Below are 52,786 nucleotides of genomic sequence, written 5' to 3'. Positions count from 1 at the left end.
CCACTCTTGAATTATATATGGGCAACACCCGCATATCCCTAGTCACAGCCTTGCACCCCAGAAATGTACCATCTTATACTATTTGGTTACTGAGCAATACAAGCTCATAAAGTCTGTCATTTTAACCTGGAAAGAAATTTCCCACTCACTTCAATCAACCACACTGTTTTAGATAAAATATTAAAACAAATTTATTAACTATAAAAAGATAGATTTCAGTGATTATAGGTGATAGAGGCGTAGAAAAACAGAATTGATTACAAAAGAAATAAGACAAAATTGCAAGCTAATTCCTATTCGTACACTTTTTCATGCTAAATACGTTTTGAAAGCAAAAGGATTTCTTACCCAAATCTTTCAGCCGTCCATGCTAACTGGACAGTCTTCCAGTCAGGACCATGCCCCTCCCTCACAGTTCACTGAGTCTTTTTGTCTTCCAGACAATCTTGCTTCCTTGAGTACAGAATGGGGAAGGAGAGGCCCTGTGGTGATGTCACTGTCCCTTATTTATACACTCTTTTGCGGTGCAGACAATGAATTCATAGTGTCTGTCAGGTGGATTGCAAATGTATTACATGTATGGCTTTTGTTTACTGTTTTTGTTACTTCTGAGAGGCTAGTCTGTGGGTCTTTCCCAGACTCACAGTAACAAGCATATGGCAAAATCAGAACTCCATATACAATGATACACATATTTTAACAAGACAGTAATGTTTAACAGGTTATGACTTTTCAAATGATACCTCACATGGCATACTTCATACAAAATATATAATAATCATATAACATTGGTGAATATAGAGGTTAGTGTGTGACACTAACAACATGCTGAGAGGAAGGGTCATGGTACTGTTTAGCTTTTCTTAGTACCAAAACAACTGGTCCAGTTCTGCCATTACATACACACGAGTAAATGGAAGCCATGTTTGTCTCCCTGTGTTCTTTTGAATTGTATAGAATCCAAGTGATCCTACAACTGGTGCTGAGAGGATTCTTGCATCTCTTACTGACTTCTAAAAGCTTAAACAGGTTTAACCACTGTGAATTTGGATAGTAGGTGATTGCATGATGTTTCAGAGAGTTGCTTCTGCTAACAAGGGGTGGTTTCTAATTAATATATATCATATAGTACGAATATTTAATTTTCTGTGAGCAATATTGCCCCAGATCTGTGGGCTTAAAAAGTGTGTATAAATAAGGCTGCCAATTTACAGATGGTTATATGAAAAATAGCAAAGAATGTGTAGGGGACTAATGAAGGCTTCTAAAAATCAGTTGGGAAAATCAAATTTCAGTGTTTCTTTTAGGAGATACATACATCTGGATAATGAACATATCTTATTATAGTACCTAGTTTTTTAATTTGGAAACTTATACATGGACAAATTGGATAAATCATGTGAGACAGAGCCTGTCCTGTTAAGGAAAAAGCTAATGTATTTTTCACTGCCATTCTGCACCCTATCTCCAGTTGTATTGGCGCGCTGTGCTGTTTTTGGGTTATATAACTTAAAGGGTTGCCAACCCTACAGGATTGTCCTAGAATCTGCAGGAATTAAAGACTGGCATGTGATGAAACTTCCAGGAATATGTCTAACCAAAATTGGCAACCGTATTTGTGTATACACGTTAAATACCATTTAAAACATTTGACTTAGCCCTCCCAAAATGACTGCATTAGTGTCTTATATTGTGCTTAAACTTTACAAAATGTAAACTGCCTTTTTAAAGAGAAAGTATCATTATCCCCCTAGAGAGAAACTGAGGCCAAAACATGAAGTGACATCAAACTAACATAGTAGGGACTTTTAGGATAGGATAATCAGTACAACTTCCCTCTAAATGGGATATAAAAGGTTATCAAATCCTGCATGCCTGTCTTTGGGCCTACAGGGTCATAAACAGTGTGTCTAGTCAGTCCATGTTTGGCTATTTTGTTATACACAGCATGATGAGAGAGCCACAGGTCCTATGCTCACGTGTGCTGGACTCCAAAATACTGTAGGCACATTTAGAGGACTCTCTTTGCTGGTTAGAAGAGATGGAGGCCTGTATGGTGCAAAGCAAGAATCCCTTGATCTTTAGGAGGGGTGGCTCTGGTAACAGTACGCCTGCAGCCTGCTGGCCGGCTCAGGTTCTGAGGATTTCTATATAAAGAATCATTACAGGTTCGCCTTTGCTACCTCTCGCTGCTAGCCCCGGAACCTCGCCGCCTCTTGCACGACGCTGCCCGCCCGCCCCCGGCAAAAAAACCCTACACTTCCCAGCACCCACCGCGATGCCAGCTCTAGGGCCTGCCTATTGTATCTCCCAGAAGCCCTTGCAGCGGGTGGACGTTGGCGGCGTCCTAGCCCCGCGCATAAATTATTCTCTCCAGCGGTTCCGCGGTGCATACAGGAGGGTGCTGCGCATGCGCCTCCCCTTGGCCCGACTCCCGCCCAGAACTACAAGTCCCGACAGGCGCTGCGGTTGGCGGGGCGGCCCGGGGCGCCTGCGCGGTGGCGGCCGGGCTGTTTGAGTGAGCGCAGAAGGCGGCAGGGATGGAGGCGAAGCCGGAGGGATTCGGGCGGGGCCGGTGAGTGGGGTGCGGCGCCCCCCCCTGCCGTGTAACCCCCTGCGCGCTGGGTCCGCCGGGGGGTGGCGGCCGCGGTGTCCCCGTCTTCCCTTCCGCGGCTCCGGGGGGTGGGGGGGTGGCCCCCGCGACGTGCCCGCCCCGGGGTCACCCCCTCCCCGGGGCTGCCTCCCGCCTGTTACCCCCAGAGCTGGGCGCCTGTCCCTGCCCCCTGCCCTGGGGTCATCCCCTCCCTTCCTCCCGGGGTGCTGCCCCCGCCCGTTCCCCTAGAGCTGGGCGCCTGTCCCTGCCCTGGGGTCACCCCCTCCCCGGGGCGCGGCCCCCCGGCCGTTCCCCCGTAGAGCTGGGCGCCTGTCCCTGCTCTGGGGTCACCCCCCCTCCCCGGGGTGCTGCCCCCGCCTGTTACCCCCCAGAGCTGGGCGCCTGTCCCTGCCCCTGCCCCGGGGTATCTTCCTCCTCTCCTCCCAGGGTGCTGCCCCTGCCCGTTCCCCCAGAGCTGGGCGCCTGTCCCTGCCCGGGGGCATCTCCTTCCCCCCCCTCCCCGGGGTGCTGCCTCCCGCCTGTTACCCCCCAGAGCTGGGCGCCTGTCCCTGCCCCGGGGTATCTTCCTCCCTCTCCTCCCCGGGGTGCTGCCCCCCGCCCGTTCCCCCCGAGAGCTGGGCACCTGTCCCTGCCCTGGGGTATCTCCCTCCCTCTCCTCCTAGGGGTGCTGCCCCCCCCCGCCTGTTCCTCTGAGAGCTGGGCGCCTATCCCTGCCCTGGGGTCACCCTGTCCCCCTGGGGTGCTGCCCCCCGCCCGTTCCCCCCCGAGAGCTGGGCGCTTGTCCCTGCCCTGGGGTCACCCATCCCTCCCTCTCCTCCCAGGGGTGCTGCCCCCCGCCCGGTCCCCCCAGAGCTGGGTGCCCTGGGGTGGGTCCTCCCTTCCCCCCGGGGTGCTGCCCCCCCGTCCATCCCCCCCAGAGCTGGGTGCCCTGGGATGGGTCCTCCCTTCCTCACTGGGGTGCTGCCCCCCACCCGTTCCCCCCCGAGAGCTGGGCGCCGGTTCCTGCCCTGGGGTCATCCCTCCCTCCCAGGGTGCTGCCCCCTGTCTATCCCCCCCAGAGCTGGGTGCCCTGGGGTGGGTCCTTCCTTTCTCCTGGGGTGCTGCCCCCGGCCCGTGCCCCCCAAGAGCTGGGCACCTGTCTCTGCCTGGGGTCATCCCTTCCTCCCTCTCCTCCCCGGGGGTGCTGCCCCCCGCCCGTTCCCCCCGAGAGCTGGGCGCCTGTTCCTGCCCTGGGGTCACCCCTCCCTCCTGGGGTGCTGCCCCCGTCCATCCCCCCCAGAGCTGGGTCCTTCCTTCCTCCTGGGGTGCTGCCCCCCTCCCGTGCCCCCCGAGAGCTGGGCGCCTATCCCTGCCTTGGGGTCACCCCTTCCTCCCAGGGGTGCTGCCCCTTGCTTATTCCCCCCAGAGCTGGATGCCCTGGGGTGGGTCCTCCCTCCCTCCCGGGGTGCTGCCCCCCGCCATTTTTCCTCCAGAGCTGGGTGCCTATCCCTGCCCTGGGGTCACCCCTCCCTCCCTCTTATCCCAGGGGTGCTGCCCCTTGCCCATTCCCCCGAGAGCTGGCCGCCTATCCCTGTCCTGGGGTTACTCCTCCCAGAGGTGCTGTCCCTTGCCTATTCCCCCCAAGAGCTGGCTGCCTATTCCTGCCCTGGGGTAACCCCTTCCTCCTGGGGTGCTGCCCCTTACCCATCCCCCCGAGAGCTGGGTGCTCTTGGGTGGGTCGTCTCTTCCTCCTGGGGTGCTGCCCCCCACCCGTTCCCCCTGAGAGCTGGGCCCCTGTCCCTGCCCTCAGATCACCCCTTCCGGGGTGCTGCCCCCCATCCATCCACCCCCAGATCTGGGTGCCCTGGGGTGGGTTCTTCCTTCCTCCCAGGGGTGCTGCCCCTCGCCCATTCCCCCCGAGAGCTGGGCGCCTGTCCCTGCCCTGGGGTCACTCCTTCCTCCCGGGGTGCTGCCCCTTGCCTGTTCCCCCCAGAGCTGGGCGCCTGTCCCTGCCCTGGGGTCACCCCCCTCCCCAGGGGTGCCGCCCCTCACCCGTTCCCCCCGAGAGCTGGGCGCCTGTCCCTGCCCTGGGGTCACTCCTTCCTCCCTTCCTCCCGGGGTGCTGCCCCTTGCCCATTCCCCCCAAGAGCTTGCTGCCTATTCCTGCCCTGGGGTAACCCCTCCAGGGGTGCTGCCCCCCGTCCATCCTCCCCAGAGCTGGGTTCCCTGGGGTGGGTCCTCCCTTCTTCCCGGAGTGCTGCCCCCCGCCCGTTCCCCCCGAGAGCTGGGCGCCTGTCCCTGCCCTGGGGTCACCCCTCCTTCCCCTTGTCCATTCCCCTCGAGAGCTGGGCTCCTACCCCTGCCCTGGGATCACCCCTCCCTCCTTGGGGGTGCTGCCCCTCAGCCATCCCCCCGAGAGCTGGGTGCTCTGGGGTGGGTCCTCCCTTCCTTCCGGGGTGCTGCCCCTCGCCCGTTCCCCCTGAGAGCTGGCTGCCTATCCCTGCCCTGGGGTCACCTCTCCCTCGCTCTCCTCCCGGGGGTGCTGCCCCCCGCCCATTCCCCCCGAGAGCTGGGCGCCTGTCCCTGCCCTGGGGTCACCCATCCCTCCCGGGGTGCTGCCCCCCATCCATCCCCCTGAGAGCTGGCCGCCTATCCCTGCCCTGGGATCTCCCCTCCCGGGGTGCTGCCCCCCATCCATCCCCCTGAGAGCTGGTCGCCTATCCCTGCCCTGGGATCTCCCCTCCCCTCCCGGGGGTGCTGCCCCTTGGCCTCGCCCATTCCCCCCGAGAGCTGGCCGCCTATCCCTGCCCTGGGATCACCCCTCCCGGGGGTGCTACCCCTCACCCATCCCCCCGAGAGCTGGCCGCCTATCCCTGCCCTGGGATTTCCCCTCCTGGGGGTGCTGCCCCTTGGCCTCGCCCATTCCCCCCGAAAGCTAGTCGCCTATCCCTGCCCTGGGATCTCCCCTCCCCTCCCCTCCCGGGGGTGCTACCCCTCACCCATCCCCCCGAGAGCTGGCCGCCTATCCCTGCCCTGGGATCACCCCTCCCTCCCCTCCTGGGGGTGCTGCCCCTTGGCCTCACCCATTCCCCTCGAGAGCTGGCCGCCTATCCCTGCCCTGGGGTCACTGCTCCCCAGGGTGCTGCCCCTCGCCCTCCCTCCCTCCTTGCAGCTGCCCCTTGCCAGCCCGGGTCTAGCTGCGCCCTATAGGCGACAGGCCTCACGTCCCGAGCTGCCCAGCGGGAGGGGGTGACTGTCCTAGTGCCTGGCCTCCCTGCCCTGTGAACCGTGTCCTGGAGTCAGGGCCCGGTGGGCTCAGAGATGCCTCGTGTGGCCGCAAGAAGTCAGCAGCTTTGGCCAGGTTATTACCCCATGTGTGTTTGGTGTTGCAGGACCCAAGAAGCTTGGCTACAGGAAATGCAGCTGCAGGTGAGGAGTCGGACTGTGCCCCTGCCCCAGCGTTAAAATGGATTTTCGTTATATATTTGTATAGCAGTAGTGCCTAGAAGCCCCTGTCTGGGATTAGGGCCCCTATGTGCTAGGGTCTGCACGGAAACATGTAATAAAAACAGTCCCTGTCCCAAAGAGCTTGCAGTTTAAGCCATGAGCTCTTGGTCTGGAAGTCACGACCCATAAAGGCGTTGCAAACAGGGTATGAAGGAGTCACAGTCTTCCTGTGCTTCATATATTGCTAGGTGGGAACGGTGGAGCATCACTGGTCTAAGCAAATGAGACGAGATGTCAACAGTTGGGGGATGTGGAAAAGGACAAGTTGGCACTGAACGGATCATGTTGCTCATAATAAGCAGCAGTTGCAGCATACCAGCTGCCTAGCCATTGTCAATGGGCTTTGAGATTGATCGTTGGGAAAAGGAAGAATTTGATTATGCATTTTATTAAGCTTTAGAGGATTAGCCACGCAGGCATCCTGCCTATTCTTCCCACTCCTTGTGTCCACATGGATTTCTGTTTTGTAGAACTAAAATATATCATGGAAAATGTTTATTTCTCAGAATCCCCCACAACAGAACCTCCCCGGTGTTGAAGATGGAAAGAACAGTGGTGGGACACAAGGTGAGGCATTATTTCAAAGAACTAATTATTAGTTCCCTGGGTAAATTATAGTGATGTAACACATTTTCAGCCGTCGAGTTAGTTTGGTTTCTAGAGCTGCTTCATACACAGGGATAATCACAGCATTCACATTCACTATGAGCAGTGTGTGAGGGGATTTGCAGTATTAGATTGTGCTTTCCCAATCTGGCTCCATAAACAATCTTCCTTCATCTCTACAGCCCTGTTCTTCCTCCCTTCCTAGACTCTGCAGAGGCTGGATCTAAAGATGAATTGAAGGAGCGGGTGGGAACAGGGGGCTCAAATGGTCCACACTTTTACTCTGTGGCAGTTCCATGAAAAAGGTAACACAGCCATCAGATTGTAATATCTTTCAGTCTCTGCCACCCTGGGCTGGGTTTGAAACAGTGATGCATAGGTGAAACGCCCTATATTCCCATTCCAAACCCCATGAGAGGTCATTCCCTCCGCTTTAGCGTTTCAGTGGATTTTATCTGATATGTCTATTTCTTCTAGAATGTGACCCCAGCGAGGAGAAAGTGGAGCCTGAACACTTTTCAGAGCCAAACAAAGTTATTAGTCCTGGGCCTGGAAACAAAGCTAATGTGAGAGCAAGTCCCAATGACAAAGTCAGAGCGGCTACCAGGAAAAGGTCTTGTCCTAGTCCTAGCCCCAAGAAAGCTGCCCGAAGTCCCAGTCCCAAGAGGATATCTCCCTGGAGAGGTAGTCCCAGGAAAGGCCTCACTTCAAGTTCATTTAACTTGTCCCCGAGGGCACTTGCCATTAGCCCACAAATCACACGTCGCTCCTGGTCTCGCTCCAGTCTGAAGGGAACCAACCGCCGGAAGTCGCTGCCTCCTTTCCATCAGGACATCACTGGTAGGTGCCATGTACCTCCTTGTGATTAAACTATGCTGAGATCCTTGTGTGAGAATTCTGGACAAGTGGAACTCTGACTTCATGGGTGCAATGTGTAAGGCATCAATGCAGTGATTGGGCCCAGACTTTGCTGCATTTAGGGCTATGTTTGGCAACCTTCTCTGAGTACAGCACTAAATGAGACCTTTCAATTTTGACTTGAAATGGATGTTTAGCCCATGAGTGCCGCAATGGTCCAGTTTAAGCTAAAGGGCTATTTATAGCTCTGTCAGGTGTCCTTGCCCAAAAGAGGACATGAACAGCTCAGAAGTGTGTGTGTGTGTGTGTGTGTGCGCGCGCGTGCCATACACTGAGTACAAAGGTTCTAAGGGTGAGGAGCAGCGTCTGGCTGAGTGCAAAGCACTACTTCTGCTTAATAAAAATCTGGAGTACCTCATCAGACCTTTCACTGTAGAAGTTGGAAGCTTCTATCCAGGAGCATGTTCCATGCAGGCAGCCCGGAGACTGAGTTATATGTTTGATTCTCCATAACCCTTTTCTTTTTCTTTTTTTATTTTGCAAAGCAATTCCTTCTGTAGTGTGTGAGATTCATCCACTAGAGCAGGGGTCGGCAACCTTTCAGAATTGGTGTGCTGAGTCTTCATTTATTCACTCTAATTTAAGGTTTTGCATGCCGGTAAAACATTTTAACATTTTTAGAAGGTCTCTCTCTATAAGTCTATAATATATAACTAAACTATTGTTGTATGTAAAGTAAATAAGGTTTTTAAAATGTTTAAGATGCTTAATTTAAAATTAAATTAAAATGCAGAGCCCCCCAGACCGGTGGCCAGGACCCGGGCAGTATGAGTGCCACTGAAAATCAGCTTGCGTGCTGCCTTTGGCATACGTGCCATAGGTTGTCTACCCCTGCACTAGAGCATGCATAGAAAGGAACCTCCCAGCTCCAGATTGATGGACCCTCCTCCAGTGCAGGAGTAAATGCTGGACTCAGCATTAGGGAGTTAACAGCTCTCTTAATGGCTGCTTGAATTAAAAAGGAACTTCTACGTTAAAGTTTTCATTACCCTTCTGAGATGCAACATGTAGCATCTGCCTTGTTACCTCCCCCTGTTTAGCACTTGAGATTGGCTCTTCTGGCAATGAAGTTGCTGGATAGACTGTCCCCGCTTTTGTGTGTATATGCATCAGTATTTACAGTGTCCAGCTCAGGGACATTTCAACCCCTCACCTTTTGAGGGAAACGTCTTTTTAAATGTGTTTGTGTTTAACTTTTAGAGCTGAGCAAATCAATCAGCCTTGATTTGCCTGAGACTGACAGGCTTTCCATGCTCCTGCTGTCTAGTTTCCAGGTGAGGTTCTAGGTCCCTGAAAGAACCATTTTGCTAAAAACAAATTATTTGTGTATTACTCTGCTTCTTATACTTCATTTTTCTTGATGGGTTTTAATCTGTAAATAAGTAATGAAGTGTGGTGAGGTGAGGTGGTCTAGCAAGAGGCAGGACTCTTGAGTTCTAGTCCCAAATGAATCCCTCTGTGGGCAAGGACAGGTCACGCCACTTCCCTATCCTTTGGTTTCCTTTTCTGTAAAATGGGGGAATAAACTCCATAAAAGTGTTGTGAATGTTAACTGACTGCAAACACTTTGAAAATGATACAAAAGCTAAACTTTACAGTTTATAAACTGATGTAACTGTGAAACAAGTGAGAGAGATTAAATAGTTTGTAGAATTTAGGGCTGTGGCGCATTTTACTTTGTCATACCAACTAAGAGGTATTAACTTTGGAATGATTTTTTTATACATATTGGAGCCCTATGGAAAATAAAATGTTTCTATCAAAAGACAAATTGCCAGAAAATGTTCAGGTGCAGTAAGCTTTGTGATTTTTGGTTTGTAGGATTTTATAATTTCACTCCCAGCAAGATACTGTTTCCTGCTGTGTAATACCACAGGCATTTGACTGACGCAATGCTGAAAGCTTTTCTCTAGTTTTGGCTGCACACTGACGTCAGTGCCTGGTGTTCAGTCTTTAAAACAGAGCGAGTGCAAAAAAGACACTTTTGTCATGCTTTCCATTGTTAGTAATAAGCTTGAAAGAAAAAACCTGCTGAGATTCTATAATCATCGTCCTGTTGCACTTGGCAAAATTTTGATAACTGCTTTATGGAGTTTATTCCCCCCTTTTCCCCACTGGATGGTCTAATGAAAAGCAGCCCAGTGTCAGATGGGATATTTTGAATAGTCTAAAAAAGGAAAAACAAAACAAATACCTCACTCTCTTCTCTGTTCTCCCAGTTCTCTGCCCAGAAGCTTCAGCACTTCATGAAGCAGACTGATGGCTTCAGCCCTGAGGCTTTTAAAGCAAATGGTGGGTCTCCATGTGATATATTTAATGAAAGGGTAATGCTGTACATTGAGGAGAGTAATAATCTATCTCTAGCTCTCAACTTGCACAGGGGAAGGGTCACTCAATTTCCACTCCAGAGGGAACCAAATGTTGTGGGGAAGAAGGAGCTTGAGCAGACAAAAAAAATCCCTTGAAATTGGTGCTTCTAATAGCCTGTGCATCATCAGTGGTGCCAAGAGAATGCCCAGAGTAAGCTTTGATCACGCATATTCTCTCTCTCTGCCAAAGCTAGCGTGACTGGTATCTGGAATGTCTTCTGTTAGGGAACTGAAGTGGTTATGCTGTAAAAACAGGGTTTGTGGGTTAACGTAACATCTTGGCATGTGAGCCCTGAGTACTACTGTTCCATGTATTTTACTTCAGTGTGAGTTAGTTCTGCAGAGAGCAGGTACTGTCTGCTGTTTAACTACTTCACTTTGTTTTATTGTTGTCTTGTCCCCACCTCCAGTGAATTCAGTTTCAGAAGAGCTGATGCGTTGTACAGAGAGACTGAAACTAGATGGAACGCTAAAGAAATGTACAGAAGAGCTGAAAGGGTAATGACTCCCTGTGGTCACACAGTGTTGTTGCAACATGTCATGGAGCTGGAGTTTGCTTTTCCTGTCCCAGTGCCTGACTGATTATCTTACATTGCAATTCATGAAACTTGTCAAGATTCATATTGCAGACACTGGAGACAGCAATGACCTATTGCAGGCTCTTAGTGTCTGATATTAGGTACAGCTTATAATGAGGGTCGGCAGGCTAAAATGCCACAATTCTTGCTTGCAAAACTTACATTGGAACTTGGCATTTGGGAGTGTTAAGAGTCCACATATTAGACAAATGAGCTATACAGGGCTGTGTCAGCTATAGCTGTGAAAAATTTGGAAAGTGTATTTAATGTCTTTAATGCTAATGACTCTAAAGGAGAATGTTTATCTTAATAGTCATGGCACCAAAGTGTCTACTTTAGTGCTTGGCACATCAGCAGGAGTTTTCATGTTTACATTTATATCCTAGAATAACCAAAAATTTGAATGAAGTATAGTACACTGCATTTACACAGAAGTGCTGCACAAACACTAAACAATCATAACAATCCTGCATGGTATAGATATTGCCCATAAACACCTCCTTAAAATCTCTCTGAACTTGTACTTCTCTGTTGTAGTATTTTATCAGACCCTGCACTAAATGCGTCATTGACCCAGATGAAGGACTATATAAACAGGTAAGAATAACTGAGCCTAGGTCTGGTTTCGTATTGCTGAATAAACAGAGTTGGGCCTTTTCTCATAGTTCTTGGTGTTATCAGCAATGATTCCAGCATCTGAAATGGGGACAGGACACTATGTGAAGAGAAGCCTAACACAGAAGCAACTCAGTTAGGTTCTATTAAACAGAGAACCTCACTCTGAGATTTTTCTGGACATTCTTCCACCTCAATCTTCCTGGTGCTCTAGGTCACTGAGTTTATTGTTTTAGTTTTTCGAGACATTGGGCAACCTCTAAGCCTTCCTTTGTAAGTCCTAGAATTGGACCACGAGCAGTGCATGAATTACAAGCAACTTCTGCTCTGGAGGTAATCACTAGCATTCACATGAGACAGAAATCTGAGAGACTGGCTGTGCTGTGATGTAAGCAGCCCTAACTCCACTTAGGTCAGCACTGGTTTATTTCATGTGCATCTGTATATCTGTCTATTGTAAATCAGAAGGCAAAATTCTGGCCCAGAGTAAAAGCTAGGGTTCTGGTGTAATTTCTATAGGCCCCTTACATTAGTGAAGCCCAAGGGAGGTAATTCCTCTCCTACAGTATGTATTAACGATCTTTCATCTGTTCGTTCATTCTGAAGGTTTACTACAGAGTCTCAAACTTGGGATCAGCTTTTACTGAGTTTCCAGAAAAGTGCAGAAGAAATGTCCAGGTTAGATTATTATCCTTTTTCTGTCTGTCCTTTTCAGCCAAAAATTAGATTTAATATTGAGAATCTAATAGTGCTAGTCACTGGTTAATGTGATCCTCTGTTGTATTTAATTCCAGTCCTCTAGAACCCAAATTGTTTGTTAAAAGACTTCAGCATTTTGTGTTCAGTTGTCAATCAGGTGTTTTTTCCATGCATAGTTTAATTTAAACATCATCAGCCCACAGTTGCATTATGAACCAGCAGCAAAGGTCATACAAGAAATTCTGGTTGTTAATCATGCTGTCAGTCCTGAAGAACACATGGAAGAGAATATGTTAAAGGAATTAAGTCTTGTTTAAAAATACTCAGCAAAGGACTCTGAATTGAAAAGTACACTCAGGTCCTGTTATTGGAGATGTGGTAAATTATGGAAACTTGTTTAATTAGGATGTGTAGCCAGGAACTGATTTTCTGACAGTATTTGTGATAAGTTTTAAAATTTCTTTTAATGGGACACGTTGGAGATCTTGTGGCAGATGACAGAAATGCAAATAATCTGCTTCTAGCCACATCTATGTTGGATGCCGTTGGAAAGTGTATACTCCCCATATGCAGTGGTTATATGTGTACCATGCTTTTTGTTTTCAAGACAACTGGAGCGGTGCAAGACGAATGACGTGCAAGTGGAGCCTGCAAGTTATCTCGGAGCATCACAGGCCAAAGTTCTCAGTAGCAAGCCTAACTATCAGAAAATACTAGATAGCCAGGGTGAGGTCTTTGACTGCATGGAGCTTGTGGTGAGTTATAGGATCTGAAATGCACTAAAGAGTTTAAAAATCTATAATGGTGCAAACACGGAAGTGTCAGCTGACCTGTTGTGTCTGAATCATTCATCTTTAGAAGATGTCAGACTATGCAAGACCCACCAATTAGCTTGTTTACCTTAGAGAACTCATTCTCTTCTCTACGCCAACGAGGAATTGACACAGTGAGGTCACTGAACATAGTACATTGTTTAATAAATGTGTTCCTGCAATGAACACAAGGAATCTGCTGTCATATTTCAATATCATTCTACAGTCCAAACCTGCATTACAGGTTACGAAAGGGAAATAAGTGGAAATTTCTAATGAAATCATCACCAAATGCTTTGGTTTGGCATTTGCTGTATTCACCTAGTTCACTAAATTTCCAGAGTTTTCTCTCTTATCTTCTGAGTTTCCCTGAAAACTTTTTTTGTTTTATTTTGCAGCTGGATGAACTGCAACAGGCAGTGAAGTTGTTGCGGGCTTTCATAGAAGACAGTACACAGTACCTCCGGAATCTGTCAGAGCAACTTGGTAAGCAGATGTTCCATCCATCAGACAGTAAATGCTTCCTATCCGAACCTTTGTTGTTAACCAATAAAACCCAGAAGGCTGTAGAGGGAGATGGATTAATTTTTGTTCTCTTCCTCTCACCCCTAAATTGCTTTGGCAGTACCTTGACAAGCTGTCATTAGAAGAGTTTTTTTGTTTTTGTTTTTTTAAAGTGATACTGTTCGCTTCACACAGTACTTGTTAGACCATTAAAAACCTATTGAGGGAAAAATGACATTGAGTGCAAGTTACCTTAAAAAGGGTTTATTGTTTATTTTATACTTTAAGCTCTTACTCCACCCTCCTTTATTGCTGACATTCTGCCTATGGTATACAGTTCATTCTAGTGTATTACACAAGGAAATCCTGGATTCCTATAGCTGTTGAGGACATTTTATTGAATATTGTATTGTGAGAGACCATAGTATATAGTCATGTTAGTGAAAATAAAAAATGCACCTCTCACAATTGCCTATTTAAGGCTGTTCCCATATCAGGTCTCTTATGTACGTACATATATTGCTTCTATAAATCCATGGTACGCCCACATCTTGAATACTGCATGCAGATGTGGTTACCTCATCTCCAAAAAGAGATTTTGGAATCGGAAAAGGTTCAGAAAAGGGCAACAAAAATGATTAGGGGTATGGAACAGCTTCCATATGAGGAGATATTAAAAAAACCTGAGACTGTTCAGCTTGGAAAAGAGACGAGTAAGGGGAGATATGATTGAGGTCTACAAAATCATGACTGGTGCGGAGAAAGTAAATAGGGAAGCATTATTTACTCCTTCTCATAACACAAGAACTAGAGCTCACCAAATGAAATTAATAGACAGCAGGTTTAAAACAAACAAAAGGAAGTATTTCTTAACACAGTCAGCCTGTGGAACTCTTTGCCAGGATGTTGTGAAGGCCAAGACTATAACAGGGTTTAATAAATAAATAAATTCATGGAGGATAAGTCCATGAATAGCTATTAGCCAGGATAGGCAAGGATGGTAGCCCTAGCCTCTTTGCCAGAAGCTGGGAATTGGGCAACAAGTTCCCTGTTCTGTTCATTTCCTGTGGGGCACCTGGCATTGGCCACTGTTGGAAGACAAAAAGAACAGGAGTACTTGTGGCACCTTAGAGACCAACAAATTTATTTCAGCATGAGCTTTCGTGGGCTTTTTGGAAGACCAGGCTATTGGATCTTTGGTCTAACCCAGTAGGGCTGTTGTTATGTTCTTCACCAGTCTGAGGATTCATAAAATCAGCCCTAAATCTGTGGAGGTTGAACTCCTGCCTTTAGGCGCAAGAGGAAATGTAAATGTTTTGACCCCTTTCCCTACGGTCTGACTCACAATGATGGGTTTGTGGAGACGTGTTTGGGTCACATCCTTAAAAGCAGACTCTACGCTCCAGGGGTGGGGAAACTGATGCACAGAAAAGCCCGGGGACCTGCTCAAGACCTGGGCCAAGCTAGGGCACAACCAGGATTTGATCCTGGCAGCCAGGTCTTTGCTCCCTTGTACCTGCTTCAGGTTAGCCAGAGCCTTTCCCTAGACGGGGTGGAGATAACGGGGGATTTTGTTGTTTCTCTTCCAGCATCAAGGACTTTTCAGCACCTGGAAAACTCACCGATTCGGAAACTTCTCAAAGTTCCCCCAAAGAAGCCCCCAGTCGCCCAGTGCCAGCAGCCCCCTGAGGGCTAAGCACGGACCTGCACGGGACAGTCGTTGCCTCCCCTGCCTTGTCCCGGGGGTTGTGGGTCCAGGAGGCGGGGGGGGGCTTAGCCCCCCCTTGCCTCAGTCACTGCACGGGGGGGTGGGGGGGGACCCGCGTGTTCCAGGGCCGGGGCCGCCCCGAGCTCCGGGCTCTGACCCCCCCCGCTGTCACGGGGGCCTGTGCTGAGAATAAAGCTGCGGGGCGCGGCCCCTGCGCGGATCCGTCTGGCCTCTGCTGCTGCTGCTGTTGGGGGCGGGGCGGGAGCGAACCAACGGGAGGGGGGGAGGGAAGGGGGCGGACCAACGGGTGGGGCGGGGGAGCGAAGAGAACAGTGGCGCCTGCGCACTGTGCAAGTGGGTGACGCATGCGTACCAGCCCTAGCCGAGTGATTTCCCGCTTCCGCGTTCAAATGACGCGTGCGCCCTGGCCGGAAGGGCGGCTCTGTGTGGTGTGGGAATGTGTCACTCAGCGGAGAGGCCAATCAGAGGGAAGTGTTCGCTGAGACAGCCAATAGGAGGAGAAAGAGGTAGGAGGAGTCCCCGCCTCCCCTCGTGAGGCCAGGAGGGGCCCGGACTCGGGGAGCGAAGCCGCCGGGCGACGAGAGATGGCGGCGCAGCTGGACCAGGCCCCGCTCACCGGGGTGGCCTGGGCCTCCAGCCCCGGCGCGGCGCCCTTCGGCTGGACACCGGTGAGAGCGGGGACGGGCGGACGGACGGAGCTCCCCGCCCCTGGTGCCCCCGCGCGCCGCGAGCAGGCCCCGCCCCTGGTGCCGCCCCCTGCCGCGAGCAGGCCCCGCCCCTGGTGCCCCCCCTTGCCGCGAGCAGGCCCCGCCCCTGGTGCCCCCCCCGCGCCGCGCCGCTAACAGGCTTCGGCCCCGGGAAAAGGCAACGCCCGTTGCCCCCCCCCCGCGCTGTGAACAGGCCCCATCGCCTGCTCTTTGCACCACTCCCGGGCCATGACTAGCCCTGCGCCCCCGCGCCAGGAGCAGCCCCCGGCCTTTGCAACCCCCTGCCCCCCGCCCAGGAGCAACCCCTGCTTCCCCAAGGAACAGCCCCCGGCCTTTACAGCCCCTGCTTCCCCAAGGAACAGCCCCGGCCTTTACAGCCCCCTGCTTCCCCAAGGAACAGCCCCGGCCTTTACAGCCCCTGCTTCCCCAAGGAGCAGCCCCGCCCAGGAGCAACCCGCCTGCTTCCCCCCCAAGGAGCAGCCCCCGGCCTTTGCAGCCCCTGCTTCCCCAAGGAACAGCCCCCGGCCTTTGCAGCCCCTGCTTCCCCAAGGAACAGCCCCGGCCTTTACAGCCCCTGCTTCCCCAAGGAACAGCCCCCGGCCTTTGCAGCCCCCTGCTTCCCCAAGGAACAGCCCCGGCCTTTACAGCCCCTGCTTCCCCAAGGAACAGCCCCGGCCTTTACAGCCCCTGCTTCCCCCCTGCTTCCCCAAGGAACAGCCCCGGCCTTTGCAGCCCCTGCTTTCCCAAGGAACAGCCCCGGCCTTTACAGCCCCTTGCTTCCCCAAGGAACAGCCCCGGCCTTTGCAGCCCCTGCTTCCCCAAGGAACAGCCCCGGCCTTTGCAGCCCCTGCTTCCCAAGGAGCAGCCCCGGCCTTTGCAACCCCTGCCCCCAGGAACAGCCCCCAGCCTTTGCAACCCCCTGCTTCCCCAAGGAACAGCCCCAGCCTTTGCAACCCCTGCCCCTCCCCAGGAACAGCTCCCCGGCCTTTACAGCCCCCTGCTTCCCCAAGGAGCAGCCCCCAGGCCTTTGCCACCCCTGCCCCAGGAACAGGCCCCTGCTTCCCCAGGAACAGCCCCAGGCCTTTGCAACCCCTGCTGCCCCTCCCCACAGGAACAACCCCATCCCCTTCCCTCTGCCCCACTTCCAGCCCACTGCACAGGAGGTAGCAGTGGCCATGGTCTGCCTCCCACCCCTCCATGCTCCCTTTGCCTAGGCCCAGCCTCAAGGTCACAGCCTGTCTGTACTCTCCCCCCCAGATCACCTCGACCCTGGAAGGAGCAACAGCCAACTTCGGGAAAGGATTTGGGCAGAAATCAGGCTACGTCTTGTGCATCACCTCCACTGCGGGCAGTGAAGTAGGAGGCACCCAGCGCTGCTGCATCTGCATCTTCCCCCAGCCCTGCCCCCACCAGGGCACGGCCCTGCCCCTACCCTGTGATTACCCACCCATGCGGTCATGGCCCTAATCCAGAGGGCCTTGACCCAATGCTACTCGCTGATGTGTGTGGGCCAGACCTTCACCCTAACCATGACCCCCTATTTCAGTGCGTAGCACTAACCCTAACTTAGCCACACACCCTCTCCCCCCTGTACTGTAACCTGCACACACACAACCTCCCACTGGCCACCCAATGGGACAGACTGACCTGAGTGTCTTTCTTTCAGACCTCCCCAGGCGACGTGGTAGCCGATGTACAGATCCTGAGCGAGAAAACGCCTCTGCCTTCAGGATACGTTTACATTAGGGAGTTCTTAGAACCGAGTGAGTCCTGGTGCCCCCATGACAAATGCATGTGCGCTCTCCCCTTCCACTCCCCCAGGCCCCACCTCAAACCACCCCCTTTAGCTCAGCTATAGCATTTTTCTATGGTATTAAAAATGAGGCAACAGCGCACAATGTGCCATTGGCAGTAGAACGCAGGCATTCCTGGCCCTGGTGCCTGTGCCTCTAGCCATGTTCTATGTTCGGGAGTTGTATTCCTGTGTAATAGGGAGATTAGGTCGCAGACATGTCACAGCACCTGTCTTTGTACAGACAGAGCTGAACATGCATAGGCCCCATTTAGGCAACAGTGTTGCACAAGGTTTTCTGTTTCGGTGGTGCTGGGCCTTTGTTATCTAAAGCTGGGTGATTAGGATTTAGCCTAGTCCAGCTCTTCAGAACGTCTTGCCAACCGCAATGTTAACCCTGGCTTTTTCTGAGCCAGCATTCACTGTTCAGTTAAGACAAACAGCAGAGACTGATGTTATAGACCATGAGGTTTATTGTTAACAACTGCAGGAATTTCTTGTGATGTTATGTTCTCTGCTTCCCCATTAGAAACATCCATTTCCAAGAAGAAACGAATTTGTGTGAAGCTTGTCCCATTAGGTGTGGCAGAACTAGTTGTTTTTGACATTATGCTGAGTGGCAAGAGTAAAGTGGTTCCATGCTATATGAAGATAGGGTAAGATGCTGCCATCCTTTCACTCTGGCTGCAGGTCCAGCTTTCTGGGGCTTTAGTTCTCAGTATAATCTGTTTTTCTCCTCCTCCCACTCCCCCAGGGAGATTAGCAGCTTTGCCGTTTGGTGTAAAAAGGGACACCTTCTCAAACCTAAACCCCTTCCAAAACCGAGGAACATCAGTCCAGCAATGAAGGGGCTTTCACTGGCGACAACAGACCAGGATAACAAAAAGTAAGTAATCAGTCATCATCTTTGGTTTTATTGGTGCCGGTCTTGAATTAGGAGTAAGTCCCAGTTTGTTACTATGACACCATTTGGCTTCTGATGTTTTGTCACGTGGCTCTCTCCTTGTGCTACCACCAAGGGTTGTGGAAAATACCTTAGCCTAGTGTTCTGCACTGCACGACCCGTGAGACAGTGGCGGCTCCCATAGACCCTAAGTGTGGGTCCCTGTCGATCACACTCTCCGGTGGCAGTGGGGCTGCAGCAAAGGCAGGCTCCCTGCCTTCCCTGGCCCCATGCTGCTCCGTGCTGCAAGCACTGCCCCCACAGCTCCCATTGGACAGGAAGTGTGGCCAACAGGAGTTGCTGAAGTGATGCCTGCAGAGAGGGGCAGCGTGCAGAGCCACATGCCCCCACCCCCAGCGGCTGCAGGGGTGCGTTGGCCCCTTCCAGGAGCAGCGTGGGGCTGGGACCACCCATCACCTTTAATGGGCAGGTTCTGAATAGGTCTTCCACCACCCAACCTGCAGCCTCCTGGAGCCAGCCCCCCAAACCCCCTCCTGCACCCCAAGCCCCTGTCCCAGGCCATAGTCCCCCCCCCCAGCCTCCAATACCTCCTTCTGTAGCCGAAGACACAGTACTGAGCCTTCTCCCAGAGCCAGCACTCCATGCTGCCTTCTGCACCCCAAGCCCCTGCTCCAAGAGCCAGCACCCCATAACCCCTCCTGCACCCCCAAGCCCCTGCCCCAGCTCTGAACCCCCTCCCAGAGCCCACACCGCAAGCAATAGTACCAATAATGGTGCTATTACCACAGCAACCAACAAAGAGCTTGGAGTGGTCAGCTGTCTGTGTCGGGTTGATGTGGCTCTCACATTGAAGGTTTTTTGCCAAAGTAGCCCCCACTTCACAAATAGTGAAGAGCACTGCCCCGACCCCCTTTTCACACATAGGAAAGGCATCATTCCTGGTGGGACTGGGACTGTCTGGAAGGAGGATACTGTGTGCCTTAGGTTTGCGTAGCTTTAAGGGTACAGCTCTGGTGTAAGGCACTCATAAATCTTAGAGTATTTTGCAGTATTGTTGCTCCCAGGGTATTAGAGAGACAAGGGGTGGGGGGAAGAGGGGTGTGTGGACATTTTTGGTGAGTGGGACAAGTTTTGAAGCTCTTCCTGGTTGGGCTCAGCTGTCTGGCTCCCGGTGTTGTGACTGGCCCCTTGAGTACAGGGATCACGGTGGCACTCAGCGTTGACCCGTCTGCTCCTCTGTCGTGATGGTGGAGACTAGGTCAGTTCTGAGCTGTTCTGCCACCCTGTGTGCCAGTGTCCCGGCTGGCAATGTCTGAAATGGGGAGCTCAGCCTAACGAGCCCCATGGGCAGGAGCTGCTGCTGCAGGGGGAGGTTTTTCATTTCAGAAAAAAAAACTCTTTTTGGTGCTGTTTTTGCAAATGTAAAACTCCAGGGCCTCAATTTGTAAATTGTCTAATCCCTTGCAGGACAGAATTTTCATCAGAAAAGTCTTTGACTAGAATTGGATCAAAACATGTATCCCTCAAACGAGATGATTCCATTTATGATACATCTAACCTCTATGGCATTTCAGGTAAATGAATCCCTCCTTCTAAGTACAATGTCTGACAGCTAGCTTAGGAGAGACACTCCACATTAAGCAACTAATGTAATGTCGTATTGCTCTTTTTCTTCTATCTAGTTAAACAAAAAAAAAGATCCAGTCAAAGCTACTATGTAATCAGAAAGGTTGTGGGTTGGAATTTCTAACTTCTTCCACTTGGACAGGGTTATGCAGACAGTTTGGGTTTTGTATCGCATGTTCCTTCCCAGGGTATGGCTACACTGGCGAGTTGCAGCGCTGGAAAGCCTCCACCAGCGCTGCAATTAGTAAGTGGCCACACCTGCAGGGCACTTCCAGCGCTGCAACTCCCTGGCTGCAGCGCTGGCCGTACACCTCACTCAGCATGGGGAATAAGGATTCCAGCGCTGGTGCTGCAGCGCTGGTCATCAAGTGTGGCCACACACCAGCGCTGTGATTGGCCTCCAGGGTATAAGGATGTATCCCAGAATGCTTTTATAAATTACTCTCTTTGTTTTGTTATGCAGCCTCTCTTTGTTTTGTTGTGAACGAGCTCCGTTCTGTACCTGGCTGTAAACAATCAAATGAGAGGCAGGGAGAGTGAATGAAATAGAATGGAGCCGATCTCCGTTTGAACTGCTTATCTATAAAAACAAACACTGATCACAGCAAACAGGAGCTATCTGTACCTGGCTGTGAACGATCAAATGAGAGGCAGGGGAAACAGTGTTGGATGCAGGCTGTTAGGGTTCGCAAACATTTTGTGATTTTTCCAATCTCTCTCTTCCCCGCTCCCTGTCACAGTACACCACAGGGAGTGAGTGAAACAGGGGGCAGTCCGTGTTGGAGGCAGGCTGTTTGCAATTAGAGTTAAGACTAAGGGCTCATGAACATTTTGTGATTTTTCCAATCCAGGAAGCTAACACACAGTGTTGGCTCCAAAAATCCACTCTCTCTATCTTCCCCGCTCCCTGTCACAGTACACCACCCTCCACCCCCCTCTTTTGAAAAGCACGTTGGTGCACTTGAATGCTGGGATAGCTGCCCATAATGCAGCACTCCCAACAGTGCTGCAAATGCTCCAAATGTGGCCACACACCAGCGCTGGTAGCTGTGAGTGTGGCCACACACCAGCGCTGCTCCTACACAGCTGGATGACCAGCGCTGCAAACTACCAGCGCTGCAAACCGTAAGTGTAGCCATACCCCCAGAGAGCTGGGTATTCTATCACATGTTCCTTCTCATAAATGGAGTGGCATAACATGATGTTACAAGAACAGGATAAGGTAGTCCAGCTGGGCCGTCCTCTCACTCACGCTTCAAGCCCTCTGGCAATTCACAGGTTAGCATTCACCAGTTGAGGGACTGCCCTAGGCACCAGGTTTTCCCTACAGGTCGGCCAGTGCACTGCCACACTATGCTTTCATAGTATTGTTCACCTGCAGCTCTCTGACGAGCATTTCTCTTTTTTCAGCCATGGACGGGGTACCTTTCGCACTACACCCCAAATTTGAAAGCAGCATCACTACTGGGACTAATGTGAGTATCACTATAAGTTACAGGGCCATTATACCAATTCCTTTCAATGAAATTGCTATTTCAGGGGTGAGTAAGAAGGTCATGTAGTCCCACACATTGATGATTCTGTATATGTTCATGTGGCAAAAGTCTTCAGTTTCCTGGGTGTTGTAAACAGTTCTACAGGATAAACAACCACTGGGACAGGAAGCTGCTAGGACATCATGACTATGTTACCTATTGTAGTTACCTCTATTTTGTAGGCCTTTTCCATCTTCACGGACTTGAACATTAAGTCTCTTGCTGACATTGAGAAGGAGGTAAGTAATTCACTGCAGCCTGCCCTCTGTTCTCACTGGTAATACCAAGTTGGAGTACAAAAGGATGGAGGCTTTAGAGTGGCTGAACATGAGTTCTGGCTGCACTAACAGCTATGAGAGTGAAGTAGCATTTTCTATCTATAACCCTTGTTTTTTGTTTCAGTATGACTATGCCTTTGTAGTTGAAAGGACTGCGGCTGCCAGGCTCCCACCCAGCATCTGTTAGCACTCTATGCTGCTTGATGCTACTAAAGCACGAGGCACATGTCCCTTCTAGCAGATAGTTACAGTCTGCCTACTAAATCATTCCATTGAGGCTGTCTGTTGCCACAGGTGCATAAATGGCACAACCAGATGTGATGGACTCAATTCTCTAAAGGACTGAATGAACTCTGCTTCTGCCTTCTAATTTTGTAATATTTAAATCTGTAATCCACTTGGTGCTATCAACTTTTGATAGATTATATTCACAAGCAAAGTCAAAGAAGTGCATTTACGCTCGCAGCCAAGGGTTATGTCTACACTGCAATAAAAGACCCAGGCCTGGCCACAGCTGGACCCTGGGCTCTGAGACCTTCCACCCCCAAGTCATGAGGTTGCAGAGCCAGGGCTCCAGTCCAAACCCAAACATCAACACTACAATTTTTAAACCTGCAGCCAGTCAGCTGACCCCGGGTCCAAAAGTCGCTGCTGTTCATATTTTACTGCGGTGTCCAGTATTCTACTGTCACCTGCTTTGAGCTCTCCATGGAAAGCTCAAAGATTTATTTTTGGGTGGGGGGAGGAGAGAGACATGCTGATGTTGTATGGTGAACATGTCTCTTAACCAATCATCGTGCACAAGTCTTTGGGGGTTTACCATAGGTTTTACTTTTGTGTAGCAGACAGCAAGACACTAATATTTTGTTCAGTCTGTGTTTAAAGATTAATGAACATTGGGTAGTGAACATTTCTTAACTCTGTTACTAACTCTGTATTCTGGATGTTGTCCCTGGTAAGGTAACTTTGTTTTTATTTTCAAGGACAACTTTTTATACAGCAGACATACTAAGCAAACTAAGGGCTTAAAGAGGCTGTTGCTGATAGTGTCATACTAATTAAAACCAGCCTTTGTTCAAGCCCTCCTTGCATATTTATGACTAAGTGAACCTAGCTACTATTCCTGCTGTTTCTTTCATAATTAAGGGACTCTAATTTAAGTGTCTGAACCTCAGAACTCATGTAGGGGGAACAGCTGATAGTTACTCAAAAGTTCAAGTGCTTACACTACTAGCCACCAAAAATAAATGCCAAATGTGTTTTAAAATACATTGATTCCAATTTAATTACCAAATTCTGTAAACGCTTCCTCAAGCACAGGGCAATACAAACCCCCACTATGTCACGGGTCCTGGAAATGGTATTTCAAAGTGTATTGCCCCATGCAGCCTTGATTGTTACACCAAATGGTCTCCAAGCGAGCACGTCAGGCAGCTTTCCCAGGCCTGCTCCAGAGCAGAGTTAAGTCACTGTCAAAAGAATAAAGATTCTTCTTGCAATCTGGAAGTGTCCCCCCACGGTGTTGTCCTTCACACTCGTATACTCAGCACTGCTGGGATGGTGGAGGCTTGGAATCTGTTTCAGGAAGGCACTTTAAGTTTTGCACTCCCCAGCAGAAACTGAAGAATTCGGTCCACCACCAAGGCGAGGAAGAAGTCAGCCAGCAAGACCTGAGCAATCACAATCTTAAACTGAAAGGGAAGCAGCTCAGATTAGCCAAAAATAACTTAAGAACATTACAACAGGTTCTAACTGCTGGAAGTTTCAATAGAACTAACAGTTTTAATGGGAGATTATTAAGGGCCAAGCGGGGCTTCAGCAAAATAAATGAACCAAGATGGTGAATGGTGGCAAGTAAGCACTTATACTGAACTGGACAGTCCAGTCCCTCTCAGCTCTGCACTGCCACAAAGGAAGCAGGGATGCAAAGTGAACTCTTGCCTCATGTGACCAGACCCAGAAGAGGAATAGCTCAGTGGAGGGTTGCTCTGTGGGGCTAGGAGAGAAGAGCAGGGGTGACATGAAAAGCTCAGTAACTGCAGTGCTGCACTACTCAGGAATTTAAACCTGTCTAAAGCTAAGTAAATCTGTACAGAAAGTTCTGAGAGGCTGCTGCTGTGCCTCAGGGAGGATGCAGATCTTCAGAACCTCAATGTGAGACCCAGCCACAGAGGCAAGTAACCCAGATGTTCTTAGGTTAAGAGTATTTAGAACAAGTAGCTGTAGCTGTTTGAAAACAATTGCTTGTTATTGTTCTCAAACACTGACCACACAAGCCACATTATGGAAAAGTTTCTGGAAGTCCATATGTAAGGAGTGTATTTTAAATCAAGTTTTAGCTTTAAAAAGAAACACCCCTTAGAATCATAGAACCATAGGCTTAGAAGGGACCGCAAGGGTCATCCAGTCTAACCCCTTAGATGCCAGCTGAGTTTGGTTTGAAGACAGGGGAATTCAGAACCCAAACTGATTCCTGTCTAAGAGAATCCCTGAGGGTCTATTTTCCAATGAGCGTTGAGGAGCTGTAAGTGAAGCATGAAGTTGGGAATTTCACAGGTGCCTGAGCTGAGTTACGTGTCTGACTCCCATTGAAATCAGTGGGCACCTAACTTCTTCAGGCCCCTTTGAAAGTCCTGGCTGTAGCAGTTTCATAGCACTTTCTATAGTAGTTACTCCAGAAGAGTCTGCCAGTGTGGAACACTCCCTCCTGTCCCTGCTCACCTCCATGGGGATTTCCACCAGCCCAAACTTTTCACTGAACTCTGGTGAGGAGCCTGTCAAAAGGCCCACAATGGCCAGTCCTGAAAGGATAATACTCCACAGTAGAGGTTTGTTCTCCCGCAGACTCTCCATAAAAGGGTGGCCCTGAAATGGCAAATGCAGCATTGAGACACCATCAGAGCAGAAGAGCTGCTGCAGCTCATCTTCACAAGGTTCAGTGGGAGGCAGTTTTAAACACCAAATTCACAAGCTTGTTTGAAAACAGGACAGGAATTCAGAGTATCAGTTCCCTGCCTGAGACACCAGATGTACAATTTGGGTCTTGCCTTGATGCATTCAGAACAGCTCTTTGTACATAAGCACACTTTTTCCAAACTCTCAGCGGATGTCTCTACTGAAGGATTTACATCTGAGACACTGCAGTTAATAATTTAAAACAAATCTTTGTATCTCACACCCACAGCGCTAAGCCCACATGGGTTTAAAACAAAGTTCAGATTTGCAAACAGCTCAGTTCCTACAAGTGCATTTGCTTTGCTGTAACATTACAATTTTGTTCCTTCCCATCTTACCTTGTAATTAATGGTGAAGGTGGCCATCTGCATTGCCATTGACATGATGTAAACTGTGCTATTCACCAGGCTGGGCTCAAACTCCTTGTACAAATCCACAAACTCTTCTTTCCTTAAAAAAAAACCCCCAGACAAAGCCCTTTCTGATCAATGGAGCCCAGTTCTGGGATTTCAGAATAACTGGGACTAGGGCCAATTCATCAGCTGAAATTTAAAAAAGACTTGAAGGGAACCATTGTGATACTCTAGTCCAGTGGTCCCCAAATGTTTTCTGTTGCCTCCCCTCTTACCTGGCTGCGGCTGGGGGTCAGGTGCTGAAGCCACAACCGGGATTGGAACCGTGGGCCAGAAGCCGAAGCCCAAGGCCAGGGCTGCAACTGGAAGCCAAGATGGGGGGCTGAAGCCACCGCCGGGGCCCAGGCAGGGCCGGAACAGAGCAGGGGGCAGAGGGGGACTGGGTGGCGGTCCTTTCCCGCTCCCATGGGGGCTGGCCCAGGCCCCGCTGTGCCCCCCAAACATTCCTCCGTGCCCAACAGTTTGGAGACTCCTGATTTAATCTGACCTGCCTAACGTAGGGCCCTAGACTCACATTTAGTAATTTCTGCACCAAGCCCATAACTTCTGCCTGAGAGATGCTGTATTCAGGTAGATCCCCGGTCTTACTATAAAGAGTTCTGAACTCAACTCTGCTAAGTTGTCTGGTGACCTTCATTTGATTTGCAAATCAAATCCACCTTTTTGCATATTTCCCTCCTTCCTACCAAATTTCAGATTAAGCAGGCAGGGGCTTCTAAGGGAAAATAAGAAGGAAAAACACCATGAAGGCAGCAGATTTTCCCTACGCCTTCCTTCCTTTGGTGCTCAGCCGCAGCCTGAAGATAGGCGCTAACATTCTGTACTTCAGAAACAAGCAGCACTCACTTGGCAGAGCTGCGAGCCTGTGCACCATGGTACAGATACACCAGGCTAAGGAAATGGACGAGGAACTGCAGCAGCACCGTCAGAACAGTGTAGAGATTAAAGATATTGGGTAACGGACGCTCTCTGGAAAGTGTCTTCAGAGGCTGGAAACCAAAGGGGAAAGACACCAGGATTTAACAGATGGAAATATTGTACGAAGACGATGAAGCTGGCGCCACTGGTCAAGCTGCCAGCAAGATCCCACCTGTGTCAACTGTGCCCATGAAATGCCCAACTCTTATAAATTCCACTTCACACAGTGAGACCTTCAGCTGCATACTGCAGGCAACAGTGTATCCCAGGTGATTAATGCCTGCGTCTGCCCATGTGCTCTGGCACACTGAACAGAAATGCACCGTCTGTATGAGCTCATTTTTAGACATTCCCTAAAGTGCTACGTGTTGGCCTCAGAAAGGCCTCCCACAGCCAGGATCTGGGGAAGAACAAAGTGACTCACTGCACATTCGGGGCAGGCAGGGAACTGGCTGGACAGCACTCACTGTAAGAACAGAAGAGCTGCTTTTCCTACCACATTTCTCACAAGAGAACCACAACCCTTCCCATTCCCTCCTTCGGAAGCACTCCCAGGTCCAGCAAGCCACCATGCAACATACCTTTGACCTGGAGATGAAGAGGAAGCAGCCAGCCAATAACAAACCCTGAAGCGTTGCCTGGAAGTCACTGAACTTCACTCCTTCCAGGTAAAGGACGCTCTGGCTGTACGCGAGGATCAGGGCATTCAAAGCCAGAATCTTAAACATTTGGAGCGTGGTCACTAACGTGCAGCGACCTTGCTTGATCACGTGGCAGACTGAAGAGCAAGAGGAAACAGCGGTTTGTCCTCAGGATGCAAGCAAGTTCTGTGGCTCTATCGGCACAGCCCCCTCCACTCACTGGGACCCAGCACAGGGGAGCTCACCTTTCCCTTGACCCCCGTGGGCCATGGTCACTCAGTTTCCATCTCCAAGCTGGGAAATCCACAGGGGGAAATGAAAGCTCGGAATATGGGAAGCCCCCTCTTGGCCTCATGTTTTAGGCATTTCCTCCCAGTAAGAGTCGGTGTTTGAATCACCCTTTTCCCCACCTCACCCAAAGCCCCCCTGCCTTTGCCGAGGGCCTGTTCTGATTCATCTTGGAGATGCGCCCACGCTGCTCTCCTCATCTGAGTAGGATGGGTCACCAGCTGAGAAGCAATGCTACAGCGCAGACCTGCTCCCGTTGCTACTTACTGCACTGAATGGAGGAGAGCTTCGACGTAAAGGGAGCAGCGATGCTGGCGTCACCCAGTTTCACAACAGGCACGTGGTCCTCTTCCAAATCCTTCAGGACCTGGCTGATCCGCTCCTGGTTTGCAGTGAGAGAGGAGACATTTCATTATCACAGACTGGGATAACAGGGAGACTTGCATCATCTCGACCCAGCCCTGATCCTTGCTCTGAGCAGCTCTCCACACTGCCAGGCCCTTAGACAGCCCCTCTGCATACACCCATGAGCCAGCTGCAGACATCTTGTGACTGAACCACCTCCAGGAGGCCTGTCAGCCGACACCCACCAGTGTCATTTTCGGGGCAGGGAGGAGAAAGGCTGGGCGTGTGGACTCCCCTGGGCAGAACTGGAAACGTGAAGGCTGGTTTATGGATCCATGAAAGGACAATATTGTCATGGGTAGCTGCTGCAAGTCTGACTAGAATGAGCCTGCACTGGTGGGGGCTCAGGAACAGGACAACTCCCTCTAGCTTTGACTTCCTTTCTGGCCTGAGAAGCCTTCCAGATGTACCGAATGGAGTGTGTGCAGGGCCTCGCTGCAATCAGAATTACATTCCTGGGGTGTCCTGCCACTTCCGATTCAAGCTGGGTGGGGGAGAGGTGTGTGTCTGTCTGTGTGTGTTTGTGTGTGTGCGCGTACGCCAGGGATGTGGACAGAGTGAGCCACTGAACCTGGAAGCGGGGAGGGGCTGGGATCCAGGCAGACCTGGTTACCAACCCGTTGGATGGCCAGTTGCTCTTCTCTTTGGGACATGACCCTGTGCTTGGCGGCGCGGGAGGTGGGCTTCACGGCACTGCTCCCCATGGCAGGCAAGGCGGGTTTCCCATCGGTGGGTCCATCGCGAGGTCTCTTTTTCCGCTCAGGGAGTCTCTCGGGAGCATTTGCCAGCAGCGCCACCCCTGTAAGACCAAAATGTCAGCTGCAGGAAAAGAAAGGTGAAAAAACCCCAACTGGCAAAATGACTTTGCCAAGCGGGAACCCTTAGCTCCCAGCGGCAGTCGCCCTTCACAGTCCACCTTAGAGCGGTGCAGAGCAAACGTACGAAGGGGAAGGCAGCACTTGTTACAGCAGGGGACTGGGACGTCTGGGCTCCAGTCCTATCTCTGTGCGATCTTAGACAAGGTGGGTGAGCTGACCTGAAGAACTTTGTGTCAGCGCGAGAGCTTGTCCCTCTCTCACCAACAGAAGTTGGTCCAATAAAAGATATCCCCTCCCCCGCCTTGTGTGTCATATCCTGGGACCACCAGGGCTACCGTAACACTGCAGACATTTCCACATCTGTAAATGGGAATGCAGTAATACCCCCGGCCTCAGTAAAGCTCTCGTCACCTCTGAAGGAAGGTTTTCGGTATTATCTAGGAGTCAGTACTGAAGGCACTAAAGCCACAGCCTATATCCAAGGGACCGTAGCTGGCCACTATCCTAGGCAGAAATACACCACATTACTCAGCTCAGCCTTATTTTGCTAAGGGAGACAGAACAGAATAAAAAAAGGTGGAGGGGAGGGGGCAGCAATTGGAGCATTCTCACCAAATGATTTCACAGAAGGCATTTTCTGAACCAACTGAAACAAGAATCTGGAAAGTTTAGATTAATCCGGATTTAGGGATGTCTCCGATTCGGAATGCAGGATTGATACACAGTCTGGTTTCCCAGGGAGGTCCCAGACTGGGGTGCCCTTCAGGCATGTTACCCTCAGGGGCTGAAGCAGCAGCAGCAGCAGAGGAGCGGGGAAGAAGTCGCTCTATAAAGTGCTCCCAGGGTAACTGCTTTGTAGCCAGTTTTTCCCCTCTAGGTTAGGCTCATGCCATGTAGAAGCAGAAGCTCTGTGTGTATTTCGCCAGCCTACTGCTCATTTCACCCCCTGGGGAGAGACGATGCAGCTCCAAACGGAGTCTGCCAGATTAATTACTGACCAATCCCAGCTGAGAAAATCCCCAGTAAATAAGTAAGTCCCTAGAGATGCCTGCGGCTGTGTCCAAATGCTGAATTCTGCACCCAGGGATACAAGCCAAACCCAGGAAGCCACACACACCTTCCTCTTCATTGCATGCTTAGACTCACCCACATCTGCATGCTTCAGGGCTCCAACGTCGTTAGTTCCATCGCCACACATCAGCGTGACAAAGCCGAGCCCCTTTAATGTTGTGATGACAAACTCCTGCAGTGAGAAGTGCCCAGTCAGGAACAAACACCTGCCCAAGCTACTGGGACTGTGTGTGCCAGGCACCGAAATGGGCTGGGGCACACGCTGAAAAGCACCTTGTTAAATACCCTTTTTGAGCATCCCCAGTCTTATGCCTCACTGGATTTTTACTATTGGTGCTACGGACTCAGATCAGAGGGCTCCTTTACAGTGACCAAGACAGGAAATCATGCAGCTGACTTGCCACCTAGAGCTCTCACTATTCACCCCCCTGCATCTGCTGAACTAAGTAATTCAGCAGAGACCCAGGGCTGAGCTCCAGTTAAAATGAATGCGAGTGGCAGGTGCTGAACCCCACCGACTCTTGGACGTCCCCAGTGTGCTGGAGTCATTCTGGATTTGGGAACACAGGTAAGGTTTGTGCTGTTACTGTTAGTAGGTTGGACGCACCGAGACAGGGGAGACCCCAGTCCTACAGCACTGAGATTTTACAAAGGACTGGAGCATCTCACCTTTTGTTTTGGTGCCACTCTGGCAAACACCTGAACATGGGGTATGAGCTTCAACAATTGCTGTCTGCTCGCAGTCTGCAGGTAACAGAGCCCTTCCCCTGTAACACACAGGTTGTGACGTGTCAGCTCTTGCAGGGAATGTGGAAAGATGGGGAGTGTGGTGGTACCGTCGATGGACTGCCACTGCCAGCAGGAGTCTGAAACAGAGTGCAGGCGGGGTTGGGAGTCAGCACGGACACTGCCTCGGGGGGGGAAATGCAGAGCCAGGTGTCTGCAGCACCTCATCACTATGGACTAGCTACCCTAGTGAAAGCTGGCACATTGCCAGAGAGCAGGGTCAGTCTGCACTGCGGGGCCGCCTGCTTTCCCCCATGCTATCAATGGGACTTATATGGCCCCTCTGCCAGACCGAACCTGAGTGCCTCAGTGTCCTTAGTGACTTTATCCTCACAGTCCCCAGGGAGGCAGGGCAGCGCTACAGACAGGGGAGGAGGTGCAAGAGGCTGACTTGTCCAAGGTCATGCAGGAGTCTGCAGCAGAGCTAGAAACCAAACCAAGTCCCTCACCACCACTGCACCCCAGCCTGCCAGCTGCTGTTACTTAGGTGCTCAGACCCCCTGGTGATGGGCTGGGTAGCCCATACGCACACTGCTCCTGCCAGCTGTTTGTGACCTGCTCTGAAATGTGCAGAGGAAGGCCCTGCAGAGGGGCAGTGGATTCGGCAGCAAAGTCATTACGCTTTCTGCCACCAGAGGTCAGTGCTACACCCCAGTGACCTGTGCAGGGAGCCATCAGAGCAGGCCCATTGTCCAGCCTGGGATCCATCACCTTTGCTGTGGGGGGGCTGCAGGATGAGGGTGTGATCCTTCTGGATGAAATGGAGTTCTTGGGCCACATGGCAGGCAGTGAGCGGATTGTCCCCTGTGATCATCACTACCTGAGAGGAGGGAAACAGGTGGGGTCACACGAGGTTACCGAGGTCACGCACAAGGCACATGGCCCTAGTTACAGAGAACAGAGAGACGTTCCTGGATGCTGACCAGGTCCCACCTGAGACACTAATGATCACAGATGCTTTGTACAGCACCTTGTCCAGAAATCCAACCACCAGGGGCAAGGCAGAGCCCCGACCCATCATAATATTTAAATCAAGACTGGGTGTTTTGCTAAGACGGCTGCTCTGGGAATTACATTGGGGCAGGTCTCTGGCCTGTGCCCTGCAGGGGGTCAGACTAGATGATCACAGAGGTCCCTGCTGGCTTTGGACTCCACGAATGACCCACAGCTCAGGGCAGGGGCTGCCCCTCCCACGCCCCGCAATCCTGGAAGAGGCTTGTACCAGCCCAGTAGCTCAGGCGTCTGCACGGCCCCAGGAGCTCGTTCCCTCCTGCAGACACTCACATGGTGCGATGCATTCTGGATCTCCTGGATGACGGGCTTGGAATCAGCTTTGAGAGGACAGGAGACCACGATGAAGCCGACAAATCTCAGGTCACATTCCAGAGCCTCGCGCTTGAACTCTCGCACCTTCCACGGAAAAGAACCACCCTGGAGTGTTACACGCCATCTCACAAGCAATGAGACCCCCATCCACTGGAGACCGTCCCGACTGGGAACGCCAGGGGCAGCTGGAGGTGCATGGAATGATTCCGGATTCTCCCTCTGCTGCCTAGAGACAGGTCCCCTTACAGTCACCTCCCCACTTTCTGAGCCTCCCAACTCTCCTCTCACAGGCATGTGAGCTCTGTTTTACAAGTGGGAAAACTGAGGCACAGGCAGGCAGAGCAAGTTGCCTGAGGTTACACAAGAAGTCAGTGCCAGAACTGAAAACAGAAACCAGGAGACCTGAGCCATAGTCCCTTGGAGCTAACAAGCAAATAAATAAATAAAATAAAATCAACAGGATTCAGGTATAAAAACCCAAAGCAGTTACAGGTTCATCTGTGACTTATGACAATCGTCTCCCCATGAGGTGTCTGTGCCACCCCCTCTCGTGGGCACCTTCCTTTGGTGGGTGCTCTGACTTTAGGGGGCCAGGCACAGAGCCAAGGGAGCTGGAACAATTTTTATAGTGGGGGGGCTGCTGATGGAAACCACGTATTTGGGTTATTACTAACACTTCAAGCCAGGGAGTGCGCGGCAGCACCCGTATTTCCAGCACCACTACATGGAGCCAAGCGTACCTGCTGATGAGTGAGGTGCCCCAGCTCTTTGTAGCCAAGCGCGAGCACCCTTGCCCCCTCACGTGAGATTTCTGTGTGCATGGTGCGGTAGCTGCTCGGGCACTGAGAGAACTGCAGAAAAGGAGGGTGGGGGAAACCAGCGTGTTAAACACTATACGCAGGTTACAATGCTTCATACCAAATACACTGTGAAGCAAAGGCGCCTCCATGCCTGAGCAGGGGTGAGGCAAATGGGGAGCTCAAAGCAGCAGCAAATATCTCCACCAAGGGCAGGAGAGTGACTTTATCAGATTTTCACCCTTCTGTTGCCATTCGTATTTGCAGGCCTGAGAACAAGCACAGCGTGGCCAGGAACATCACACACTGACCCACCCTTGATTTAACGGGGATTAATGTTGAGCCTCTGCAGCGGAGACTGTTTTTACATGGGAAGGGGGGAGCATCTGGGCCCATTTTCAGGACATAATTCAGGTTCTGGATTTGAGGATGGAGTCACACAAACCCAGGCAAGCTGGTGGAGGCCCCATGAACTGATTCCCATCTTAGGACACTCCTCGCTGGCTTAAAGCCCATTCCTTGCGTGTGCTGTGCTCACCATTGCATGCAGGGTCTCTGGGGCCCCTTTCACAGCTGCAATGTAACAGAGATCAGTCGAACCAATCTTCTCATATGAAGCCAAGACGGACATTCTTTTCAGGGCACTGGCAAAATGAAAGCGCTGGTGAATTTTCAGTCCCTGAGTTTTAATACTTCTGGGGAAAACTTTCTCATCTGGAAACAAACAGATCGGGAAATCCTGAAAGGTTTCTCAGCATTGCAAGCAGCATCACTTCCCTCAGCTCCCAGGAGCGAATCATTCACTAAGAACAAACAAGTCTCCCCACCCAAGCCTTGCAGCATGGTGATGATGGAAGTTCTGGCCCCAGTGACTGAGGGATGGAATTACCGGGACGATTTCTGTGGATCAGAACAGAGAGCTGCTTCTGAGCATGCCACATCTGCAGCACGAGGTGGATTTCTAGATTTAGGCTACACCTACACTAGGAGCTGGGGTGTGATACCCAGCTTGCATACACATGCTGGCTCAGGTCTAGATAGGGGTAGGTGCTATAGCACGGGCAGCGGCAGCACATCTTAGCCATGCCAAGTGCAACCCGCCTGATCCCCACTGGTACATACTCGCTTGCTGCCAGTGCTATCCTATTTCTTGCTGAGCTAGTGGAAGTGTACTTTAACAACCTGCATGCACGAATCGTCCCTGCGGAGATCCTGTACAGGATCTCTCACAGCCCTTCCACAGCAGTGCCAAAACACTCACCAGTGCTCATGTAGGGCAAAGCTCACCCCACGCAGAGGACTACAAAGCCCACATAAGCCTACAAAGAGGGGTGAATTTCCCGCACAGGAATGAAATTGGGAGGAGCAGCTTTATTATCACTAATATCCACACACACACACGGTACCAGTTTGTGCAGCTAGACACACACAGGAATTGGCCACTGTCTCTACCTTTGGTCAGAGTCCAATCCACAGCCATCAGCATTGCTTTCTCTAGTGGATCTCCCACCAACGTCCCGTCATCCAACTGGACCAACGAATGGCAAGTTGCGATCACTCGGTGGGTTTCTACAGGAATGTCAGACACTGGCGTCACTTCCTTCCCATCCCTACAGTGGGGAGAGACCACGTTAATAGGCTTGGACAGGCTGTCAAAGCCATACGTGTTCTACAATTTCTCCAAGCAAATAATTACTGTCCCAGTGTCCTAAACTGTTAGAGCTTCTCACGCCAACAGCAAAGCTGTGCAAAAGCTGGCCCAATGACTCAGCTTCTCGATGCTGCAATTACAGCCACTGCCCCTGAGCAATCCCAATTGAGCAGATTCCTCAAAGAAGAGGCCTTAATTGGAGCACCCAAGAAGTGCTGCTCAAGGCAACTGAATGCACGTGTAACACTTGACCCTGTCTAGCTGGGTCCGCTCAGACAGACGTGCAACACACCGGCCTGTCTAGCTGGGTCCGCTCAGACAGACGTGTAACACACCACCCTGTCTAGCTGGATCTGCTCACACAGATGTGTATCGTACTTAGATTACATTCATGTGCAGCCTCCAAAGGGGTTTTTCTAATGCAAGAAGTCATTCTGAACTGCTCTCTCCACACAGCCCCCTGCGTGCGAGGAAATAGGCAGAACAGATGGGAGGAGAGTGAGGGATACACACATGCCAGGCTGGTTATGTCACCTGGGCAATGTCCCACCCTCACTGTAGCCAATTAACAGACTCCCAGGACAAGAGAGGCTTTAAACCATTTTTCAGAAGCCTGAGAACAAGTGGGCACGAAATCACAAGTGTCTGTGGGTTAACAACAGCTGCACTGGCTCAACATTCATGGTGACCCTTTGACTAGAGTGCATGGGTATCACTCAGCCTCACTCACCAGGGTCTTGTTCATTCTATAAGTAACTGCTCCGACCCCTGAAATATTTTGGTTACGGTGATTTTACACATTTATTTTCCATATGTTCCACAGTGTGAGGACTTCTGACTCCTCAGTGCACAAGTCACAACATTCCAATAATCTGAGGGGTAAGATTTAAAATGAAATAAACCAGAGGGGGTTCTCTATGAGGGACTCTGCCATTGAGGCAGGGCTGCATGGCGGGGGCTGCAGGTTGGTGCAGAAAGGCACAGAGGGTTTTAGCAATTAAGAACATATTTATGAAATCCCAGAACCACCACCAAATTCAAGGGCTCTGATGCAGCAAATTGCTGCACAAGTGCCATAGCCAGAGAACCTGCAGGATTCCCCCTTCCTCTAGCCTAGAACCCGCTTCTGGCTCATCTCCTTCACTCCCCCTAATTCATCCTCTCTTCCCCACTGGACTGGCACTTCGCCTCCAGCTGAGGGAAGCTCTCACTGCGGCTGGAGCCTAGGCCTCCATTGTTCAAATTCACCCACATTTGATTACTTGGCTACACAGGATTTGGTACTTTGGATCACTGGCCCACCCAGTCGTGCATCCCTGCTCTGACAGGGCCGACTACCAGACGCTAAAAAGGCAGTGAACCCCCCATCGCACTCTGAGACGACTGTACAATATGGTAAACATTACCCATGGGAACCCATCCCATGGCTTACCTGAGCCCAGCCACACCTCTTACCACCAGGTGGTCACTGGTGAGGGTGCCAGTTTTGTCAAAGCAGCAAACCTGAACTTTCCCAGCAAAGGGGATTCGGAAAGGTTCTGTACAGTACACATCTGAAAGAGAGGAGATGGGACCCTGCAATGTATCACAGAGACACAGCAGGGGCACGTTGGGGTCTGCAGCCACCTAGAATCTTTTCCACAACATACAAGCCAAAAACCCTAGTGCTCAGCCACAATTTATCTAACAACCTCAAACCTTCTGCTCTGTAGCTTGTGAAGTCACAGTCAGATTGAACCCCAAAGGGGTGTGGAAGAGCGGTGATAGGTTTGGAGACCGTTTACCCAGGTAGGTTCTTAGGTGGGCACCCATCGCTAAGGGTCGGAACACTTGTTGAAAAAGCAACCGGACCTGGATTTTTGAGTGGGAGCCTGTTTCCCCCATGCACTCTACTTAGGAGTTATTTCCAAGTTTCAAAACAGTGTGACCCACCTCCACCCGACCCTGAGAGTCACCTCCCTACTTTGAATGACATGTGTTGAGATGAGTTCCTGTCTGCATCCTGTAGAACTTGCCATACCAGTATTGCCCTGGCCTCTTCGTTTGTCATTCAGTGTTAAACACATTCTAAGACAATATGCATTTTTTGTAAGTATCAGTTATTACTAAATGCTGCATCTTTGTTTATAAATATTGTTAGTAGATATTTTAGTCATTGTGTGTTTTAAGTTTCATAACTCTATTAGCTAATCATACCTGCTTGTAATTATCCCCAATAAAACCTTTAAATTGACAATCTGTTGCCATGTGCAGCCTGGTAATAAACAGGCCTGCATTTTCAACGGTCCCTGTCGCTCTGAGTCCAGAAGAAGATCTTCTTTGCTCCACACTCAGTCACCTCCAATATCCATTACCCTTTCAATTTGTACCAATAGTTTATTATTTTTTTTCTTCATTTAATATATCTATATGCAGTGGGCTGCTTCACCTTTTTACTAGCCAAATCACCAATCCAAAAATAGAATGGATCGCAGCCCCAGGCTCTCCTAAAGATGATAAATGAGAGAAAGACAGAAAGGCAGCAGAGCCCATCACCCCCCCCCTCAGTCCTCAAAAATTTTTGCCCCCCCCATATGAAGCTCCTAAAACTCCTCTCCAGCCAGCCCTGCCAACCCCAAAATTAAAAGCTATAGTTTTACAGAAACCTCAAAAAAAAAGCAATTGAAAAAAGAACAAAACAATTATTTTAACCCTTCAGGAATGCAACAGCTGGAATTATTCCTAACTTTCTTGAAGTATTTGTAACATGGGCTTTTCTTATTTCCATATAGCAGGTTTTATTTGGCAAATACTAATATATTTTTATCAAATTTATGCTAAGTTTTAAATAAATTTATTTATTCAAATGTTTAACCCTTTACTTTTTTTTTTTGGTTGTGTTATTTTGTATAAATTTTAATTGTAAGTTTGTCCTGTATGTTGTGTGTGTCACGTGACTTTTTTTTTTCAAAAAAAAAAAAAAAAAAAATGTTGCAAAGTTATATATATATATATATATATATATATATATATCATAGTATATTAACACCAATTTTTGTGCAAAGTTCTACAGGATGCAGACAGGAACTCATCTCAACAACATGAATCCTGCAGACACTCACACAGCACACACGGCGAACAGGCAGGCATGGGAGCCAGCCCAGTTATTGCTATTTGAAGAGAGGAGGCTGCCATGGTGTATAAAAGCCAGCAATGTCACACACTTTACGTGGCCACGTGCTGCAGTCCCGGGGATACTGGACACCAGAGCGCAGTGTTTCTATTCCTGCTTTTGGGCTTAGTACTTACAGAGTTTGGCCAGGGCAATAAGGGAGGTGTTGACAGCCAGAGAAAGTTCAATGGGAAGTTCGGGTGGGACTACTGAAGTCAGTATTAAAGTGCATTCCAGAAAGAGTTTGTATCGATTCCTGCTGGGGTCCTTGGTGCCTACAAAATAAAACCAGAGAAATGCTGCCTCTCCACTCCAGACAAGGTGCCACACAACAACAAATGGACGCGTCAAGGGGCACAAACTACTGAGGAATATGGGAGAAAAATGGAATGAGCCATGGCTCACGCCCACACATGGAAACAGCCCAGCTTCTTCAGCTACCATCCCCTCCCTTCCCCGCCAATTCACAATAGCTATTCCTACACTCCTGGCAAAAGCTAGCTCCCAGGACGAGGTGCAAGGAGCGCTCACCTTCAATCCACACATACGCTGCAGCAGCAATGGCAAAGACCAGAAGGAACAGGATGAAAATAAAGGTCTCCAAGTTGTTGGCTGTCACTCTCTTCACCCCAAAGAGGATTGTTCGCAGCAGCTTCCCCTGAAAGGAGAACTGCCTTCAATGCAAGAAGCTAGTTCTGCAGCATGCAGTACAGTTTCTTGTAAAATACATGACAAATGTATAACTCAAGATAGCCTGCATTATGATTCTCTGCTGCACGTGATACATTCCGTTCACTGGGCCGCTGCCAGCGATTGCCAGTACAGCGCCACCCACGGGCAGGATTTTAGCATGCTAATCAGCTGTAGGTCAGCTAAGTGTGTCTCTCACTGCTTTTTATTTAAGCGGCCTTGACTTTCCATCCACCAGATTTTTAAAAAGTGTATTACCTTGCACTTGTCTGGTGTTTACAGAACACACCTCAACACCCATGGCCAGTAACTGCTATTACACAGCAATTTGTTCAAAGTCCTAGTGACTCAGTGGCACTCAGGATTAAAGCCCTGGAATCCTGACTCGGAGCCCTGTGTTCTATCCTCTAGACCATTCCATCCGCCCACCCACAACAAAGGAATTCCAAGAACCAACCTAACTGTTCCGAACAGGTGAGTAATTGTGTCACCCTGATTTGAATTTCTCTCCAGCAATTATCAGAACTACCTCCCTTAAATGGGCGTTCTCTCATGCACTTCTTACCTGAGATGTGTTGAATCCAGTCCTCAGAACGTATGCCACACACCCGTTATCGACAGCTGGAACAGGATCAGTAACAGCAGCATTAAGCTCAGTAGAGATCTTTTTTATACACACATTATAGCTAGAACAAAATTGGGGCTCCATGTTCCTCTCACCCTCCAGGAGAACACGATGGCCTTCAGCAAAAGATTATTTCATTTTAACACTCAATTTAAGCTGCCATCTAAAAGGACGGGGCAGGGTGACAAACTCAGCACTATCGCCCAGAAGCTACATTGTTTGAAAGGAGTGGGCCAGGCCATGGCGTTCCATCTGACCAAAGCCGCCTGCTTGGCAAGTACATACGTTTCAGTCCCGTGCTGGCTTTCTGGGGTGGAATGTGCTGCACAACCTTTGTTCCCCCAAATATGATGTGCAGTCTGGCGTCTGTCTGCATGTCCAGGACATGCTCTGGATTGAGATCCTCAATAGGCTCCTGAATGAGAAAATTCGGAACTCGTAGAGAAGCAGGACTTATTTCCAGTTAGCTGCCAACAACTGGACTCATAACTTTCCTCTACAGTCCCATCTCCATGAGGCGCACTCAGCTCCACTGTGAGCAGTCTGCAGGAGCTGACTCTGGACTTGAGCAGGATACTTAGCTCCTGCCTTTGTCCTAGCTCAGATGCCTGGTACCCATGAGAATCCTGAGGTCAGAGGATTTACTCACACTTGGATCACCAGCCTCAACAGGGAGGCTATTCACAATGTGATTGTATCGTGTTTAAATCATGCACTGGCATAAAACCAAGGGAGATTCACTGGGCTTGAAGCTCTCTGTGCTCGTCCCTCCCCTGTCTGCCCAGTCAAAGCAGCCCAGACTGGGAATGTGGGGGAGTGGTGGCTGTGCCCACACACTGCAATCCAGCCCCAGAGGCCGCAGCCACAGCCAGACAAAACAGACAGTCTGTTTCTCATTTACTAGATCATCAGTCATGGATAACACTCAACAGACCCGGATTTTCTGGGCCAGAGTTTACACAAAGATTGATCTGCACCTATAAACCCTGCGCTGTTTAGATGCTGCGGTGGCTGGAATGAAACTTGGTGCATAAACAATGAAGACGTAACAAGCATTACTGAGGACCTGTCTCTCACCTTCATCTGAGGCACAGACTCTCCAGTCAGCATGGCTTCATCCACAATGCACTTTCCACGGAGCAAGAGCACATCACATGGCACTAGGTTCTCATGAGGAGATCGGCCTGAAATCAAGAGAGCAAAGCTTAGAAGTAGCCCATTGTGAGAACTGGCCATTGTTAGCCCGTTTGTCTGGCAAGATGCAATTCCCCTTTGCTTTGGCTGAGATGCAGAGGATTACTAAGGGCAAGTCGCATTTGCAAGTTCCCAAATCTGTCCCATGACCTTCACCAAAACACCAGCTTTGATGTGAACCAGAAGTGTCATAAAACCTGAGATAGCCTGAAACTAGAGGGGTTTAAAAGTAAAGGAGCACAGTTCTTACTGCCATTCAAGCTTTAGACTGGTGACAACAGCCCTGGGCAATGCAATCTAAAAAAGAGTCACAGTACAGGGGTGGGGACAGCATCCTGTTCCCCCTCGTCCTCCATCCCCATCCTCAGCTTTTGGATGGAACTTTCCACTCTTAGAACCTCTGATCTGAAGCAGGGCAGCTGTGGCTGATTTTAGTCCTAATATTTAGACTCCAATCTTGGAGAATAAAGTTAGAGATCTGTGGGATTGGAACTTGAAGGACTCTCTCTCAGGCCTGTGAGTTTGGGCATTATGGGCATTTAAAGATTCTTTGTTGGAATTTTTATGGACATTTTGACTGGGCTGAATTGTAAATTTAATTAATCTCAGTCAATACATTCATGCAGAAGTGATTTGATTTTATAAGGGCTTTTGATTGTGTCAAGCATGCAGGCTGTTACCAATGGAAACAATATCCCCTGGGATGATCTCATCACTGGAAATGGGACGCCACTTCCGGTTTCTGTAAACCTGCAGAACAAAAGCAATGTGAGAAAGGGCACTTAGATACTATGAGGACGGGTACTAGAGAAATGTACGACGGGGAGAGAGTGATAGATGACAAAACAACTACAACAAAAGCCCAGCTCTGCACATAAATAGGGAATCTGCATAAACGGTCTCCTCAACCCAGCTATCCACAAACCATCCCTGCGTTTGCAGTTTGGAATTCCCCATTACTACTCCTTGGAAGCGCAGAGTTGAAGTCTTTTTCCCTTCCTTGGGCAGAGAGTGTTTTGTTGCTGTAGGTGCTCATTCTATGTGTTTCTGTCTGTACATTTATATATAAAATATCATTTTATATGTGTAACACACAAGAATCACATGCATTTTCCAAACAGATACAAGAAAAAGAAAGTACCAAAGGAGGAGGGGACCAAATTTTGGGGCCTCAAGCTGAGCTGGGCTCTTTTGGAATTGTTCCCAATCAATCGTCTTTCCCCCAGCTGAGCACCCACAGATGCATGACATAATCCTGCTGTTTTATAATAAATCTGAACTGAAAAAACAAAAGCTAAAACTATTCAAAGGAAAAGGCCAAAGACTCAGAATAACTAGGCAAGAGTTAAACAAGTGCATGCAAAGGCAACAGATGTCAAAAGGCAAACTGGACATAAGAAAAGAGGAAACACAGGAATGTCTTGTTGCTCCCTCAGCAAGGTGTGTCTATTTAGAGTGTAAACTCTGCTCTTTCTTACAGGCCATGTCTAAAGGGCCTTGCATGCTCTTGGGCTCTATATTAAATTCCCCAGTTTCTCAGTGCCGAGTTTCTGATCATCATCCCTCTGCACTCACTTACCTGAATCATGTATGGCTTGTTACCCATTTTTCGAATCTCTGACATATTTCTCATTTGCTGTTGGACCAGAGAAGCTTCAAATGCCACCAACATGGAGAGAGTGAAGACACTGTAGTACCAATATTCATCCAGGCACCAGAGACCCACACAGAACACCTGGAGGAAACAGATGTGGAAGCCATTCCAGCACTCACCCCATAAAGAAGCTAACATGTCCCTGAGAACTCAGGTTCATCAGTAGATCAGCACATCCTGTACTGTTCACATGCTTGGACACTAGAATGTCACTGTAACAGCCCAGCAAGAGGAAACAGACAATTTTTTTTTTTTTTAGAGCCAGTGAAGAGTGTTGGCTTGCTGGGGATTGAACTCCTTTGTTCTCGGCAGACTAGATACAGTCTATGCAGTGACAAGGCAAACACCACCTCTACGTGCTGCTTTGCTAATGCACTTCTGCCCTGACTTAGAGGGCCAGAAGGGCATTCTCTAGCCTTGGTCTTTGGCCTTTCTGCTGAGGCTACCAAAGGGGACGGTTCATGCCAGCTACAATGGGCTCTGGATCACACACTGGACGGTCAGTTATGACTGACCAAAGATATGTCAGCCCTTCTCCCCAGAATAATAAAGTCTCCCCACAGTAGACACTGCAGTGTATGAACGGTGCATTTTTGGCTTTTGGAAACAGCCAGCCACTTCAGATTCCCAAACTAAGATTGCAGATTGGAGGTAATTCCCTTCTTTGCACCTTGGGGACAACAGTTACAGCTTTTGTTTACCTGAAAGACGAAGAAAGGGGCCGTGGCTCTCTCTTTAAAGAGTTCCAAGAACTCTGGCACCACCATTTCTGCCCTGGGAAAGGATAAAATCTTGTTAATCTTGGTGTTCAGACCCCATGGCACTATCCCAACCCAAAAGCTATTGCAGCCTCTGGAGTATGAACGGGAGGTTTTGTTCCCCTTTGTATCAGAACATATTCCCCTTCTCTTCATTACTCTTAGCTGTAAGGGATTTGAATCTGTAACCAGGGCTCTTTCAGGGGTAAACCCCAGACTTGATGCTGCTGTAGGAAGTAGCTATCTCCTTCCTCTGGAGGATTTAGCTGCCAAAAACCTGATAATCCGGAGCAAGGACCTTCAAAACCCAGTGCCTGGAACCCCCAGTCCCTGAAATCCTTGTTACTGAACATTACCCAGGGACAGTTTGATGCCTACAGCTTCTGGTAGCCCAGCTCCACCCCCACACACTCACTTGTTTGTGCCGTATTTCTTCTCAGCCACTCGGATCTCTCTGTCCTCCTGGTAGCCTCGGGCACTCTGGTAATAGGAGAGGGGGTGCTCCACAGGGAAAGCCACAGGGAGAAACTGTTTCTTGTCATCGACCTCGTAAGAGTACTTAATTTTCTGAAACTCAAAGGAAAGGGCTTCCTGCCCATCTTCCCCCTGCAGGGATTATGCAGAAGGGAAGAGCATTTAGCCTTTCGCATCCAAGGACCCTTACAGTAGGCCACAGCACTTCACATATACTACAGGGAACTGCACTGGCTGGATTAGATGGGACCAACTGGACCAACTGGACATTTACAACTTTTGTTCCTAAACAACATTGTCTGTGAGACTACAGGTGTTAGTTACAAGTGTTGCACTTTCTAAAACCTCTTAGTCCCTGCCTGTGAGGGATATCAGCTGGCTTTCAGCCAAGCTCTAAGGTTTTAATTTAAATTAGTGGCTTTGGAAAGGCATATACGTTTGCTAAGAAACAGCAGTTCCCAGGCAGCTGTCAGCTATTATAAAGAGCTGGAGTCTAAGTCTGTACCTGGTCTCGATGGAGTGGCACAAGCTCTGCAGATCCATTATTTGGGGTTGGCACAACTTTAGCTAACGTGGCTTTCCTAGGACTGGGTTCCTGAAAAACACAAAGCAAACATGCACTCTGTAAAGCAGGTCACAAGGTCAGTGGAAGCCAGGAGGGATCTACAGTCATTATGAGACACACACATTGTGAGCAACACACAAACACAGAGAACATTCCTCTATTTTTACTGGCTTATCTGGACTTTTCATTGATATTTTAAAACCATCCAGGAAAGACCAACACTTGCAATGAAAATTACTCTGTATCCTGACCCCCAAGGAAAGACTGAGTTCCTAGAGGGGAGGGGGGAGAATGAGACAGAGGAATGAGATTAACTTAGTCCTGCCAACATGCTGCAGAGAATAGAAAAGTGAATAGGAATAAACTGCACAGTTTGAGATGCTGAATGCAAAAACAATTAGTCACAACTCTTCCCAGCCTAGCAATTGTTGATGGTCAGGTCACATCTTGCTGGAAAGAAAGTTTCTCATAAATTTGATCAAGTCTCAAATTTGATCAACAAACTCAATGTCCCATTAACTTTGATATGATCAACACAGTTGCTCCTCAAACCGGGGCCTCCACTTCTGAGTGCTCTAACAATGCCCAGTAAAAAACACAAGTATCATCAGAGCAATCTCAACCCTTCCCTGCATGCCTGGAGTTGCTGTCATCTGTCTATGGAAGGTCAGGGTGCACCTGGACCACTCTGTTGATGTGCCCCCCCCCCCCCCCCCACACACACACATCCTTAGGCGGCTAGGGAGCTGGGCACCTCTCAGGACAGAGAAGTCTTGGCTTTGCAGAGAGATGTTGTTACATAGTTCTCTGTGACTGGGATGGATACATCTACATCCTTGCAATATCAGAAACCTTTGGTGCTGCTTTAAACAAAAATCAAGAGCCTGTTCCCAGAAATCTACCCCTGCCATTCTAACAAAAAATCACAAGCCATGTTCAAACAATGTCAAATGCTCTCCCTTCTACTCAAGGCTACTGAGCTAGATTAGTGCAAACCTCATAGGATTCACTCAACAGCTTGGGGACTCTAGCATGGAGGAACAATAGGGAGCTGAGGATCGTTATAATGAGCTCTGAAGTTTCTTGGTGAGGGACAGAGAGGGGAGACAGTTAAATTCAGACCCTTCATCATACTAGACTATTTTAAATGATTCCCTTGTTAACAGTTTCCCAGTTTTGTCACCAATATCTGAGTTTTGTTTTCAGACATAAAGGAGAGAAAAGGCTGACTACAGCTTGTGTGGTGGGGAAGATGTAATCCAATGGTCCCTTCAGTTCCTTATGGGCAACAGACAGCTAAGTATTAGGAGAGAAACTTTCTAACAGTGAGATGTATTAGCCTGCAGAATCTCCTAAGGGGGGTGATGGAAGCCCTGTTGGGCAAACTAGGCAAAGGACCAGAGAACAATCCTGCCCTGGCCTCCAGGATCAGGAAAGTGGAATAGATGGAAACCAACAGAGCTTTTCCATCTGCCTTTATAATGAAGTCTGTAATTGTCTCAACTGACATTTAGCAATATTGGGAGGGCATGTGAATAGACAACACCTTTTACTATATACTCATATACTTCTTCACGCAGCACACAGTCAACTTGTGGAACTCCTTGCCTGAGGAGGTTGTGAAGGCTAGGACTATAACAACGTTTAAAAGAGAACTGGATAAATTCATGGTGGTTAAGTCCATAAATGGCTATTAGCCAGGCTGGGTAAGGAATGGTGTCCCTAGCCTCTGTTTGTCAGAGGATGGAGATGGATGGCAGGAGAGAGATCACTTGATCATTGCCTGTTAGGTTCACTCCCTCTGGGGCACCTGGCATGGCCACTGTCGGTAGATAGATACTGGGCTAGATGGACCTTTGGTCTGACCTGGTATGGCCGTTCTTATGTTCTTATGAAAAAAGGAGGATCCATTGCTTAGAAAAAAGGCTTACAAGTGCAATAAAAGCATCTAATAATAAAAGGTAACTGACTAACAAGAAAAGCTCCGAGATGCTACTTTCCACATTACAGCAAGTTTCAGATTTTAGTTATGAACACATCGGAAATAAGAACGTTGTCCCCTGGCATAAGGAAAATCTTATAAAACTCTGCCATGTCACATCTCAAACTCATGCTGGCCTAAGGTTACCAGATTAATACCCTGAATGGATGATTGTGACAGCCCACTCACATCACAATGAAACCATCAGAGAACACTCTACTTTTAGTTTCATTCTTGCAGCTCAACCCCAGCTAGCAGATTCTCTGTCAAAAGGGGATTTCCTTAATAAAAGGAATCAAGAGAAGCAACATTTTAACCCTTTTATTCTTCACATTTTCCTCTGGATCCAGCTGCATAGTTTGACCCAGACTTTTGTCTATTTAATCTGACATTATCCCAGCATCTAAAAACAACATCCAAAACAATACAAAAGGGAAAGCACAAAGGGCAGAGAAATCTTCAACCTCATTGAGGGGTACTGCTGCAGCATGGCTGGGTGGAGGACTTTAGTAACTAGTCAAAGGTGTATGCACCTTCGTTGGTCAAATCTTGCCCCTACCCTGGCGGTCACAGCAGGAATGTTCCCGACACTCTGTTCTCCAAGGCTTTGTCAGTTTAAGTTTTCCACACGATGTAACTTCCACCCCAGTCCTGAAGAAACTAATCCACAGTCTAACAGATCTCAGCGCATTTTGCCAAATAATCTGCCCAGTTTTTTCTTTGCTCATTTTCATGCAATTACCTGCATGTAGGACCCCTTCAGCCACCTTGTTTCCTTGCTATTTACATTGTTAATTCCTGTAGCTCACGGTTTGGATTTTTAACATTCGTGATAAAGATAACTATATTTGCAACATATACAGCTACCAAGGCCTTTGAATAACCACTGGGGATGCCAACTTTGGTAGGACAAATTCCTGGAGATTGCATCCCATGACATAATCTTTCATTAAAGATTGATCTTTAATTCCTGGAGACTCCCGGACAATCCTGGAGGGTTGGCAACACTAGTAACCACTGCCTGCAATCCAAAGCAGTAACAAGTTGCCTAATCAGTAACACTACCAGAACACTGGGAAAACTCTAGGATACAGCCCACAGTGTTGGCAGCCAGCTCCAAGGGCTCATTTGCTTTGAGAGCTCCTTGATGGTCTGAATAAATGCCCAAGATACAGCTGCAGACCTATGCCAACTACTCTGGAGACTAGCTAATGAAGCTGTACCAGATGTTTTTTGCCAAGATGATTTGCAGTTAGACATGCAACTACTCCTAAGAGGAAGCTATACAGACAGTTACAGGAATTGCCATGAAGTGAGGCCAACCAGCCAGCCCAGTTACCACAGTGCCTCTCACTTCCCAGCAGCAGGTGGAACAACAAATATGGGCAAAGAAAGCTAAGCTGCACCCAGAGCAGTTCAGCTTTATAAAGCAACTTTTTTGTGCTAAAATAGTTATTACACCTGCAAGCAGGGCCAGCTCAGCCACACACACATCTCCCCTACACGTCCCAAGTAAAAGCAGACCAGTTTCAATGGAGAGATATTTCTGTACAAGAAAATGTTTAATAACCCCCACCCATAATCACCCTCCCATTCTGTTTCACTTTCTGTCTAAAAGTGCACAGTGTTGCTAGATAGCTATTAAACCACTGCCATGTCACTGCAAATGAGTCATCCCTGTATACTCAACTGCCACCTCCCACCTCAGACGTGGCTGCATTTCTACAGTATGGGAAGCAATCCTGCTGGATAGTTACTGATATCCATGGTGGCCCTTCAGAAGTGATATCACTCATTATTGTTACTTTACACCTCTACAGCCTCTTCCATCCAGAAATACTTCACACACAGCACCTGGAGGTTGGAAGTGGCAGACAGCTCATGGCCAGCAGGGGAAGAATCCAAGCTCAAGACATTAGAGCAGCCTCCCACTATTATGGAGAGAGCCCAATGAACATTCCAATGTCCACATGGGACCAAGCGGGGCAGGGACTCACTCAGCGCCCCCCAGACAATGGGCAGATCCATTCCAGAGTAAGAAAACTAAAGGCAAGCGAGGAGGGAGGTAACCCTATGTCAGAACATAAGTAGTCACACTGGGTCAGGCCAATGATCCATCTAGCTCAGTATCCTCTTTTCCAACAGATACTTCAGAGGAAATGAACAGAACAGGGCAGTTATCAAGTGATCGATCTGCTGCCATCTAATCCCATCTTCTGGCTGTCAGAGGTTTAGGGACATGGACAGCATGGGAGTGATCATCTTGGCTAACAGCGATTCATGGACCAACCCTTTCATTAAATTATCTAAGTCTTTTGTGAACTCAGTTATACTTTTGGCCTTCACGGCATCCCCTGGGTTACAGGTTCTCAACCTTTTTCTTTCTGAGGCCCCTGCAACATGCTATAAAAACTCTACAGCCCATCAGTGCCCCAACAACTGTTTTTCCTCTTTTAAAACAGGGGATGGGTCACTTGATGATTATCTGTTCTGTTCATTCCCTCTGGGGCACCTGGCATTAGATTACATTAGGGTGACCAGACGGGACTGTCCCGATTTTGAGGAGTTTGTCCTGCGTCCCGATCAGGATGCCATTTGTCCCGATATTTTGCTTCCTTCAGTCGCGGACGGTCCTTGATGGTATTTCGGTGGTGGGTGCTTCTGCCTTTGGCAGCAAGGTTTATTACCCGCTGCCGAAATAGCGCTGAAGACCATCCGCGACTGAAGAACTCTCCGCCGAATTGCCGCCGAACTCCCGGACGGGTGACTATAAAAAAAAAAGCCCCCCCTGCAGCGGTCCCGATATTTTCCCCTTAACATCTGGTGACCCTGGGCTACACCTGACCCAGTATGGCCATTCGTATGTTCTTAAAAGCCAGGGCCTGCATTGGGGGGTAGCAAGCATGGGAACTGCCCAGGGCCCCACGCCACAGCGGGCCCCCCACAGCTAAGCGGTTCGGGCTTCGGCCCCAGGCGGCAGAGGGCAGAGCCCAGAGCCCCGGGCTCCGCCCTGCACAGCGGAGCTGTGGCTTTCGGCCCCGGGCCCAGCTAGTCCAACACTGGCCCTGCTCGCGGCCCCCAGGGGCCCCCAGGCCCTTGGCTGAGAACCGCTGCTGCCCTGGGTCCTGCCCCGGGCCTTCACCAATGGAGACCCTCGCCCGCGGCGACCTTTGACCCCTCGCGCCCCCGTGACTCACCCTGGCGCAGGTGAGCGCGCAGTGCGCGTGGACGGACCACAGCCCCGAGAGCGCGGTGAGCAGCTGCGCGACCCCGATGGCGGCGAGCGCCAGCAGCGCGGCCTCCTCGCCCTCCCCCCCGGCGGCCCAGACCCGGGGCCCCCACAGCCACAGCCAGGCCGGGTACAGCCCGGCCACGAACGGCAGGACGGTGCCGTGGAGGAGCCGGGGCCGCCGCCGGTACAGGGTGACCGCAGAGACCAGCTCGTCCGCGGGGCCCGGAGCCGGAGCGGCCACCGCCATCTTCCGGGAGCCCTCCTAGCAACGCGCCGCTTCCGCTTCCGGGGGCACGGCGCCCTGACGTCCAAACCGCGCGTGCGCAGCAACCGCGCCGGCGGGGGCGCGCATGCGCGGCGACCGGCCCGAGCCCGGCTGCCTCTAGAGTCATGGCCACGGCTGGGTTTTCGCGCATGCGGACTGGGTCGGGCCGCGGGCGCGGCGTGTTCCGGGGGTGCTCGGCGCGGCAGCATGTGAGTGAGTGAGTGAGCGAGCGCGGGGCCGGGCGGAGGGGGAGCGGCGCGGTCCGGTCCGCGCTGACTGTCCGGTCTCTCCCCAGGGAGGCCGCCCTGGAGGTGACGGCGCGGCACTGCCGCAGCGAGCTGGACCAGTACGGGCGCTGCGTGGCCGCCAGCCCCGCCACCTGGCAGCAGGACTGTCACCGGCTGAAGCTGCGCATGGCCCGCTGCGCCGCCTCCCAGTGAGTGCGGGCCCCCCCGGCCCGGCCCGGCCCCCCGCCCCCCCCAAACTGAGCATGGCCCCCGCCCCCAACTGAGCATGGCCCGCTGCGCCGCCTCCCAGTGAGTGCAGGCCCCCGGCCGGCCCCAGACTGAGATGGCCCCCGCCCCCAAACTGAGCATGGCCCCCGCCCCCAACTGAGCCTGGCCCGCTGCGCCGCCACCCAGTGAGTGCGGCCCCCCCGGCCCGGCCCCCTGCTCCCCCCAAACTGAGCATGGCCCCCGCCCCCAACTGAGCATGGCCCGCTGCGCCGCCTCCCAGTGAGTGCGGGCCCCCCCGGCCGGCCCGGCCCCCGCCCCCAAACTGCGCATGGCCCCCCGCCCCCAAACTGCGCATGGCCCCCGCCCATCCCCCAAACTGCGCATGGCCCCCCCGCCCATCCCCCCCAACTGCGCATGGCCCGCTGCGCCGCCTCCCAGTGAGTGCGGGCCCCCCCCCACTGCCCGCCCCCCCCACCGCCCGGCCCCTGCTCCCCCAAACTGAGCATGGCCCCCCCGCGCCCCCCCAAACTGAGCATGGCCCGCTGCGCCGCCTCCCAGTGAGTGCGGCCCCCCCGGCCCGGCCCCCTGCTCCCCCCAAACTGAGCATGGCCCCCGCCCATCCCCAACTGCGCATGGCCCGCTGCGCCGCCTCCCAGTGAGTGCGGGCCCCCCGGCCGGCCCCCAAACTGAGCATGGCCCCCGCTGCGCCCCCGGCCGCCCCCGGCCGGCCCCTGCTCCCCAAACTGAGCATGGCCCGCTGCGCCGCCTCCCAGTGAGTGCGGGCCCCCACTGCCCGCCCCCAACGGAGCATGGCCCCCCGCCCCCAAACTGAGCATGACCCCGCTGCGCCCCCGGCCGGCCCCCAAACTGCGCATGGCCCGCTGCGCCGCCTCCCAGTGAGTGCGGCCCCACTGCCCGCCCCACCGCCCGGCCCCTGCTCCCAAACTGAGCATGGCCCCCGCCCCCAACTGAGCATGGCCCGCTGCGCCGCTCCCAGTGAGTGCGGGCCCCCGGCCGGCCCCCAAACTGCGCATGGCCCCGCCCATCCCCAACTGCGCATGGCCCGCTGCGCCGCCTCCCAGTGAGTGCGGGCCCCACTGCCCGCCCCACCGCCCGGCCCCTGCTCCCCCAAACTGAGCATGGCCCCACCGCCCCGCCCGTACCCCCAAACTGAGCATGGCCCGCTGCGCCGCCTCCCAGTGAGTGCGGGCCCCCGGCCCCAGACTGAGCATGGCCCCGCCCGGCCCCCAAACTGAGCATGGCCCGCTGCGCCGCCTTCCAGTGAGTCCGGCCCCCAAACTGAGCATGTCCCCGCCCCCAAACTGAGCATGGCCCGCTGCGCCGCCTCCCAGTGAGTGCGGCCCCCAAACTGAGCATGGCCCGCTGCGCCCCCGCCGTAGCCCCCAACTGAGCATGGCCCGCTGCGCCCCAGCCCGCCCCAAACTGCGCATGGCCCCGCCCCCAACTGAGCATGGCCCGCTGCGCCGCCTCCCAGTGAGTGCGGGCCCCCGGCCGGCCCGGCCCCGCCCCAAACTGAGCATGGCCCCCGCCCCCCAACTGAGCATGGCCCGCTGCGCCGCTCCCAGTGAGTGCGGGCCCCCGGCCGCCCGGCCCCCGCCCCAAACTGAGCATGGCCCCGCCCCCCCAACTGAGCATGGCCCGCTGCGCCGCCTCCCAGTTAGTGCGGGCCCCGGCCGGCCCCCAAACTGCATGGCCCCCGCCCATCCCCCAACTGCGCATGGCCCGCTGCGCCGCCTCCCAGTGAGTGCGGGCCCCCCACTGCCCGCCCCCACCGCCCGGCCCCTGCTCCCCCAAACTGAGCATGGCCCCACCGCCCCCCGCCCGTACCCCCAAACTGAGCATGGCCGCTGCGCCGCCTCCCAGTGAGTGCGGGCCCCCCCAGACTGAGCATGGCCCCCGCCCGGCCCCCAAACTGAGCATGGCCCGCTGCGCCGCTTCCAGTGAGTCCGGCCCCAAACTGAGCATGTCCCCGCCCCCAAACTGAGCATGGCCGCTGCGCCGGCTCCCAGTGAGTGCGCCCCCAAACTGAGCATGTCCCCGCCCCCAAACTGAGCATGGCCCGCTGCGCCTCCCAGTGAGTGCGGCCCCCAAACTGAGCATGGCCCGCTGCGCCCCCCGTAGCCCCCAACTGAGCATGGCCCGCTGCGCCCCAGCCCGCCCCAAACTGCGCATGGCCCGCTGCGCCCCGCCCGGCCCCAAACTGAGCATGGCCCGCTGCGCCACCTTCCCCCGCCGGCCCCCAAACTGAGCATGGCCCACTGCGCCCCCGCCCTGCCCCCAAACTGAGCATGGCCCGCTGCGCCTCCCCCCGCCCTGCCCCCCCCACACTGAGCATGGCCCGCTGCACCTCCTCCCAGTGAGTGCGGCCCCCGCACCGCCCGGCCGCCCCCAAACTGAGCATGGCCCGCTGCGCCTCCTCCCAGTGAGTGCGGCCCCCGCACCCGGCCCGGCCCTGCTCTCCCCAAACTGAGCATGGCCCGCTGTGCCTCCTCCCAGTGAGTGCGGCTCCCCACCGCCCGGCCCCCAAAACTGAGCATAGCCCGCTGTGCCTCCTCCCAGTGAGTGTGGCCCCCCGCCCGGCCCCCTGCTCTCCCCAAACTGCGCATGGCCCGCTGCGCCTCCTCCCAGTGAGTGCCGCTGGCCCGGGTCCCCCCCCTGGCCCCCTGCTCCCCTCCCCCGCTCCCCTCCCCCCCATCCCCGTGGGGTCTGGGCAGCCCCCGGCTCACCCCATTGTACAGCTGCGGGGCAGGGACAGGACGTGACCTGCCCAGGCGGGGTCTTGAACCCCGTTCTCCGGAGGGTGACACCAGTGCTGTCACCGCAAGGCCAGCCGCCTCCACCTGTTGTGCATCTCATCACGGGGGGTTCACATCCGCTACTGGGCACACTCCTGACTTCCCTACAGCTGCTTTGTCTAGAGAGTTTAAAATGTTATTTCTAGGCTTATTCTAGGGTCCGTTTAGTCCCCTGTGACCGTCAGCAAAGCTCGCCGTGAGGAGCTCAGTGTCTGCGTGTTTGCTTTGTTGCAGCCCGATTGTGCAGAAGATCCGCCACGACTGCGCTGAGCCCTTCACTGCATTTGAACAGTGCTTGAAACAGAACCAGGCCTCTGTGATGAACTGCAACGAACACCTCAACCAGTTCCTGCTGTGCGCTGAGCAGGTGAAGCTAATGACTTCAGGTGAATGAAGGCTCAGCTGGAAACTTGAAATCCCGTATTCATCTCCAGCACAGGCAGTCTCCCTGTTAGCCTCCCCATCTGCCACCCTACCAAAAGTGCCTCCCCTGCCCTAGAGATTCCTTCCAGGAGTGAGATTGGAGATCAGTGTTCATTCTTCTCTTGGCCTCTCCCCTGAGACTGACAAGAAGTGCCACTTGTAATGGTGGATCTTGTGGTAGTGACACTTGACATGGCGGCAACCAAGATGGCTCAAGGGACTGGCAACCGTGTCAGGGTTTTTCATCACATGGCTGTCAGCTCAAAGTCATTACCTCATTTCACATAGGTCTTCAAATGGGTAACCACAGTATTTCTGCGCCCTAATAAAATAATTCTTAAAGACTAAAGGGCTGGCTCTGGCTTCCTCCAGTTGATACAGGGAGCTGCTGTGAGGGTCTGGCTGACAGCCCTGAAATCCAGGTGATAACTGAAGAGAGAACATCAATCTGTTTAGGTCCCAAATTTGAACAGCCTCAAAACTCTCTCTCACTCCCATTGCTGACAAATGTTCCGGAAGGGCTATAGACTAGTACAGGGGTTCTCAAACTGGGGGTCGGGACCCCTCGGGGTCGCAAGGTTATTACATGGGGGGTCGTGAGCTGTCAGCCTCCACCCCAAACCGTGCTTTGCATCCAGCATTTATAATGTTAAATATATAAA

At 51.4% G+C, this 52,786-nt stretch overlaps 4 protein-coding genes across 5 annotated transcripts; 3 read left to right on the top strand and 1 right to left on the bottom strand.

Moving 5' to 3' along the window:
- Window positions 1-2,411: 2,411 nt before the first annotated feature.
- Window positions 2,412-15,022, top strand: DSN1 (DSN1 component of MIS12 kinetochore complex). Its single transcript, XM_039514919.1, has 12 exons — window positions 2,412-2,575; window positions 5,986-6,022; window positions 6,607-6,667; window positions 7,184-7,546; window positions 8,825-8,898; window positions 9,844-9,916; window positions 10,404-10,491; window positions 11,109-11,168; window positions 11,793-11,864; window positions 12,493-12,640; window positions 13,096-13,183; window positions 14,791-15,022. Exons 1-12 carry the CDS (start codon window positions 2,541-2,543, stop codon window positions 14,895-14,897), a joined length of 1,206 nt encoding a protein of 401 aa, XP_039370853.1. The 5' UTR covers window positions 2,412-2,540; the 3' UTR covers window positions 14,898-15,022.
- Window positions 15,023-15,222: 200 nt separating this feature from the next.
- Window positions 15,223-23,047, top strand: MVB12A (multivesicular body subunit 12A). The gene is made up of 9 exons (XM_039514920.1): window positions 15,223-15,598; window positions 16,895-16,993; window positions 17,304-17,400; window positions 17,959-18,085; window positions 18,184-18,315; window positions 19,801-19,907; window positions 21,370-21,434; window positions 21,677-21,733; window positions 21,897-23,047. Exons 1-9 carry the CDS (start codon window positions 15,515-15,517, stop codon window positions 21,957-21,959), a joined length of 831 nt encoding a protein of 276 aa, XP_039370854.1. The 5' UTR covers window positions 15,223-15,514; the 3' UTR covers window positions 21,960-23,047.
- Window positions 23,032-48,450, bottom strand: ATP13A1 (ATPase 13A1). 2 transcript variants are annotated; one of them, XM_039514912.1, is made up of 26 exons: window positions 48,131-48,450; window positions 42,893-42,982; window positions 42,329-42,519; window positions 41,857-41,929; window positions 41,081-41,236; window positions 40,182-40,251; window positions 39,385-39,491; window positions 38,593-38,722; window positions 38,248-38,303; window positions 37,524-37,650; window positions 37,130-37,267; window positions 35,274-35,394; window positions 33,643-33,800; window positions 32,729-32,904; window positions 32,134-32,244; window positions 31,352-31,477; window positions 30,779-30,887; window positions 29,951-30,147; window positions 29,357-29,453; window positions 27,998-28,191; window positions 27,255-27,369; window positions 26,640-26,836; window positions 25,987-26,129; window positions 25,066-25,177; window positions 24,494-24,637; window positions 23,032-23,463 (listed from the first exon to the last, which is right to left on the bottom strand). In XM_039514912.1, the coding sequence occupies exons 1-26, from the start codon at window positions 48,410-48,412 to the stop codon at window positions 23,353-23,355; spliced, it is 3,531 nt and encodes a 1,176-aa protein (XP_039370846.1). In that variant the 5' UTR covers window positions 48,413-48,450; the 3' UTR covers window positions 23,032-23,352. The 2 variants fall into 2 exon arrangements, with proteins under 2 accessions (XP_039370846.1, XP_039370847.1); XM_039514913.1 differs by having other exon boundaries at window positions 28,010-28,191.
- Window positions 48,451-48,554: 104 nt separating this feature from the next.
- Window positions 48,555-52,473, top strand: CHCHD5 (coiled-coil-helix-coiled-coil-helix domain containing 5; the record flags this gene model as incomplete). The annotated part of the gene is made up of 3 exons (XM_039514726.1): window positions 48,555-48,643; window positions 48,726-48,866; window positions 51,936-52,473. Coding segments are annotated over 3 exons (390 nt in total), but the record flags the coding sequence as incomplete, so codon positions are not given.
- Window positions 52,474-52,786: the final 313 nt, after the last annotated feature.

This window comes from Mauremys reevesii, linkage group 25 (assembly GCF_016161935.1).
Source record: "Mauremys reevesii isolate NIE-2019 linkage group 25, ASM1616193v1, whole genome shotgun sequence".
Taxonomy (NCBI): domain Eukaryota; kingdom Metazoa; phylum Chordata; order Testudines; family Geoemydidae; genus Mauremys; species Mauremys reevesii.
The sequence above is the reverse complement of the archived record's forward strand: the minus strand, read 5'-3'. Positions and strand labels throughout refer to the sequence as shown.

Excerpts from the sequence above, each read along its gene's own strand:
- DSN1 (XM_039514919.1), top strand. The coding sequence starts at position 2,541 with ATGGAGGCGAAGCCGGAGGGATTCGGGCGGGGCCG. Across the intron at positions 2,576-5,985 it reads GAGGGATTCGGGCGGGGCCG|GACCCAAGAAGCTTGGCTAC; the intron begins GTGAGTGGGGTG and ends TTGGTGTTGCAG. Across the intron at positions 9,917-10,403 it reads TGAGGCTTTTAAAGCAAATG|TGAATTCAGTTTCAGAAGAG; the intron begins GTGGGTCTCCAT and ends CCCCACCTCCAG.
- MVB12A (XM_039514920.1), top strand. The coding sequence starts at position 15,515 with ATGGCGGCGCAGCTGGACCAGGCCCCGCTCACCGGGGTGGCCTGGGCC. Across the intron at positions 17,401-17,958 it reads TAGGGAGTTCTTAGAACCGA|AAACATCCATTTCCAAGAAG; the intron begins GTGAGTCCTGGT and ends CTTCCCCATTAG. Across the intron at positions 21,734-21,896 it reads TTGCTGACATTGAGAAGGAG|TATGACTATGCCTTTGTAGT; the intron begins GTAAGTAATTCA and ends TTTTTGTTTCAG.
- ATP13A1 (XM_039514912.1), bottom strand. The coding sequence starts at position 48,412 with ATGGCGGTGGCCGCTCCGGCTCCGGGCCCCGCGGACGAGCTGGTCTCT. Across the intron at positions 42,520-42,892 it reads TGCCACTCCATCGAGACCAG|GGGGAAGATGGGCAGGAAGC; the intron begins GTACAGACTTAG and ends TAATCCCTGCAG. Across the intron at positions 26,130-26,639 it reads TCTTCATCTCCAGGTCAAAG|CCTCTGAAGACACTTTCCAG; the intron begins GTATGTTGCATG and ends TTTGGTTTCCAG.